The sequence below is a fragment of the Populus trichocarpa genome, chromosome 12, assembly GCF_000002775.5.
Source record: "Populus trichocarpa isolate Nisqually-1 chromosome 12, P.trichocarpa_v4.1, whole genome shotgun sequence".
Lineage (NCBI taxonomy): Eukaryota > Viridiplantae > Streptophyta > Magnoliopsida > Malpighiales > Salicaceae > Populus > Populus trichocarpa.
The window spans coordinates 471,565-543,653 of NC_037296.2; the positions used below are offsets into that span (position 1 = coordinate 471,565).

Genomic DNA, 72,089 nt, shown 5'->3' on the forward strand with positions numbered 1-72,089 from the left:
GCCTAAATTAACATGGATCTGACAAGCTGTCAGTTTCAACATCCTTAGGTTCAGCTACGCGCTTAGTCCAAGTGAACATGAGTTTGGCTAGCTTCCAAACCCAACATTTTTGGATTCAGGTACTCGATAAGCCTAAGTGGACGTGGATATGACGAGTTGTCAAACCCAACACTCTTGGGTTCAGCAACTTGCTGAGCCTCTGGCAAGTTACCAGACCCCACACCCTTGGGTTCAACTACTTTCAGAGCCCAAACGAATATGGATCTAGCGAGCTACTAAATCCACCGCTCTTGGACTTGGCATTGTGCCAAGCCAAAGTGGGTTTGGGTATGGCGATCATTAAAGGCCCCATGTTAGGCTACAAGGTTTTATTTGTTTATTCTTGTGACTTTTAATATAAAATGTTAAAGTTAAGGATATTTATCTTCCTATATCCCTAGGTATATAAAAAATTTCTAAAGACCTATCATATTTCCATTGCCATTTATATTTTGTAATGGATATGTATCCCTCATTAATATTGTGCAAGGGGTAATTGTTCATCACTTAATGTTTTGTAAGAGATATTTATCTTTTATTAATGCTATAAGAAATAAATGACTTTCCAGCCCCTCAACTCCATCAAAATAACAAGGTTCAGGGGTTATAAATACTCCTTGAACCATATAGGTAAAGGGTTTACGATCTTCATTTTTTATTGTATATATATTTTTTAATTATTTGTTTACATAATCTCATTGTTAAATTATTTTTTAATTATTTAAAATAGATAAAGGAAAAATCAAAGTATATAAATTGAAAGATTGATAACCAAGAAAAGAGTTTTTTTTTTTTAAATTGTTATTGAATTAAGCATGATCAGAATTTGTCAAATAACCATTTAATTACTTTTAATACTAAAAGGATTAGTTAATTTAAGAAAAATTAGCAACCCCTGAAACACTATTTAATTCATTTAGGAAATCAATATTTTCATGTTCCTATTTTTATAGCATGTTCCGAGCATGTTTTTGCAAGGGAGCTCTCCTTGCGTGGAGATATTTGCAAATGAATAACTCAGCCCTCAGTTCCATATATACTTTCTGAGAAAATGAAGATTGGTTTTCTTTGTTGATGCTGAGAAAGACTATTTGGGTTGCTACACATTACCAACCAAGTACTCAGGAAGGTTGATAGGAACTTTTGGATAATTAAAAAAGATTTTTTTATTTTTTTAATAAAAAATAAACATTGTCATGTTTCTAACTTGCTTTTATATTATTTTGATGTAATAATGAAAGAAATATAGTTACCACAAAACAAGCTACAAAGAAAGTTCTAATTAGCAGATAGACTTGCTGCACATCACTCACATAGACTTGATCTCAACATATATGTTAATTTCGGAAATTAATTAATATTGCCATGATTCCAACACTCAGTACTCTTTTTTGGGTCGTGAAAAACTATATATAAGTGTGCAAAGTCATTAGTGCTTGGCGTAATTATTACTTTGCCTTGCTTTCCTCTGGTCTAGCAACAACTACTTAGGAAGGTTGATAGGTTGATGGGAATATATACATATTTTTGCTTTTTTGTTTTAATTTTTAAATCCTGAAAGAGGTACGTATTATTCTCACTCAATTTATCAGTATATCAATGTTTTCCATAAATTAATATATATTGCCTTTCCTTTATTTCTATGGGGTTTTCACTGTGCCTCTCTCAATTTCTCTCTTTCATTTTGTTTCTCTTCCATTATCCTCAAATTACTCTTCTTCCTCCTCCTCTTCTTCTCATTTGTGTGCTCAGCATACCAAAGTCTTTCTCTCCCTCCATTCAAACAATCGTAATTTTCCATCAGTGGTTCTGCTTTCAACACATATATTCAAATTTATAATTGATATAAAATCAAAAAATGCATGCATACTAATATTAAAATTAACTATGCTTAAATTAAAACAAGTATATAAATTGAAAGAATGATAAGCAAGAAAATTATTTTTATAAAACAACATATCACTAAATTAAGCATAATTAGGAAATCAATATTAATTTTTTAAAATTTTATTTTTTTTTGAGTTTTATGCATCAATATTTTATTATTTTTTTGTATTTGCTTTTTGTGAAATTTTTCTATGGTTTTGAAAGTGACAAAGATTAACTCCCATTTTTTTATTTCGATCTTCATTGAATCTAGCTTTTAAAAATAAATTTTGTTTTTAATTAAATTAAATTAAATTAATTACAATGAGAGGAAGCAAATTTTGTTCAAACAAGATATTGCCAGAACGTGGACATAAGAAGGTGAGGATGACTCTTTAACTCTGCATGCCCACTTGTGGCTTATTAAGAAGTTTTCTTCCGATTTTGTGGCTTTGAATTTCTTGGAAATTACATTTTAGTGGGCAAAGCAATCTTCGCATAAATCTCATTGCTAAATACAATTTGGAAAAACATCTCTGAACATTCAAATTAACCTGTCACGATTGCTTTGCGTAATTTTTACTTTGCCAAGAAACTGTTATACTTTAGGGTCAGGAGAAACGAGATATAAGTGCAAAGTCATTGCTTTCACTCTACTATTGCTCTCACTCTCTTGTCTTTGTCTCCATTTATAGGAGAAATTAATGAGAGTGTTGGCAGCAACCAACAAATACCAAACAACTACTAATTATTATAAATATTGTAGCTGACTTTAGTGTATTTGTTATAAGTGATTGTGGTTGAAAAATGTTGACATAAATCTGCTACAATTAGTACTGCCGTACGTGTTTCCAACGCTCACTCTTCTGTGGAACCATATTCAGCACCTAATGAAGGGTGGACAATTTCTAGACATCCAAGTTGATGCTGAAAGAGAAAGACCTTTTAGGACGACCAATCCCACAGCATTTTGAGTGCAAGAACCTTCAAACTCCATTAATTCTCCATTGTTTGTCAGTTTTCTAGTAACGATTCAATAAAGCTATTGCCAGAACGTGTTATTGACTGTAAACTGGATTGAAGTGGACATAAGAAGGTGAGGATGACTCTTTTTTCAGTTATTTGGTTTGCAAGATTTTTATTCACAGATTTTTTTCTTCACCAATTGAGCGTCAACAATGAGTATCACTCAAACGAGAAAAAATATATATTCACAGCAACAAGAATGGATACATAATCTCATGTAGGTGCTAACGAGACTTGCAAAGGAATGATTGGATGAAAGCAAATTGAGTGGGAGAAAATTTAACGAATCCCAATAAAATGACACATAAACACTCTCTCTCACACACACAATCATCAACTTATTATCCCCAAAGCACCCACTAAGCGTCTCTTTTACAAAATCATACACTACAACTAACACAAGGTGGCTAAGGATATGGATTACAGTAAATTTCAACGAGATTATCTCACATTATTGTATGTAGAAAAAGCAAAATCAAAATCCTTTTAAAAAAATTAAATCATGAACACTAGAATAAGAACAAACAATCATAAAATCAAAACAACAACAAAACGAAGAAATAAACTAACAAATCAGCCTCAATGTTAACATCCAAGTAGCAGAAACATATCCAAAGTAACCAACCAACCAGCAGAATTATAATAAATAAATAAATAAATAAGCAAACAAATAAATAAATAAAGAACAAACATAAGAACAAGAAGAAGAATGAGATAAATGATATTTTATTAAGAGTTTTCTCTAAAGATACACTTTTCTAGCTCTTCTCTATATCTTTCTCAACTTTTTTTTAATGTTTAAGATTACAATCCATCTCCCAAGCAAATATCTTGGCATGCCACTAGGAACCAATCCATCTCGTATCTCTACATGGAAGCCGGTGATAGAGAAGTTTCGTAAAAGGCTTCTTATGTGGAAAGGGAGATTACTAAGCATGGTTGGTCGTGTATGTCTCATTAAAAGTGTCCTTAATTCCCTGTCTATATATTTTATGTCTGTATTCAAGATGCCAAAAGGGGTAGGCAGGCTTCTTTCATCCATCCAAAGACGTTTCTTGTGGTGTGGATGTACCAAGCAAAGATCTTTCTGCAAGATCCAATGGAGACTAGTGATGCGCAATAAGAAACAAGGAGGCCTTGGTGTAGGCTCCCTTATATCGAAAAACAGAGCCCTGCTGCTAAAATGGATTTGGAGACTCTCTTTCCCAGGTACAAGTTTATGGAAAATGATTATCTCTTCGATGTACAATCTAGCTTATGAGAATGGGATCCCAATTTTCTACAACCAACCCTCCAAGATCTGGAAGGATATTATGTCCATTGTTCAAACCGACGTTCACCATGTCTTCACGAATCATTCCAAATTCATGGTGGGGAATGGCAGTTTAACATCCTTTTGGCTAGACAACTGGATTGGTGACTACCCTCTCAAAACAGCCTTCGCTAGGCTATATCTTTTATCTTCCTCTAAATCTGCTTTGGTGGTTGACATGGGTAGATGGAGCAATGGAATCTGGCTCTGGTCTCTACAATGACGCAGACCTCTATTTCATTTTGAGCAAGAACAACTATCACTTTTATCAACCTTGCTGGAATCCAAGCCAATGTTCTGCCACAAGATGGATAAGAAAATCTGGACCCTCAACAACGATGGCCTCTTCAGTGTAAAATCTTGCTCCAAAATGATGGACCAGCTGCTCTACGGTGGTGCCAAACCATTCCAATCTTCTATTTGGATAAAACTAACCCCACCAAAAGTGCAACTTTTTCTTTGGCTCCTTGTCCAAGACAAAGTAACCACAAGAGATTTTCTATTTCAACATGACTACCTCACCCTTCAGGAGTCAAGATGCGCTTTCTGCAATAAAAGCTTGGAATCTTCAAGTCACCTCTTCATTCACTGCCACTTCACTTGGAATATATGGATGAAACTGCTTTCTAATCGGGGCTTTTGCAGTGTTTTTCCAAAATCTGTTGATGACATGTGCTACCAATGGTCTTCTATGGTTAAAGGCAAGCAGCAGAATCTCTCATGGCAGCTTCTTTTCTCATGCGTTGTTTGGAATCTTTGGCTTCACCGAAATGATGTTATTTTTAATGACGCTGCCCCTAACTTTCAAATTTGTTTTTTCATGGTGCGCCAAAGTATTGCTTTATGGCTGAGGCTTGATTCCAACTCTTTAGAGCTTAATATAGAGAATGTTTAGTCGGGAGAAGTTGGTTTCTTATGATTTGTTTGTTCCCCCATTTGTTGCTCTCCCCTGTTTCATGCAACAGTTTTTGTGCTTTCCTTTTCTTTATTTGTTCATCTGATGTAAGTTAGGCTATTATCTTTGTAGCCTTTTTTCTTAATAAAATTCCGACTATTAACCAAAAAAAAAAAGATTACAAGTCTATTTATAGGCTTAAAGTCCTAGCTAATTAGGAAATTAAACTATTTAAAAGAAATCCTAATCTAATAAGAAATCTAATATTCTAATTAGACAAGGATTATAATAAATTAATTTATTATAAATCATTCCATCAAAAATTTCTATTTTATCTAATATTAAAATTATAAATCTTAGTTGATATTGAATTTCAAACATGTCAGTGAATTAAGGGAGCTCTTCTTGATAGGAACCTTACATATTGCATATTTCCATCGGTTTTTATTCTTACTTTATTTTTATAATCATTAAATCCTGAAAAAGGTATTGTTCATATTGTGTTTCTGTAGCGTTTAATGCTTCTCCCGGTGACTTTGATTTCGACAGTATACAATCTCAGACTGGTTTGTCTATAAATACTACTAATAATGCCTTTCTCTTTACTTCTCATCCTTAATTCCCAGTTATACTTTGAATCCTCAAAGGCGGCCATGGGGTGTTCACCACTGTCCCTCTCTCAATCTTTCTCTTTCTTTCTGTTTGTCTTCCATTTCCATTCTACAATTTCATCTCCACTCTCCTCAAATTACTCCTCCTCCTCCTCCTCCTCTTCTTCTCATTTGTGTGCTCATCACCAATCTCTTTCTCTCCTTCAATTCAAACAATCATTCTCCATTAATAGTTCTGCTTCATCGGACTACTACAATTGTCAGTATCCCTTTCCAAAAACAGAGTCATGGAAAGACGGTACAGACTGCTGCTTGTGGAATGGGGTCTCTTGTGACCTGAAAACCGGGCATGTCACTGGACTGAACCTCTCTTGCAGCATGCTTCACGGAACCCTGCATTCTAATAATTCTCTCTTCTCTCTCCATCATCTTCAAAAGCTCGACCTCTCTTTCAATGATTTCAACACCTCCCATATTTCTTCTGGATTTGGCCAGTTCTCCAATCTGACGCTTCTTAACCTTAGTGGTTCAGATCTTGCAGGCCAAGTTCCATTGGAAATCTCTCAACTCTCCAAATTGGTTTCACTTGATCTCTCTGATAATGACAATTTGAGTCTACAACCAATTTCTTTTGACAAGCTTGTTCGAAACCTAACCAAGCTTAGAGAACTCCATCTGAGTTGGGTAAACATGTCACTAGTTGTTCCCGATTCCTTGATGAATCTGTCTTCTTCTCTGTCATCACTCAAACTCATTGGCTGTGGATTGCAAGGAAAACTCCCATCCTCGATGGGGAAATTTAAGCACCTGCAGTACTTGGATCTTGGAAGGAACAGTCTTACTGGTTCAATTCCATATGATTTTGAGCAACTCACTGAGTTGGTTTCACTTGATTTCTCTTGGAACAACTATTTGAATCTAGAACCAATTTCATTTGACAAGCTTGTTCGAAACCTAACCAAGCTTAGAGAACTTGATTTGAGCTCTGTAAATATGTCTTTGGTTGCACCTAATTCCTTGACCAATTTGTCCTCTTCTTTGTCATATCTTTCGCTCCTTGGTTGTGGATTGCAGGGGAAATTCCCGGGTAACATCTTTCACCTCCCAAACCTTGAATCACTGGATCTGTCATACAACCAAGGCCTCGCTGGCTCTTTTCCTTCGTCCAATTTGAGTAATGTCCTCTCTCGGTTGTATCTTTCTAATACAAGAATTTCAGTTTATTTAGAAAACGACTTAATCAGTAATCTAAAGTCATTAGAATATATGTCTCTTCGTGATTGTAACATTATAAGGTCAGATCTAGCCCCGCTTGCTAATCTCACACGGCTCGTTTATTTAGACCTCTCAAGTAATAATTTGACCGGTGAGATCCCATCGTCACTTGGAAACCTTGTACACCTTCAATACTTGATTCTCTATTCCAATAATTTTATGGGTCAAGTTCCAGATTCTTTGGCTAACCTAGTTAATCTTTCATATTTAGATTTATCAAATAATCAACTAGGAGGACCTATCCATTCTCAATTAAAAACCCTTTCAAATCTATTGGGTCTAAGTTTATATGGTAACTTGTTCAATGGAACAATACCATCCTTTTTGTTTGCTCTTCCTTCTTTGTATTATCTTGACCTTCATGACAATAATCTCATAGGGAATATAAGTGAACTCCAACACTATTCATTGATTTACCTTGATTTGAGCAATAACCACTTGCATGGTACAATCCCAAGTTCGATTTTCAAACAAAAGAACTTGGAAGTCCTTATTCTTGCGTCCACTAGTAAATTGACAGGTGAGATTACTTCTTCTATTTGCAAGCTGAGATTCCTTATACTCCTGGACTTGTCCAACAACAGCTTGAGTGGTTCTACGCCACTATGTTTGGGGAACTTCAGCAACTCGCTCTCAGTATTGCATCTAGGCATGAACAAACTTCAAGGCATTATCCCTTCAACATTTACAAAGGATAATAGCTTGGAATATCTCAACCTCAATGGAAATGAATTCGAAGGGAAAATACCATCGTCTATCAACAACTGTGCAATGTTGGAAGTTCTTGATCTTGGCAACAATAAGATTGAGGATACATTTCCCTACTTTCTAGAAAAGCTTCCAAAGCTGCAAATTCTTGTCCTAAAATCCAATAAACTCCAAGGTTTTGTGAAGGGTCCAACTGCACATAATTCCTTCTCTACATTACGGATTCTTGACATCTCTGACAATGATTTTAGTGGGTCATTGCCAACTGGGTATTTCAATAGTCTTGAAGCAATGATGGCCTCGGATCAAAACATGATTTACATGAATGCAACAAGTTACTCTAGCTATGTCTATTCCATAGATTTGACATGAAAAGGTGTAGAAATTGAGTTTCCAAAGATACAAAGTACCATCAGAGTACTTGATTTGTCAAATAACAATTTCACCGGAGAGATTCCAAAAGTGATCGGAAAGCTTAAAGCACTCCAACAGCTCAACCTTTCTCATAATTCCCTTACAGGTCATATCCAATCATCATTGGGAATTTTGACTAATTTGGAGTCATTAGATCTATCTTCAAATTTACTTACCGGAAGGATTCCAATGCAGCTGGAGGGTCTAACATTTCTTGCCATCCTAAACCTTTCACATAACCAGTTCGAGGGGCGTATACCAAGTGGAGAGCAGTTCAACACCTTTACTGCAACCTCATTTGAAGGAAACTTGGGTTTATGTGGATTTCAAGTACTAAAAGAATGCTACGGTGATGAGGCACCATCATTGCTGCCATCAAGCTTTGATGAAGGAGATGATTCAACATTGTTTGGAGATGGATTTGGATGGAAAGCTGTGGCAATGGGGTATGGATGTGGGTTTGTGTTTGGAGTTGCAACAGGATACGTTGTGTTTAGAACAAAAAAACCTTCATGGTTTTTTAGGATGGTTGAAGATAAATGGAATCTCAACAACAAAAAAACAAAGAAGAATGTTGCCAGATATGGTGCTAGAAGAAACTAAATAATGCAATTGATATTTTCAAGTAAGTTTTGCAAGCATTTGAGTTTTCAAATTTTATGTTCATAGTTTATGTTAGGCTATATTTTCTCCACAATTTATTTGATCAGTCTTACCTTTCTAATTTTGCAGAACAAACAAGATATCAAGTGGATTTGACATTGAAACAACACCAGGGTGGCAGATTCATGGTATTGGATTCCCTTTACTTTCTTTCTTCTTCTTCTTCTTTTTCATTCAAGGTTAATTAGGTGTTACTTCTATGAAAAAGATTCCATGTATGCAAGCAATAGTTTGTGTTAACTATAAAATCATTTATGTTTTGGGTCCTTTTTTATGCGTTCATTTCCTTATTCTTGATCACTTAAATCAATCCCCCTTTCTTGGAGTATTGTAAATTTTATGAACAGATTTATAAGAATTAAAACAATTCTGTTCTCACAACAGCAGCAATATTCGCAAGCAAAATAGAATAATTTTGATATCTTCTAAGTCATTCATGACTACTAAAAAGTGTAACAAACAGAGTCAAATCATCAACAAAATCAGTCAACATTGGTGATTGGCAAGTTTATATCTAAAGCAAAAGAAAAGATATGTATTAATACCATGTTAAGAGCTCTATGCTACAGCGAATCTGCAATTTTGAGTCACCTAAAAACAACATATTCTACTTTGAACATTTCAGAATAGGGAAAACATTAAAATAATTTAAAATACAATTTCTCTTGGCCTCATATTAAGAAAAAACAGATGAATATTTCAAATTTCAAGGGTCCTGATTATCCGACTGAAGATTCAAGATTTGAGATACTATGAGTTTAGAGAGCTCATTAGTTGTGGCTTGAACCTGATAGTCATCTGACTGCCTGGCCACCCAGGTGAATGTGAGCTTGACCTACTGTACTCATTTGCAGCAACCGTAGTCTTAGTTGATGTGCCAAGAACTCCCTGCAAGTCTGACTCAGACAATGGCCTTGGTGCCTGAGAAAGAATCACGATGTAGAAACTCAATAAAGGATTAAAAAAATCCACAGCAAGCTCAAACAATGGAAAGATAAAATCCTCCAGATAATATTTTTGACACCAATAGCTATCCCTTTTAGTCCATAACAACAATTTGTTTAATTTCTTCTAGTTCTCATGAGGAACCATACTATCTTCTATCCATTGCAATGGAAGTCATTGGTTTTGGATAGAACACAACAGGCAACAATTACAAAAACTTTTCCATGACACCCTCAGGCATGCATGGGATTTTTATGCAAATATTACAAATCAATAAAAATACCTTTAAGAATTAGCTGGGATTATAACAAATCACAGATGAGAACCAGTGTAGCCCTCACACAAACTTGTTATGCAATCAAAGTCAATTTTGCTTTTGATCTTCTCCCCTTTCAAAACAACCTTCAGGATCTCAGTATCCCAATTTCAAAGGCCTAAGGAAGACGTTGGAGGATTGCTTCATTGAGTTCTGAAGTTCAGTTGGTTGCAGCAAGTACCATCACTTGTGCATTCTCTGTAAGAATATTATCACTGAGTCTTGCCAAGCCAGGCCCATGAATAAATCACACTTTCACAAATCTTACATGAAAGGGATTCTAGCAAGTCACTGCATTTAAAGACTACACAAATGCAGCACTTGTTTCAAGAGTAAGAACTCACGATCTGTAGTCAACACATCCCATAATGCCATGAACTTAGGTTTCATGCCTCATGATTTGTAGTACGACCCTAACCCGGAAAACTATCAACCTCTTCAATAATATAAAAGCAGGCTGGAGTTTATAAGCCAGGCTAAAAACAACAGCAACTGCAATAGCATAGAAAAGAATCAACACCAATCAGATTATGAAAACTTCGATAGGAGCAAAAAAGTAACTACGCAAACTTAGTTAATTACTTCTAAATCTGTTTCTAGTCAGCACCGAACCAACAAGATTTGCATGGATTCAGATGCAGAAAAGAATATAATGAGGGATGGTTTCAACACAAAGATGTAGTTGCTAAATACAGTAATGACCACTTTCACAATTGCCAGAATGTATGCTATTCAGTTACTTTTGTTATATCCCTAATGTAGGATACATAGAAATACCACACAACAACAAAAATACCAAAATTGTGATCATTTCGCAATCTCATTCATCAGAGGAAGATCCATTAGATAAGGAAGCCACAGTGCCCAGTTTTTTAAAGTTAATAGAGCATCCAACAAAATCTTGCTGCTAATAAATATCTTCAAGAAGGACAAGTTAGGAATGTTCAATCTTAGTTAAGAATGTTCACAAAGTACTACCTTGCTTCAATTATCAGAGAGGTCCATATAACAATACACCCTTTTGTGGACCAAGAAGTTTTTTGTGTGTGAAGAGCTCAGGTTTCCGCAGATGAAGAATCACCAGTTCATACAAAGCTTGCTTGATAGATTCCAATCCTCCAATTGATTCAAATTCCACATCTATGTGATCTGATTTATAACATCACATGCTATGACATCCTGTTCAAAAATAAAAATACACAATTGCAGCATATTAATAAACCATTAAACCGGCCATAAATCCTAAAGCCTCTATTCCAATCAATTATATTTTCAACATGAGAACATGGCCACATTGGATAGTGTTTAGAACATAGGCTTGATTGTTACAAAGCAGTTTAAATCTTCCACAAAGTAATTGCAATCAGAAGGTTTCATAATTGAAAAGTTATAGCCATCATATTGGTTCAAGGCTAAGTCTTCAAATTTAATTTCTTCCAACTATGAACCTTAACCCAGTCAGTCACGCAGGAGGCTATTACTGAACATAGTAGCCATCAGCATTCACGAAGTAACATTTTCAAAAAGGTGAACTCGCATAACTGTAACTAATCATGTGCCATTAGTTTATTATATAACAGAGACTCAAATCTACTCCATATGATGGATATTTTCATGTATTCAGTTGACATTAGAAACTCTAAGTATTTGTTGCGTGGTAGCAATCAACAAATTATGGACAGCCTAGAAAACAAATGGCGCGTTTGAAGACACCAGGAAATATTATAACTGTCTATGGTTGTATAAACAATGACAACAGAGCTATAACACCAACCCAAAACAACTCCTTCCATCCAACAAAACTTGAAATTTAATCATATCCCATTCGGCATGAGCAATCACTCCCCAACATTCCGAAAACTAATCGAAACACCTATCTTCACCAAAACACCTCGATCCCCCAATCACTGTTCCCTCCATTAACCCACCAAACCACACACATCCCTCATTGCAGTCTTAACCTCATGGTCCTCATCCCATTATCATAGAAAATTCAAACCTCTTGCAAGTAAATGACAATTCAATCATGCTATAACATCAACCCTAAGGCCTAAACTCCAGCGCTCCAGTACAAAAGCTCAATATACAACTCAATCAGAAATGAACTTAGTTTCTACCAACACAAAACAACTTCATTCATCACAACAGAACTGGAAACTCAAACACACCCCATTCGGCACAAGGAATCACTCCCCCACATTCCAAAAACTAATTAAATTACCTATCTTCACTAAAAAAACCCAAATCCCCCAATCCCTATTCCCTACAATAACCCACTGGACCAACAGGATCCCTCATCACAATCTTAATCCCATAGCCCCCATCTCCATTGTCATACAAGAATTCGAACTTTTCAGCCACAAGAGGCCTAAACTCCAACCCACCAGTTCAAAAGTTCAACAAACAACTCAATCTGAAATGAACTTAGTTTCGACTACAACAAAGCAACTCCATTCATCCCAGCAAAACTGGAAACTTAATCCCATTCCATTCGGCACAAGCAGTCACTCCCCCATATCCCAAACACCGATTAAAGCACCTATCTACACTAAAACACCCAAATCTCCCCAATTCCTTTTCCCTACAATAAACCACCCACATCCCTCATTGCAATATCAACCTCAACCCCACTATCACACACAAAATTCAAACTTTTGCAGATAAATGACAATTCAAGCACATAATAAAACCAATAGCACTTAATAAAAACAGAGCCTATATGCCATTAACTAACCCTATAATCCAAATTCACAAAATTCTTCGTTCCATTATCTAACCATATAACCAAAATTCACAGAATCCTCCAAAAAACAATAAACCAAAACAAACCCTATATTCCATTAATTACCCCCATAACCAAGATTCACAGAATCCTTCAAAAATTATAAAAAAAAAAAAAAAAAAAACTCAAAAAAAAAATGCAAAAAAAACAGAAACTTTGACACACACCTCATAAGGGTTTGTTTGGATAAGGGGACGATCCAAATGCTTGGCGATTTCCTTCTTATGTTCAAGGGCTTTCTTTGATGCTTCACGATTTAGGTCAAGTTTCCTGAGCCCAGCAAACAATACCAAACAACTTAAAGCTGCACTTGCTGCATTTAACACTAGTTCTTGCAAAAAACTTGGTTTCTGAAGAACCCCTAATAGATGATATTAAGGTTTTTACGTAAAAAATAATAAAGGAAAAAGGTATAAGATTTATTGAAGTTATATTGTGTTTGATAGTCTTTTTATTGTTTTTAAGCTTTGGGAGTTCTTGGGGAATAAAGAAGGAGGAGGGGGGTGAGGGGTTTCTGGATTTTGTATGTGTGTTTAAAGTAGAATAATGTCCTTGGTTTGGAGTTCTTTTTGGGTGGTCTGTTGGGGTTGTGTTGGAAATTTATCTGCTGGTGGACTTGGTGGTGGTAGTAGTTAGGGTTTGGGCTATGATGAGTGGTTAGGGTTGGGCTGGGAAAGGACTGGCTAAATTTTGGGGTGAAGTCTTATTAAAGCTATAAGCCCTATTTCTATTTCTAGACTTAATGAAGTTTTTTTAAAAGCCAATAATAATAATAATAATTTAAGGCAAATTTAATTTTAATCAATGAGGCTATATTTTTCAAGTCCAATTAAATGTATATTATTTATGGTATAGAAGATTTTCTAGAATTCCATAGAAATCAGATTATAAGACGCTCCACACTTATAGTCAGCAATTGACAATAGTCCCTTTGGTTTTTTGTCAATGTGATTATTTTTTTAACAAAGCAATCCAATCGAGCCCACCTAGAATTAAAACTAAAACTCACCGTCCCTTTCAAAATTGAGTTCCAGTAAAAGGTAAAAAGAAAGTGCAATGGATGAAATTCACCGTCCCTTTCAAAATTGAGTTCTTACTCCCAAAAAGTAAGTGTAAAATGGCGTAATTTATTTGTAACAAGCTATTAAACTCCGTCAACGGATTGATCTCACAACGATTAATTCATGTTAGGTGTTGAAAAAAATCAAGTGAAAGTTAAATAATGTGATTTAAATGACCTGATAAATTAAATCATGATCTAGTTGATTCATTCAAAATCTAAGTTAATTGAAAAAAATTAAAACAATATCATTTTAATTGATACAACTTCACTGATAATCTTAGATTTTATACTCAGTTTCAATAACCAAGGAGTTGGATTTTGCTGTCTAGATGTAACTTCATCATCTTCTCTAGTTAGGCAGTGTTAGGAAACGCGGTTTCAACTGCGTTTCCTAAAAAAATGAATTCTTTTTATTAAAATTATTTTTTTATTATATTTTTAAATCGTTTTGATGTGCTAATATAAAAAATAATTTTTTAAAAATAAAAAAATATTTTGATGCATATCTAAGCAAAATGCACTTTGAACCGCAACCACTGTCATACTCTTAAACACTCCTTTCATAACCACAAATCTTATGTTAGAGAAAAACAAATATCATAAACATTTCTCACCCATAATAAAAATAACTTTTTTTTCTCAAAAAAAATGCCATAGAACTCTCTTCGTTTTATTTATATCGACTAGTTAATCAAATCGAACAACACTTTGATGCATGTGCATAGTTTAACGTACAAACTAGTATATTGACATTGTAACGCTCCATACTTTCATATGTATTTATAGTTACTTTCCTATGATTTGGTACGTAAAAATATAGGTAAATTTTTTTATACAGTTTTCATATAAAAGTCTATCAAAATTTCGGCAGAGTCTCTCCTATACCAGGAGGTCCCAAGTTATTGACATATAACATGTTTACAATTATAATATCCCACATCTCATAACTTAATCATGACCCAGTCGTCATGAGTTTCAATCCTACAAACATCATCATCATCACAACCACAATCTTTATAACATCCATTGAACAACAAATATTGTGAAACCCTAGAAATTTATAATTTAAATATGCAGATGTGTAAACTTCCATGTAAACGTAAGACTGAAAATGGTATGATCTCAATAAGTGATGAAAACCAAGATAAGAAATAATAGATGAATAATGATATATAATGGAGGGGATGGCCTCTATAAAATGAATTTTGGTTTAGAATTCATAAGGATAGAGAAACTGGTAACGCGTTTTGATGGATAAAATAACGAGGAAAATGATAAAATGTTTCTAAGGAATAAGTGAGGTAATAAAGAATAAATTATAATAAGGGATAGTGCAATGAAAATTATAGGACTGAAGGTGCAAGCACCGATTAAAAATCAGTGACATTACTTTGAAACGATAATAATACCCGATAAATAAATAAAGGTGGAAATTTTAAAATGAATATATTCCAAAATAATAAAATGACCTTAGAGGTTTAGAAGGATAATTGATATAATTTTATGTGAAGATTGAACAAGAAAATTTGGATCGTTGATGAAAATTCATGAACTGACCAATTTTACATTAGAAAGCAGAGCTCTCAATTCAATTATCGGATCGGAATGAAGTTTTGCATGAAGTCTATTAATATGTTTTCTTACCTTGGTTAAAGATCTCATCCTAATCGGAGTTCGGTAAATACTAGCGATTTAAGTAGAAACAAGCCGAATAGTGTACATGAAAAATAAAATAAAAGACATAAAGGCATAAATGAGGGACAAAATTGTAATTAGGGGTAAATATACCTTTAGAACAACAAAGAGGCCACCAATTCAAAAAAACAAAAAGGTGAGAGACAATAGAGAAAATTCGGCTAGAGAGAGAAGTGCAGAATTTGGAGGAGCTAATAATGCTCCGGTGGCCATATCTCTGGAATACACTGTTGGATTATGCTGATTTCTGGATATATTGTTCTTCTCACACTCCTTTACTAACTGACTGGAGGGATTTGAAGACACATAATCCGTTTGACATAAATCATCATCGTAAATTTCCTGGAAAACAAAAGGAAATACACCTGCATGACAGTTTTGGTTGCCGACCGATTTCTCTCTCTTCCACTGCTGGATCATGTTTATTTTTGGATATGTGGTGCGCCTGAATGTTGCCTTCATTCTGGACGGTAGAGATCGAAAACCCACTCTCCAGCAAAGTTTTATTTATGTTGAACAATAGCTCGTCAATATTCAGGAGAAGCTGTAGGAACTGGACAATTGCATGGAGTAGCAGCACGTTCACATACTCTAGATAGGTGCATCACACCTTATCTTTTTAAATTGTGTAAACTTAACAATCGCACCTTGTCTTTTTAAATTGTTTTCTGAACATTTACATTGTAATTCACAGTGCAAATAATCTATATACACAGTACAAGTACAATAATTTTCTCATATATTTTAAAATATAGTATAATAATGCGCACATTCTTTGATTTATATTCAATACTTAAATCATCATTCCATTCATAGCGGGAATAATTTGCGGTACACTAAATAAGGAACTTCTTTATCAAGAAATTTTATACCTGCCTGCATCTTTTTACTATCCTTCTACCGCATCAATAAATATTTTAATTAAAATCGATACACTTTCAAACATTTATCATAAACATAATTTATTTCTTGAATTACTATTTCGAGTTACAATTCAAAATAAACTCACAATAAATTCTTTATTGTGTATACGTTAATTAATCCATATATGCATTTAAAATATGAAAAATGATTTAACTTTAATACATAACAAAATGTTTCAAACCTAGTTTTTTATTTGATTTATTGTTTTAATCTTATCCAATGATATTAGGTTGAATGAGAATTAAACTTTGTAATTTGTCTTGATTTGATTTTTATGGGGTTATTTTGATATTATAACTCGAGTTGTGGGTTTGATAGGTTAGCATAGATTATTTTTTTAGGTCCTTTTTTCAATTGATTTCTTCAATTTTATCCTTTAATTTTTTGTTAATGGGGAATTCAACTTTATAATTTGTTTTGATTTTTTTATGTAGGGCTATTTTCATAACTCGAGTCATGGATGTGATATGTTAACTTGGTTTGACCTAAATTAATCTAATATATTGTTATTTTAATATTAAATATATATATATATATCTTCTTAAATATGTTTCTGAGTCAAACTATGTTTTTACAAGTTATCCAAATTATTTTTTAATCTATAAAGTCAACCTACTTACATTGAATACTGTTCTAAAATGTTGGTCAAAAAATTTAAAAATGTTAACAGGTTATTGATTTAGGTCAACCGAAACAATCCTGGCTTGACTTTTTTAGATCTTTCTCAAGTAAAGAATTAATGAATCAGCTAACTCAAAAGTCAACCTCTCTCAAGCATGTCAAATTTAATTAAAAAAAAGTACTCGATCGTAATCATAGCTTATTATTGCATTTATGCATCACCACCCATCATGTAATCTATTAAGCAGCTAAAGATGAAACATAATTTCCCACTGAAGGTGATTTAAACGGAGATATTTAGTGCCTACACCTTTCAGCAAAATTGTTGCCTTCTTGGAGGGTGTCTGTGGTGTTTGATTTGGAATCATTTTTTATGAGTTTTTGGTGCAAAAGAACGAAAGGTGATTCCAAGGACGATTGGGCTGACCATCCATATATGTCAATTCATATCAAGTTAAACTTTTTACATTACATGTAACCATATAATTGAAGAATTAGGGTTCTTCATTACCTCCACAACTCTAACTCGACTCAACCATGTTCGGGAAACCATTTTGATATACCAATTAACTAGGATGTGATACTTGTAATCCCTAAAATCAGCAATCCCTAAAATACCAATTAACTAGGATGTGATACTTGTATGTGATATTTACAAGGTTATTTCAATGAGATTTCAAATGCTTGTAGTATCCTTTCTTCTATGAACTTTACATATATTCTTGGAAAAAAGAATAAGGTTACATATCATTTGGACAAACAGGAGTTCAATTTAAAACATATTTAGTTGCTCTTTCTCTGCTTCAATTCAAAAAATCCTTTTCCATTCAGAGTTCTCCTTTTTGGTTTGCTAGAAATTATCAATATGATCAATATCCCAAGACAGAGTCATGGAAAGAGGGTACAGACTGCTGCTTGTGACCTGAAAACCGGGCAAGTGACTGAACTAGACCTCTCTTTCAGCATGCTTTACGGAACCCCGCATTCCAATAATTCTCTCTTCTCTCTTCATCATCTTCAGAAGCTCGTCCTCTCTTACAGATTTCAACTTCTCCAATATCTCTTCTCAATTTGGCCAGTTTTCCAATTTGATGCATCTTAACCTAACTCATTCAGGTTTTGCAGGCCAAGTTCCTTTGGAAATCTCTCATCTCTCCAAATTGGTTTCACTTGATATCTCAAACAAACATCTAAGTCTAGAAACAATCTCTTTTGACAAGATTGTTCAAAACCTAACCAAGCTAAGAGTACTCACTTAGTTTGGCAAACAACGAAGGCCTCACTGGCTCTTTTCCTTCCTACAATATGAGTAATGTCCTTTGGCAGTTGGTACTTTCTGATACAAGAATTTCAGTTTATTTAGAAAATGACTTCATCAGTAAGCTCAAGTCGTTAGAATATATGTTACTTCACAATTGTGACATTCGAAGGACAAATGTAGCTCTGCTTGGTAATCTCACACAGCTTAGAATGTTAGACCTCTCAAATAATAATTTGAGAGGAGAAATCCCATCATCATTTGAAAACCTTTCAAATCTGGACAGTCTATATTTATTTAGTAACTTGTTCAATGGAACAATACCATCCTTTTTGTTTACTCTTCTTTCTTTAGGTTATTTGGACCTTCATAACAATCATTAATTTCATAGGCAATATAAGTGAATTCCAACATCGATCATTCGTTTGAATACCTTGATTTGAGCAATAATCACTTGCATGGTTCAATCCTAAGCTTAATTTTCAAACAAGAGTATTTGGAAGTCCTTATTCTCGCGTCCAACAATAAATTGACAGGTGAGATTTCTTATTCTATATGCATATTAAGAATTTTTCTTTACTTCGGTCATCAAGATTTTTTATGATTTATTTTTATTTTTATTTTTATTTTATATTTTATATTTTATATTTTTTTTAATTTCATCCTTCAATATTGGACTTACTGCATATTTAATTTCATAATTTATTTTAATTTACTTTCTATGAAGTTATCTCGGTTTTATAACCTGAGTTGTGAGTTTGAGGGGTTAGCCTTGTTGACTTGAGTTAATTTTTTTTTATCATTTTTAATTATTATTTTGTTTCTCAACTTCATCATTCAATATTAAATTGATTTGAAATTGAGTTTCATAATTCTTTTTTGATTTGTTTTCTACCGGGTTATCATGGTCTCATGACTTGAGTCACGAGTTTTGCGGGTTAGCTAGATTGAATTGAGTTTTTTTTTTGTCTTTTTTAATTGAATATTTATTTTTCAATTTCATCCTTCAATATTGAATTGATTAAGAATTGAACTTTATATTTTTTCTTTCTTTCTTTCTTTTTTTCTATGGAATTATCCTAATCATATGACTCAGGTTTGACAAGTTAACCTGAGTTAACTCGTGTTATTTTTTATCCTTTTTTTTTTTAATTTAATCATTCAGCATTGGGTTGATTGAGGATTGAACTTTATAAAACAAAATTATTTTCTATAAGGTTATTAAGGTTTTATGACCTAGATCGTGGATTAGACTAAGTTGACTTGATTTTTTGTAATTGATTTTTTTTAATATTTAGTTGATTGGAAATTAGACTTTATAATTTATTTTGGTTTGTGTTCTATAAGGTTATTTTGATCTTATGATCCAAGATATGAGTTTGGTCAGTTGACCCGAGTCATGAGTTTTTTGTGTCATTTTTTATTATTTTTAATCTCATCTTTAAAATTTTAATTAATTGAGAATTGAGTTTCATAATTTATTTTGATATCTTTTTATAGAATTATTCTGATCTTATGATTCAGGTTTGACAGATAAATATGTGTTAAGTTGTTTTATTTTTTTTAGTTAAATTTTATTTTTAATTTTATACTTTAACTTTGAATTGATGAAGAATTGAATTTAATATATATATATATATTATTTATTTTCTATAAAAATATTAGGATTTCATGATCTGAAATAGTGGATGTGTACAAGTAAAAATTAGATAACATTTCATACCTATCTCGCATTGAAATGTAAAGATTGATACTGCTATGCCACATAAATATGTAACTTTTATGCAAATTTAAGATAACCCCGCCAGATAAAATATCTCATTAAATTAATCCATTATCAAGCTTTAAAATCTTATAAAAATCTTTACATCTCAATGAGAAGGTGGCCCCCACTTTGAAGACTCCAGACATGTAAAATTAAAGGGTAAACCTCATTCTGGATCTTAAGCTATATATGTATCTCAATCAAGACCCTGAACAATGTATTTTATCAATTAGATCCAAAATATGCCATATATTTCTCAATTGGGTATTTTTCTCAATTTGTTTTTTAGATTCTTTCCATATAATTTTACTGTTTTATGCAATGAAACTGGTTTATTAAAGGAAAACTTAACATTAAAATTGAGACAAAATGGATAGAAGGATCCAATTGAGAAACCTCTGGAATACTTTGGACATAATTGATGACATTATTTGTTCTTAAACTTAATTTATAATTATCTTATAGATTTGTAGCTATTGTTTAATGTGAATTGAATTTTAGATTTTTTGTGATTTTGGGTTACTGTGTTTACTAAAAGTCATGGAGTGGTGAGGGCAGAGGAAGATGCTGAGAAATCTAAGCAAGTATTGATTTTATTCTTGTTTGATGCATGCTTTTGGCCGGGTAAACCATTTCCCACCTGGACATATTATTCTTGTCCTAGAAACAATTCCTAATGATACCTGAGAACGATCCTGTTTTCCACGCTTCTTTCTTCTCCCTCCTGCCAGAGAGTTGGTTTTTTTTCCAAATTGCCGTAGATTTCATTAGAATTCAGAAAATTTGTAGAAAAGGTGTCTCGCTCTTACTGCACTCCTGACACTTTCTTTCGTGTGATTAGGATTAAACTACCCTGCATCTAACTTTATCTATAGCTCAGATTAAGGAGCTGACAACATGGTTTAAGATTTGGCAAAAACTCAAGAACTCATGAGAGACTGAAAGAAGCTGCAAGAGATATTGAGCTGAGATGGGTACCATCATAATCTGTGAGTAAATGAGTGACTAAATCGAACCCCCAGCCAATTAATACAATTATCTGGAGAATGTTGAAAGACATGATGAAGACCAGTACATGAGGTCTCATGGCTGTGGTTGTGTCAACAAGAGGTTCAACAATGGATAAACACCACTGGGGCAGGATTTTACTAATACAATTAATAATGATCATGCTCCATGTTCAATCAATCAAGGGTTAGAATCAGGGTTTGAGCTGGTAATTGGGAGCTTGAATTCCAAACACCAAATTCTGTTACCTCTTTCCAAAGGGGAGTAAGTGACAAATGAATTCAGGTGCTGGAGGCATTCTAGACAAATGTAAAGGATTTGGTCTTGCAGAGAACTTGCAGCTATCCATTCAGGAGTTTAGAACAAATCCATTTTTGGTAATATTCTTCCCACCTTTGTTGCTACTAGGTATAACTATTATAAGAATAACAGATGGGCCACTCTTTTTAGATTTCTCGGGTGATCTGGAAAAATGAAACCAGCAACGCATTCAGAGAGAGAAAAATGCATCTCTCATGTGAATTCAAGCATCGAGCAATGTCAGAATTTATGAGAAGCAGCACAAGGCTTGCAAGTATACTTGCCTCCCTTTGGGAACTTGGCTAAGATCCTCTGGCATTTGTTTATGAACCTCTTCCCTTCTCTCATCCTCTTGTTTATGAACATATACAAGGAAGAATAGACATAGCATTACCTATCTGGCATTGAAATATAAGGTTTGATCCTGCTAGGCTCCTTTTAATAGAGGATATTCCTAGCTATATATCTTCAATTTTCTCATACTAGGACTGATAGTAATTAGTGGCTGTTATTGCCAATGCTGAAGTGCTTGCATGGAATCTAATCTGATGCACTTATCTAATCACAAATCTTGTAAACTTATCCTGGATATATAGGGGAAAAAATAGAGTTTGATTTTTAACAATCTCAAAGTTAAATTATTTCAATAAACTTGATTTTATCAAAATAGAATACTCCATATTATATTAAAGATAAAGGATAATATAGAGTATTAAAAAGACTTATAATATTTTGATGTAAAACTAAACATGAATAAAATTTCACTTAATTTGTAGATATTAAGTTGCGTCTTTAGTAATTAATAAATAAAGATTCGCTAATTTTTTTTAAAAAAATTTAGATATAATATCTTACTAAATTTATATGTTCTTGGACCTAAAGAGAAGCTGGGTCCAAAAACATTTTGTCTAGCATATTGCTATATTTTTCTGAGCTTGATTTCCTTTAAGTTTTTGTGTATTTTTGTGTGTGTAGGTCATTTTTCTCTAGACTCATATATCATTGGACCTTTCAAGTGAGTGGATTTAATCCATACTATGATTGAAACATTTAGTTTAATATTTTTTTTATTGATTTTTTTAAATTTTGTTTTTAAAATTTTAATTGATTGAAAATTAAGTTTTATAATTTATTTTGATATTTTTTTATATGATTATCTCAGTCTCATGACTCAGATTTGATAGATAAATCTGTGTTGAGTTGCTTTATTTTTTTAAATGAATTTTATTTTTAATTTTATCTTTTAATTTTAAATTAATACAGAATTAATTTTAATATATATATATATATATATATATATATATATATATATATATATATATTAGAATTTCATGAACAAAGAAAAATTAGTTAACATTTTATGCCATCTCGCATTGAAATGTAAGGATAGATCCTATTATAAAGATATGTATTTTTTTTATAAAACTTTAACATAACCTGTCAAACTATTATTTTATTATTATTATTTTTAATTATTCTTTCATATTACAAATTAAAATTATCTCATCAAATTAATCCATAATCAAGTTTTGAAATCTTATAAAAACCCTTATATCTCAAATAAATACAAATCTTATATCTTATAAAAACCCTTATATCTCAAATTAATCCATAATCAAGTTTTGAATTTCACCCATCTGCTGGAAAAAAAAAGAAAAAAAAAAAAGAAAGAACTTGCCATGGGATCCGCCATGCTTTTTCGTATATGTTAATAATTAATTAATGGTAATAATTGTTGTCGCTCAAGCAAGATCATGGTTTGTGAGCCATCAATGAGAAGGTGGGCCCCACTTTAAAGACTCCAGGCATGTAAATTACAGGGTAAACCTCATTCTGGACCTTAAACTATATATGTATCTCAATCAAGACCCTGAGCAATGTATTTTATCAATTAGATCCACATTACGCCATATATTTCTCAATTGGGTATTTTTATCAATTTTTTTAAAAATTATTTCCATAAACTTTTACTGTTTTATGCAATGAAACTGGTCTATTAAAGGAAAAATTAACATTAAAATTGAGAGAAAATGGATAGAAGGATCCAATTGAGAAATCTCTGGAATACTTTGGACATAATTGATGAAATTATTTGTTCTTAAACTTAATTTATAAATATCTTATACATTTGTGGCTAATGTCTTATGTTTCCCACAAATTGAATGTGGACTTGGCAGATAAAGATTCATCCCACATAAAGTGGGGCCCAACTGAATCAATTAGCTGACGTGTCCTTGTCCATTTGTCTTGTTAATAGATACCTCTTTAAAAAACCCCATTATTTTCCTTCATTTTCCAGCAATCCAAACAACCCTCATAAGAAAATTTGCCAATGGCTTTTCTCTTGGGTTCGTTGAAAACAAGCCATTATCATCAACAACTCCTACTACTTCACTAGCTTCTTCTTTGGTGAATTCCACAAAGATCCACTCCCCAAAAGTGTCTCTAAAGTCCAGTTTTTTAATGCAAAAAACGTGAAAATTATTGAAACTTGAAGGAAAACAAAGATCCCTTCGATCCATGGTGGATACTCAGTGAAGATGTCATGGGATGTTCCTCCTCCCTCTGTCAAATTAATCATTAATTATTGTAACAAATGTTTCGATGTAACAGTTGACTGATACAGTTATAGAGCATGTGGGGTACAAAGTGGGACAGGCAATTCAGAAACGTTGTCATCTTGTACGGGCAGTTGATGTAAGGTTGTGTCTTAGAGGTGGAGAGATGGAGAAAGGCCCAAGGATTAGAAAGGTACCCTTCAAATTATGAATTGAATTTTAGATTTTTTGTGATTTTGGGTTACTGTGTTTACTAAAAGTCATGGGGTGGTGAGGGCAGAGGAAGATGCTGAGAAATCTAAGCAAGTATTGATTTGGTGTCGTCAATTATTCAACAGGTTGAGGAAGATTAAGGACAAGGAATCCGATCATGGTAGACACATGAAAGGATTTAATAAGTTGAAGGTCGGTTAGGAAGCAATGTCACAAGTGGTGGGGAGTGATGCAGATACAGTTTCACAGCGAAAAGATGACGACAATCTTGATGAGGTAGGGCTCTTTAACATTTTTGTTCGCGGTTTATTATTTATGTTGTCTTAGTTGTTTTGTATGCATTTAGTTACTATCCATAGCTTCATATCATCTAATGTAAGTCTTATGTATTCTTGTGAGTTCATTAATATAGACTTGTAGTGAATAGTTCATTAATATCCAACAAGGGCTTTCCCCATAGCACCATTTGGCGATTACTACGCACATGTAATTTGCAGATGATTTAGCATCATAACTTGTGAACTGTAGCGAATACCTTATCGGTTCTCTTAGATAGATATTTATGGACTGTTGCAAAAGGAAACCGCATTACCGTCTTCATCTTTCCAAATCATGGCTTGGCACTCAAAGTTCTTCTCTACATCTGGGTGTCAATGTAAAATGAAACTAGAGAAAGGATATTTTCTATTACGTTTAAGTTTGATGCGTGCGTTTTGGCTAGTTAAACCATTGGCCACCCGGACATATTGTCGTTGTCTGCCATAGACTATTTATCTCCACCATCTTCAGGTTGTTCGAACAGGTTACTTTGACATGCCACCTCTGACTGTAGATGAAGCAATTGAGCAGCTGGAAAATGTAGATCATGCCTTCTATGGTTTCAGGAATGAAGAAACTGGTACGAATTTATGGTTCTTGAGTCAATTTCTTTGCACTGATCCTCTATGTTCTGTTATGTAGGCGCTAAACTGGTGGATGCTTAATTTGAGATGATATTAATATTGTCTACTAAAAACAAGCTGGAGGTATGGTCTCATTATACCTAAAGAAAATGGCAGTGCAGGACAATTAGAGCTGTTGGTGGTGGAACCAGCTAGAGAACCATCACTAGCAGAATAACCAGGCCATGCAAAAGAGGATCCTTTCATGAAATAGATTAGAAAACCCACTTGTCCCATTATCATCAACAATTCCTACTACTTCACTGGCTTCTTCTTTGGTGAATCCCGTAAAGACCCACTCCCCAACAGTGTCCCTCAAGTCCCATTTTTTATGCAAAAATGTGAACTTTATTGAAACTAGAAGGAAAACAAAAACCCTTTTGAGCCATGGTGGCTATTCAATGAAGATGTCATGGAATGGTCCTCTCTGTTCTATTAAATTAATCATTCAAGGCAAAAACTTGGCGGTTTTTCTTTTACATTTGCATTTCTGGTTTTTGCTGTCTTTAAACTCTTTAAAGATACAGTTTTTATCTTCTTCTTTTTCTTATTGTCAGAATTGTAAACGTAATATAATGTTTGGATTTTATTTATTTATTTATTTTGCTGTCTAATTTGTGATTGTAAAAAATGTTTGGATGTAGCAGTTGACTGATACTGTAAAAGAGCATGTGGAGGACAAAGTAGGAAAGGCAAATTTAGTCATCTTGTAAGGGAAGTTGATGCAAGGTTGTCAGTTAGAGGTGGAGAGTTGGGGAAAGGTCCAAGGATTAGAAAATGTAGGTATCCTTCAAATTATGAATTGGATTTTAGCATATTTTTTATTTGGGTTTGCTTTAAATTTGTCAATTTTTGGATGGTGTGTTTTTATTTGAGGTTACTTTGTTTACTAAGAGGCATGGAGTGGTGAGGGCAGAGGAAGATTCTGAGACAATCTATGCAACTATTGATTTGGTGTCGTCAATTATTCAAAGTAAGTTGAGGAAGATAAAGGAGGAGTCTGATCATGGTAGACACATGAAAGGGCTTAATAGGTTGAAGATTAGGGAGCCAATGCCACAAGTGGTGGAGGATGATGCAGATGCAGTTTCACGGAAAGAAGATGATGACTATCTTGATGAGGTATGGCTCTTTAACATTTTTGTTTTACCAAATTGTCGTTGCAGTTTATTATTTATGTTGTCTTAGTTGTTTCATGTGGATTTAGTTAGTATCCGTAGCTTCATATCATCAAATGTAAAGTCTTATGTATTCTTGTGAGTTAATTGATATAGACTTGTCATGAATAGTTCTACTCCCAACAAGGGCTTTCCCCATCGTACCATTTCGTGATTACTACGGCACATGTAATTTGCATATAATTTTTTAGCATTATAACTTGTGAACTATTGCGAATACCATGTCGATTCTCTTAGCTAGATACTTATGGACTGTTGCACAAGGAAAATGTATTACCATCTTCATCTTTCCAAATCATGGCTTGGCGCTCAAAATTCTTCTTTACATCCGGGTGGCAATGTAAAAGATATTTTCTATTACCTTTAAGTTTGATGCATGCTTTTGGCTAGGTAAACCATTGCCCACCTGGACATATTATTCTTGTCTGCCATAGACTCATTATCTACACCATTTTCAGGCTGTTCACACAAAGTACTTTGACATGCCACCTCTGACTGTCGATGAAGCAATTGTGCGGCTGGGAAATGTGGATCATGCCTTCTACGGTTTCGGGCATGCTGAAGGGGAAAGATACAGAATTTGAGATCAAGTGAACTCAAACTAATGAGATGTATTAACATGCTTGTATGAGTTCTTAGTTTATGGAAAATCAGAGCCACCATTATGTTGGCGTCCAAACTTACCGGGATGAGAAAAAAGAATTTTGGAATCACTATTCAGTTTATATTAGATCGAAACTTCTGTTCATGTGGTGTCTAGTATTGACCCGTTCCCATGTCCCTTGGATTTTCGCTGTATTTTCTGTTTAGAAATTCAGCTGTTTTTCCTCTTATGATGTCATTCTTTTTTCCTGCTTTCTCCCCTCATATGATATCATGTTCTGCTTATTCTGTGTCATGTTAGGTTTTTCAAATTTCTAAGGTGAGCTGCAAGATGCAAGCCTATGCTGAAGAAACAAGAGGACAGTTGCCCTACATGAATGGCAAAGGGGGTGATTGTTGGGTTTGTTGCCATTAATGTGCAGCAAATGGACGGCACCAACCATTGACTATTCGCAGCCACCATTGTTGAAGGTGAGCTGGAGTTGGTGGCCACCATTGTTGACAAAAGAACAAGTGGAGCAGCACCATGGATGCCTATAAAGAGGCATGATTTTAGAGAGTAAACAGATGAGAGTGGTGAGTGTGTGCAAGAGAGTAGAGAAAAAGTGAAGGGCTGTAATGGCAGCAGCCTTGCTGCCATTGCAGCAGCTGCAAGTGCAGCAAAAAGAGCTGGGAATAGAGTAGAGTGAAGTGATCCTCCTCCTCCATGTATTTGTATTGTATCATTTCTCTAATCTCTAATAATATGGACTCTCTCCCGTGGATGTAGGCGATTTGCCGAACCAAGTTAAATATTATGTCTCAGTGTGTTTAGCCTCCTATGAGCAATTATCAATACACCACCGGTTCGCGCATGGGAGAGCCGGAATCCCCAACATGTTGGTCATTTTTGCTTATCCAGATAGTTCAATTCTGCTATTCAAGCGATAGGTTCTGCAATCTCAGTCCCTTTTTTGGTTGGACTTCTTAATATGTGTCCACCTGGGCCAGTCAGTCTTCCCAACTGTATTTACTTGGGTTGAAGACCAGTACATGAGGTCTTATGGCTATGGTTGTGTCAACAAGAGGTTCAACAATGGATAAACACCACTGGGGCAGGGTGTTTCAGTCTCGGGACTGCCATGAACTGAAGATTCACATCTAGAATTGAAGGCTCTAACAGTGGGTTGGATTCACAAGAATGGTATGCTGAGGAGAGGGCAGGGTATATGGCACAAGGGTTATCTAGAATAATCTGCTATAACCTTGTAACTCAGCATTTCTAGGTATGGACAAAGAGAAATAGAATGGGTAAGAGAGTTTAGAGAAAAACACTTAATAAAAATATATCTTTATCTCAATTTTTTTCTTGTTCTTGAGATTTTTTTCACTTTGCATTACTGTTTTGATCTTATACTATACCAATTATTCTTCCAACAAAACCTATGTGAAATACTATTACTTTGACACTGCTGGACTGAACTCAGTCCAGGCCAAATGCCAAAAGCATGACCGTAACATGCTGAACAAAGAGGTTAGCAAATAAGCAGAAAGAAAAAGGACACTTCAATGGCTGTCTGATATGGCAATCTTTAGCTTCCTAACAGCTTTCAGAGGGGCACGCTGTTGGATGCAGATTACAATGTTACTATTTTATTTCTATGTAATTGTAATCATTTTTAAACAATTTGCATAAATTTCTATTGTATTTAAGTTAGTTATAACTTAATCCTAGCTAGGACGTAGTTTTGCAAATTAACTATACATTTAATCTCTATAATTTTAATTGTATTTATGACTTAATTATTCTCGATTATTTGTACTATGATCAACACTTGTCAAATGACTATTTTTTTTTTTTAATACGATCAATTAATTTTCTTCATAATAAGAAAAACCAGCGGCGTTCCCTTGAAACGCCAACTAACTATGATGTAAATCAATACTGTGGTGTTCTCATTCCTAGTCTCGTAATTATTACTTTGCCCTTATTTTATTTTATTTTTTTCATTTTCATATTTTTCATTTTCGGATCCAACAGTAACTTGGGAATATCAAATGTTGACATTTTTCATCTATATGGAGAGAATATATATAACTAAATTAAAGTAGAAAGTCCTTCTTTCATTAATATGAAAAAATAAGACCACAATCATCAACTCTATATAATATCATACCTATCTGGCATTGAAATATAAGATTTGATCCTGCTAGGCTCCTTTTAATGGGAAAAAAAAAGAGAGTTTGACTTCTAATACAATTAAGTTATATTATTTCAATAAACTTGATTTTATCAAAATAGAATACTCCATATTATATTAAAGATAAAGGATAATATAGAGTATTAACAAAACTTATAATATTTTAATGTAAGATTAGACATGGATAGAATTCCACTTTGTATATATTGAGTTGTGTCTTTAGTAAATTAATAAATAAAGGTTAGTTGATTTTTTGCTAAGAAAGTTGGGTCTAACTTTTTACTAAACCCATATGTTATTGGGTCTAACACAAAGCTAAGCCTAAAAAAAATAGATTTGATATACATTTCTAGATTTGATTTCTTTTGAGTTTTTGTGTGCCTGGACTATTTTTTTCTGGGCTCATATATCATTGGGTTTTTCAAGTAAGTGGATTTAGTCCATACTATGATTCAACCGTTAATACTAAACTTTAGATTTTCTATATTTTGATGGAGGTTACATGATTTTACGTAATATTTAATATGGCTAGCATAGGGATCCTGATTTTTTTCACTTTCATCCATTATGTATTGTACTTAGTTCATCATCATCAGAGAGCAATGGACTCCAAGCATTTAATTATCATTTATAAAGTTTATAAATATATATACACAATTAATATTATTTTAAAAACATGACATGGCATATGATCCACTTAAAAATATTTCTTACAATATAGAGAAATCTAATGAAAGATAAAATAAATTGTAAGGAAAACCAAACTTCAAAGATGCAATGATACCAAGAAAAACCAGGCATAGATCAGGGGTAGAAGTCTCCAAGAACAGTTGTCATCAGACGAGACACAAAGGAAGTTATAATTAGAGCACAAATTGCACGTACGTAGACTTGCCGGAAAAATGTCAATTTTGGAAATTAATATTGCCGTGTTTCCAACATTCTTGCATAGTCAACAATGGAAATATTTGCAATTGAATAATTCAACCTGCAGTTCCATATTCAGAACCACTTACTGGATGCGAAGACTTGGAGGTCAAGGAGGAAAAGGACAGACCAGATGAAGATTGGTTTTCCCTTGTTGATGCTGAGATAGAAAGATCTTTTAGGCGTCCACTAGCTTGGAAATTAATTTTGCCGTGTTTCCAACACTCTTGTATAGTCAACAAAGGGACCTAATTGTACGGAAATATTTGCAATTGATCAATAATTCAACCTGCAGTTCCATATGCAGAACCACTTACTGGTTGCGAAGACTTGGAGGTCAAGGAGGAAAAGGACAGCCCAGATGAAGATCTTTCCGGTAATCTTGAGGGCAAGAACCTTGGAACTCCAATCTTTGTCAGTTTTAGTACGCTGCTCTGTTTTCCTGTAATGGTTCAGTAATGTTATTCCTAAACTTTCACTAAATATTTTCTTTAATTTCCGGTACGCTGCTCTGAAATTCCTTCAAGTCTAACCCGTAAAATAATAAATATACTGTATTTATGTCACCATTAATATTTTATAATGGATATTTATCTCTTATTAATATTATACAATAAATATTTATTTTTCATTTAATATTGTGTAAGAGATATTTATTTTTTATCATTGCTATAAAAAAGAAATGACTCTTTAGTCCCTCCATTTCAGTAAAATAACAAAGTTCAAGGGTTATAAATACTCCTTGAACCATCAAGGTAAAGGGTTTATAATTTTCATCATTTACTGCATACATATTTTTTAATTATTTGTTTATATAATCTCATAGTTAAATTATTTTTTTATTTAAAATAGAAAAAGAAAAAAGAAAAAATAAAAAATGAAAGCATATAAATTGAAAGATTGATAAGAAAGAAAAGTATTTAAAAAAAATATTACTGAAATAAGCATATTAAAATTGGTCAAATAACTATTTAATTACTTTTAATACTAAAATGATTAGTTAATTAAGAAAAAATAGCAACCCTAAAACACTATTTAATTCTTTTAGAAAATCAATATTTTCGTGTTTTTATTCTTAAAGCATGCTAGTACGGTAGAAATTGTTTTTAAAGTGTTTTTTATTTAAAAATATATTAAAATAATATTTTTGTTTTTTTTTTATTTTTTTAAAATTATTTTTGATAAAAAAAATCAACATTCTTGTATTGCTAACATATTTTTACATTGTTTTAATACAATGATGTCAAGAACACAGTTAACGTACGCTAGACGAGCTACAAAGGAAGTTCTAATTAGCAAATAGACTTGCTGCACATCACTCACAGACTTGATCTCAACAAAAATGTTAATTTTGGAAATTAATTAATATTGCCGTGTTTCCAACACTGAGTGCTCCTGTTTAGTCACCAATCCTTGCGAGGAAATATTCGCAATTGAATAATTCAACCCTCAGTTCCATATTCAGCACCACAAGAAGATCAGACAATATCTATATATCCAAGTTCCGAAGACTTTTCTGGACCATTGCCTATTGCTTTCTGACCTTGATATAAAATTGACACTTCACCACTTCTACCTTGAACAGGAGAGTCCCAATTTAACTGCAAGATCGGTTAGTACACTACAACAGCTAAGCACTGCACTGCACGCCTTCAGATTTTTCTAAATACTAACACAAAAAACAAAACGAAGGTGGATGTTGTATATGTAACGGCAGATTTTTTTTTTTTTAGATTAACGTGGATGTAACGACAGATTTTTATTTTTTTTAGATTAACGGCAGATTTATCCAGCAAAAATCTGTACCAAGGGTTGCATTGTTGTCTTTTGTTGGCATGGAGTTTTATAGAAGACGAGGACGAGTTACATATCTTTTGTTCCCATCAGACGAGCTGCAAAGGAAGAGCACAAACTGTATCTATTAGCACATATTCATTGCTATTTTCTAAGCTATGAAATGCTGCTTCTTCTTCTGGGAAACATATAAATTGTTTAACCCTTCAAGTAAACAGTCCCCTGTTCTTGTTAATTAATAATAGCAATAATAATCTATCAGTACATGCGAAGGGGGGGTCCAATTAGTATTAAGTTTATAAGACAGCAAGGAATAATAGCGGGGTAGATGTCCCCGAGAACAGCTGCCATCAGACGAGCTGCAAAGGAAGTTCTAATTAGAGCATCAACTGTATCTGTTAGCTCAAAGACTTGCTGCCAAAATGTCAATTTTGGAAATTAATACTGCCGTGTTTCCAACGCTCACTCTTGTGTGGAAATACTTGCAAGTGAACCTTCAGTATATTCAGCACCACATGAAGAGTGGACAATATCTATATCCAAGTTCCGAAGACTTGGAAGTGAAGGACAGAACAAATGAAGATTGGTTCTCCCTTGTTGATGCTGAAAGAGAAAGACCTTCGAGGACGACCAATCCCACAGCATCTTGAGGGCAAGAACCTTCAAACTCCAATCTCCATTGTTTGTCAGTTTTCTAGCAACTGTTCAACAAAGCTATTGCCAAAACGTGTTGACTGGTGTACAAGAAATTCAACAAATATAAACGGAATTACCGATAGTTTTTTTTCATCGGTATTTTGCGGTGATATTCACCGAAGAAATTTTTCCATCCCTAACTCCGTCGGTATATACTGACAGAAACACTCTGTCGGTAAATACTGAGGGAAACTCATACAGAAAATGAAGAATTAAAAAAAAACAAGTTGTGCAATGATGTGTAAGTTTTTGTGGACGAGTTTACCGATGGAATTACAATCGGATTCAAATCGGGTTGTCCGTATAGTGACGTGTCAAAAACATCGACAGAATTACAACAGGAGTGACAAACAAAATAATTTTGTCAGTAATTCCATCGGTAATAGTTAATATATGACCTGACCATCGACCCTCCCCTATTTATCCTTCTTCTCCCCCCTACATCCAACCCCCCCCCACCAAATTCTAGTACTAGCAACGTGCATGGAGTTATAAATGACAACAATAATCATTACAGGAATATGGTTATGAATGCAATGAGAATGAATCAAGGTAATGTCAGTCAATGTCCAATTGTAGAAGAAGAACCTAATGTAGACGCGGCCAGGTTTTTTGATTTGTTGAAAGATTCTAATGAACCATTATGGGATGGCTGCACGAATCATAGTAAATTATCGGTTGTTGCATAGTTGTTCACCATCAAGTCGGATTGTGGGTTGAGTGAGGCCGGTTATGACAGAATTATCGAATGGACGAGAAGTATTTTACCTGAAAAGAATAAGCTAAAAGAGAACTTATATGCTGCTAAGTCCATGATGAAACCTCTCGGTTTAGGATACCAGAAAATTCACATGTTCCCTAACTTCTGCATGTTGTCCTACCTTGAAAATGTTGAGCTAATCGAGTGCATAAGATGTGGGCATTCCCATTACAAACCCAGAACGAGCATGGAAAAGACTCTCGTGGCATATAAAAAACTTTGATATTTCCCAATCACACCTAGATTGCAGAGGTTATTCATGTCACCAAGGACTGTTAAGCACATGACATGACACCAATCACATGATGCGGTTGATGGAATGATGGTGCTTCATTCTAACGATGAAGCATGAAAACACTTTAACAGTGTACATCATCACTTTTCAGCTGAATCAAGGAACGTGCGTCTTAAGTTGTGCACATATGAATTCAACCCATTTGAGTCATTTGCTACTCCTTATTCTTGTTGGCCGGTCATACTCACGGTTTACAACTTGCCACTAGAAATGTATATGAGGTTGAAGTTCATGTTTTTATCTACGGTGATACCTAGTCCGAACAGTCCGGACTGGAATATAGATGTTTGTCTTCGACTATTAATTGATGAGTTGACGCTATTGTGGTCCTCCAGAGCTTTGACTTATGATATATCGAGAAAACAAAATTATCTTATGAGGGCAGCTTTGATATGAACTATCAATGATTTCCCAGCTTATGGAATGTTTTATGGTTGGAGCACACATGGAAAACTAGAATGTCCATACTGCATGGAAAACAACAAGGCATTCACGCTAACAAACGAAGGTAAAGCTTTTTTTTTTACTGCCACTGTCATTTTTTGCCAACGAATCATAGATATAGAAAGAACATAAACGATTTCTTTGTTGGCAGAGTTGAAAAGGATGTTGCACCTCTGTGTCTTTTTGGTGAAGAATTGCATGACATTGTATCATAGTACGGTGACATTGTGTTTGGTTTTCATTCTGGTAAGCAGAAGTTTCCTGCTTTTGGTTTGACCCACAATTGGGTAAAACAAAGTATTTTCTAAGAGCTTCCTTATTGGAAGACTAATCTCCTCCACCATAACCTTGACCTCATGAACATAGAAAAGAATGTTTCTAAGAACATTTTCAACACTGTCATGGATGTGAAGGGGAAGACAAAAGACAACATCAAGGCTAGAATGGATATAACATTGTTTTCTAACCATAAAAATATAGAGTTGGTTTTTTATGGGTCACGGGTCGCAAAACCCAGAGCAAGCTTTGTGTTAAAGAAAAATGCATAACTACTAGTCTACCATTGGCTTACGAGTCTGTGTTTTCCCGATGGACATGCCTTGAACATATCAAGGTTAGTTAATCTAGAGGAATGCAGATTGTATGAAATGAAGAGCCTTGACTACCACGTGTTTATGCAAACACTCATTCCATTAGCTTATCATGATTTGTTGCCAAAGGGGATATGAGATGCACTCACAGAGATTAGTCATTTCTTTAGAGATATATGTTGCAGCAAGTTGCAAACAAATCACATTGAACGACTTGAAAGGAATATCATCAAGACAATATACAAACTTGAGATGATATTCCCTCCATCATTTTTTGACTCGATGGAGCATCTACCCATACATTTACCGTATGAGGTAAAAGTTGAAGGACCAGTCCAGTATAGATGGATGTATCCATTCGAAATGTTAGATATTATAGATGCAATGTAATTCATAAAGTATTTTCATTGTTTTTCTTAATTGAAAAACATATGTTTAATTCCATACAGGTACTTGTTCAATCTTAAGAAAAAGGTTAAGAACAAGGCACATGTTGAGGCTTCGATATGTGAGGCCTATATCGTTGAGGAGATCTCAATATTTATCTCGTACTATTTTGAACCTCATTTAAGAACAAGAATCAACCGCGTTCCACAGCATGATGATAGTGGTGAAGTGCCTTCTAGTGGGAACTTATCAATATTCTACAATCCTGAACGACCCACACCTAAAAATATCGTAAGGGGAAGATATTTGTTTGAAATAAAGTTCAAACAAGCAAATAATTATTTTCTATTTAATTGTGATGAGCTGAGACCTTTTATTCAGTAAGTATATGTACTACTTAAACTTTGTTAAAAATACACTATTTATATATTGTAATATCATAAACTCATAAAATTTTGAAAACTTTGTAGGCAACATTAACAATATTTACTGTCCAATAACTCACAGTTAACCGAATCCCAAATCTTTCGATTACAAGATGAACAATTTGCCACGTGGTTCAAAACACATGTAAATACTATCACAAACTCATTATCTCTGGCAAGTTACTATATTGTTGAGGAGATGTCAACATTTATATCATACTATTTCGAGCCTCATCTGAGAACGAGAATCCACCGCGTTTCACAACATGATGGTGGTGGTAAAGTGTCTTCGAGTGGAAACTTATCAGTATTCTCCAATTCTGAACAACCCATATCTAAAAATATTGTAAGGGGAAGATATTTATCTAAAATAAAATTCACACAAGCACATAATTATGTGTTATTTAACTGTGATGAACTGAGACCTTTTATTCAGTAAGTATATATACTACTTAAACTTTGTTGTAAATGGACTGTTTATCTATTGCAATATCACAAACTCATACATTTTCTAAAAACCTCGTAGGTAACATCGATAATATTTAATGTTTAATAACTCACAGCTAATAGAATCCTAAATCTTTTGATTGCAAGATGAACAATTTGCCACGTGGTTCAAAACACATGTAAGTATTATCACAAACTCATCATGTATCATTGTACTTAATTTCATTACAGAATTCTCATTTATTGTTCATTGTTGTACTTTATGTACAAGGTTTATCAATTAGGAAGCAATGTTCGTGCTTCATGGTCTTTACTAAGCCTGGGTCATGAACGAAAAGTGAAGTGTTACAACATGTATTTTGTCAATGGCTATATGTTTTATACTGAATAATACGAGCATGGAAGAAAGACATATAACAATGGTGTTTGTGTTAAGGGATCGACTAGTAGTGAGTTTGAAGTTGACTATTATGGTAAATTAGAAGAGGTCGTTGAACTGCAATATCATAACAAACATAATAGAGTGTTTTTATTCAAATGCTATTGGTATGACACCACTGACAGGGGAATCAGAATAGATCCCCACTATGGTCTGGTCAAAATTAACTCAAAAGCTAGACTCCATAATGTAAACGATGCATTTGTTTTCACCAAGTAATGCCAACAAATTTATTACACATACACCTCTTCCTTTAGAAATGATCGTTTAAGAGTTGATTGATTATCCATTTTAAAAACAAAACTCATTGGTCGTGTAGAGGTTGTTCAGAATGAGAATAAAGACACAAGTGTGGGAGATGATGTCTTTCATGTGAGTGAGTTGGTTGAATCATATCGAGTTGCTCCATCAATTGACTTAGAAGAAAATTTAAATTTTCACGTCTTCGATAATAGTCTCGTTGATGTTGACGTTGAGGGGTTGAATGTTGTTCTGAGCTCCAATGGACAAGCACAAATCTATGAAGATGATGATACCAATGTCATCAACGTTGAAGATTACGGTGGAGCTGATGACGACTCAATTAAAGAAGAAGAAGAAGAAGATAATTCTAACTAACTATCAAAACATGAAAGTGTAATACAACTTTTTAGAATGTAATATTTATGGATGCATAAATATTTATTTCATAATTCATCTGTAAACTATTGTTATCGTGTTGGGCGTGCAATTTTCAATTTAAGTATTGCAGGGAGGATAGACATGAAAAAAAACAAAACCTACCATTCATTGTGTACATCACCGATGGAAACTATTCACACTCTGAATAGGTGAACAATTCCCACATCACCGATGGAAACACTAACGATTTCTTGTTAGTCGGTGTTTTACAGAGGCGATGGGAACTGTTCACACATCACCGATGGAAACACCAACGGTTTTTTATTCATCGATGTTATCTAAAGGCAATGGTAATTTGTTCACCTCTTATGTTGGTGCTGTCAATTAAAGTCCTTTGAGTCAGTTGCATGTTACCGAGGGAATTACCAATGACCTGCCAACGGAATGTGAATTCCAAAGCGCGGGTAATGAATGCATCTCTGACCATGTGTACTATTTCACATTAGCGAGGGAATTACAGACAGACTACCGACGGAATGTGAAAATTTTGGAGGGTTTTTTAAAATTTTAGAGCAAAATGAAAATTTCAAGGTGAATTCATCGAGAGAATCACAAACGGATTAATTAAAAATAATATTATTTAATATTTCGTCGATGAATCCATTGGTAAAAACGCAGTATCAATCCCAGCGAGAGCCCCTTCAGCTCATTTTTTCCTTTCTTTCAATTTTCTTCAATCGCCTCTCATTTTTTCCTCTCAATTCAAGTGATTGTGCTTCAATTTCTCATTCTATCTTCATCTTCAACATTTAAAAGGTATGTATTGTGATTCTCCTCACTTGTTATGATTTTTTATTTTTCATCTTTTCTTCGGTTTATTAACAATATTTTTTTTGTGTTTTTGTATTGTACATAGATAAAGTCTAAAAATAAACACATTATTAAGGTAAGCGTTTTTCATTTCTAAAGTCTATAGTTTTTTTTATTTATTGCCTATTTTATTGTTTCTATTGCAATAATGATTGATTGTTTTGTTGAATTTTAATGGATTATTGTTAAATTTTCCATATAAATGTTAATTGAATATATAGAATTAAATTTAATTGTTTTTCTCTCAATTTTATTGTATATATTGCATAATAGAGTGTTTGATTATTTTATTGAATTTTAATTGTTATTGTTAAATTTATATAGATGTTAGTTGAATATATAGGAATAAATTATTTCTGGTATAAATAAAATAAAATCAATTGGTTTGTGGCATAAATCTTGTTAATATTTGCAGGTTTGAATAATTTGGGTAGTCTCTAGTAATGGGGAGGTGCTCTCGAATATTTTTAAAAAAATTCATATTTTATTATGTAATTATTCATCAAATTTATGTAGATGCGTAGAACAAAATCAACAGTAAGTCGTGAGCACATGGTTGCAGCTAGTTCTTTTAGCAGCGATGATGACATGTCATTAGATGGCGACCAATAAAAGGCACCTGCTGCGACTCATGACACTACCTCTTTCAGCACGGTTCCACAACGTAGAGGCGGTGTGCCTTCACACCGGGTCAATTCACCCACAAGTATGAGGCACATTGGAAGGACGACCTTTCAATGTAAGTTTGCTACGAAGTTTGTATTGATTTGAGTTTTTTTTTTCTTCTTTTAATGTAATTTGTGAACAACTAATTAATTTTGTTTTAATTTTATTGATTTTCAAGTTCACAAACATTGAGGTCGCCTGAGTAATAACATCAGTGTTTTAATCATCGATGGAGATTCTATTGTTTCAATGGAGTCAGGTTTCCAGAAATCCTAGTTGGAAACCTTATATCGATTAATGGTTTAGAAGATTTGAGGATAGTGTTTTTAATAAATTTTAACTATTTTTATGTTATATTGTAATTATTGATTTATTTTTAATAAATTATTTATACACAGTACAAATTTGAGTGGGATAACGCGAGTGACAATGTTGTGAAGAGGGTGTGAGAGAATTACGCGGCAACTAGGTAACATAAAAAACGATACGATATTTTTTAAAAAAGAAATTATATATTAAAATCTAATTTGTCATTAACTAACATAAAGTGGTATCAGCGCGTGGTTGCATTCTCGGTAGGACAACAAGATCGTTTTGTAGGCAAAGATCAAAGGACAAATCTTACTAACAAAACAACGGATAGTTTCATGTGACAAGCCATCGTTGGATTAGTTTGTGAAATTGTTGGCTTGAAGTCTTATGCTAGCTGGTATGGAGACTATTCGGGAAAGGTTGCTTCATCTAGAGGGCTGGATGGGGGATATTCTTAATGATGAGGATCGTTCAATTCAGGATCGACTTGACTTGGCTATGGAAATCGCTGACAAGGCTGCTGGACAGTATGTAGAACTTACGGTAGAGATAAGCAAAAAGTTGCAGGTTGTCGACGGAGAATTGGTTGTCTTTAAACAAGCAGTCGCGACTGCATCAGGGGGTGTAGGCTCTTCTAAGCCTAAAGTTCCAAAACTAAAAGCATTTGGCGATGCTAGAAGTTCCAAGGAATTAGAGAATTTCTTGTGGGATATGGAACACTATTTCAGTGTTGCCAAGGTCGGGTTGGCTGAACAAGTGAACATTACGGTAATGTACTTATCGAGTGATGCAAAAAAATTCATCAGGGGTGTAGGCTGAAGAAAACAAGGGTTGTCACGGACATTGGTAGCGCAAACATTGGCAGCTTGTACGCAGATGCGAATTCGGCAACGTGCAACAGCTTATGCAAGTCATGGGCATGACTTGGAACGATCTGAAACTTAGACGAAGGACTATCTAAGGCATGCAAGAGACGTGGCAGCAACATGGACAGCAAGGATGAGCAGTTAAACAAGTGGTTATGGGCGGTTACACCATGATTGTTAGTGGGGGAAGTTGTCTAAAAGCATGGGGGATGTGCTGGAAAATGCTCTCAACCCACTAAAATCTTGGGAGATCATGGGGATCATGGGGGAAAACTACCCACTACTTGTTAGATAATAGGGTCATTATGTTCATGGGTGAACAAGGGTGAGATAGTGTCCCAATACTTCCTTAAATGTAGGAATGGAAGTTGGGCCTTGTAAATGCTTGTCTATAAATAGTTGTTGCAATTCTTGGTTGTGGGGGCATGACATGGGGGATGCAAGCTTGGTGTAGCATGCGATATTTATGTATAGCACACATACGGATTTATGTATAGTGTATTCCTTTGTTTATGAGATTAATAAAATTTGGGAAAGAGTTCCCGTAAAGCTTGTTGTGCACTTTGATTAACTTATTCTACTTGTGTATCATGTTTGTCTTCTAACTTGGGAAAGTGGGGAAAACTCTTGGGTGAGGGAAACACTTGGTTACTAGGCAAACACAAGTGGAATTGATGAAGATAGGTTGAGTCTAGTGGGGACTAAGTTGCCGCACGGGTTTATTTGTGGAGCAAAAAATTTAAAAATACTTTGGATACCACGCACACTGGCAGCTCCGTTCTATTTGTTACACATGTGAAGTGGATGGTAAGATTAATTTTAAATGACATCTAGGATTAATTAATTTTTTTACAGGCTATGTCTCTTGGACGTGAGCCAAGCCCAATGGAGTTTTTTGTCGAGAGGACATGCGGAGTGAAGACTGCCAAAAGAGGGTGCAACAATTCGTCGATAACCGCGCTTAATATTTTGTGGTATGTTCGTTCAACCATTTTATTTCATAAGTAATTATTTTCTTGAATTGAATTTGATGATTTCTTTTTTAATTTTTAGGAGACATATAACAGCTGATTGAGGAAGAGATACGGGGACGATCTTTCGACCCACCCGAGTTTCGATCCGGATTTGTGGATGGAGGCAGGATCATTTGGTGGACCCAATAAAAATCTGGTGTACGGACTCTCCAACACTACAGCCGAGAACTTGCAGGTGGCTCATGGTGTCTCAATCGTTAGGAGCTCACAATCGATATCGAACACCCAGTCTTAGGAGTTCGTGTCTTTGTAACAACACACGGCTCATCTCACCAAAAAATATAAGTGACTCTCGGCGGATTATGAACAACTCCGTCAAATGTTCATGGACATGAAATCACATATTGGTGGTACGTGTACACCCCCTTTACGGTCATATGGTCCCGGGAACGACAAGCCTTCTTCTTTTCTAGCGCCGTCATTGTTCTAGTTTAATTTTTACTTGTACAAATTATATTTTAGTGGGCAAAGCAATCTTCGCATAAATTTCATTGCTAAATACAACTGGGAAAAACATCTCTGAACATTCAAATTAAGCTGTCACGATTTTTAATTTTTAATTTTTTGTATCTTGCTATAAATATTTCATGTAAAATGCAGAATTCATAATTATCTACCTTATTTATTAGGACTTGTGGTAGTGAATTAAGGGACCTCTCCTCGTGTGGAAATTTTCGCTGAATGAAATTATTGGTTGCTTAATCTTGCTGTCCAACTGTGAAATGGATTGGACATAAGAAGGTGAAGATGACTTTGTTTATCAACTTTTTATTTCAATTATGTATACATAATCCCATAATTTAAATTATTTTTTATTTAAAATAGAAAGGGGAAAAATCAAAGTATATCAATTGAAGTAATGGAAAGAATTTTTGTGTGCTCAGCATGCAAAGTCTTTCTCTCCTTCAATTCAAACAATCGTAATTTTGCATTAGTAGTTCTCTTTCAACACAAAAGATCATAAGCATATTTTTAAATTTATAATGGATATAAATCAAAAAATCTAGTATGCATACTAATAATAAAATTAATTATATTTAAATTAAAATAAAAATGATATTAATTTTATTGTCAATGATGAGTTATTTGTTTTTAAAACTTTATTGCTCCTCATTATCTTTGTTAAGATGTATTTTTAAATAAGGTATTTAAATCAAATATAATGCGACTCAAATATCTCTTAATAAGATGAATCTAAACTCTAGAGTGTAAAATCTAAACACCCCCCCTACAATGAGTTTTGTTTATATGAAAAATCAAGAAAATTATTTTTTAAAAACAATATATTACTAAATTAAGCATGGTCGAAATTTGTCAAATAACTCTTTAATTATTTTGAATAGTAAAAGGATTGATTAATTTTAAAAACAGTCAGCAACCCCTAAAAAATTATTTAATCTTTTTAGGAAATCAATACTATCATGTTCATTTTCTTATTCTTGCCAGTCAATAAAATATTTATTTGGTATTGTGGTAACTTTTATAATTTAAAATCTTCAAATAACTATTTTGTTATTTTTAATACTAAAATGATTAATTAATTTGAAAAAAAATAGCAACCTCTAAAACGCTATTTAATCTGTTTAGGAAATCAATATTGATTTTTTTAAGTTTATTTTTTTTAATTTTATCCACTGATATTTTGTTTTTTTTTTTTTTTGTATTTGTTCTATATGAGTTTTTTCTATAATTTTGAAAGTAACAAAGATTAACTCGGACTTTTTTATTTCATCTTGAATCAAACTTTTTAAAAATAAATTTTGTTTTTTAATTAAATTAAATTAATTTCAGGAAACAGATTTTGTTCAATTTGGAAAAACATCTCTGAACATTCAAATTAAGCTGTCACGATTTTTAAATTGTTATACTTTTGGGTCAGGAGAAACGATATATAAGTGCAAAGTCATTGCTTTGCGTAATTATTATTTTTAATTATTACTTTGCCAAGAAACAACAATTCAGTTTGCACAATTTGAAGTCTGCACAATTTGAAGTCAACAAGGAAACTTGTTTGATATACTTTGCCGCGTTTCCATTAATTAATTAAGTCAATGGAGTATATTTGGCAGTGTGGTTACGGGTGCTTTTTAAATAACTTTTCGTGTCAAAATGCATGCAAATGATGTTTTTTTATTTTTTAAAAATCATTTTTGATATCAGCATATTAAAACGATCTAAAACATACAAATCATATTAAATTTTAGTAAAAAAATAAATTTAATTTTTTTAGAAACACAGGTGCAGCTGCAGCCGCGTTTCCAAACGTGCTCATATTGCCGCGTTTCCAACACTCACTCACTCTTGTACTTGAGATTTGATTTCGTCTTTACATGTTTTACACTTCCTATGTCTGTATACAATCCAAGATTAGTTTGTCTATAAATACTACTCATAATGTCTTTCTTCATTCCTCATCTCTCCCAAATATACTTTGAATCCTGTAACGCCAGCCAAACATGGGGTTTTTACCGCTGTCCCTCTCTCAATCTCTGTCTTTCATTCTGTTTCTCTTCCATTTCCATTCAACAATTTCATCTCCACTCTCCTCAAATTACCAATCTCTTTCTCTCCTTCAATTCAAACAATCTTTCTCCATCAGTAGATCTGCTTCGTCGGAGGACTATTGTCAATATCCCTTTCCAAAAACAGAGTCATGGAAAGAGGGTACAGGCTGCTGCTTGTGGGATGGGGTCACTTGTGACCTGAAAACCGGGCATGTCACTGGATTGGACCTCTCTTGCAGCATGCTTTACGGCACCCTCCTTCCCAATAATTCTCTCTTCTCTCTCCATCATCTTCAGAACCTCGACCTCTCTTTCAATGATTTCAACTCCTCTCATATTTCTTCTCGATTTGGCCAGTTCTCCAGTCTAACACATCTTAACCTCAGTGGTTCAGTTCTTGCAGGCCAAGTTCCATCAGAAGTCTCTCACCTCTCCAAATTGGTTTCTCTTGATCTCTCTTTGAACTACGGTCTAAGTCTAGAACCAATTTCTTTTGACAAGCTTGTTCGAAACCTAACCAAGCTTAGAGAACTCGATTTGAGTTCAGTAGACATGTCACTACTTGTTCCCGATTCCTTGATGAATCTGTCTTCTTCTCTGTCATCACTCAAACTCACTGCCTGTGGATTGCAAGGAAAACTCATATCCTCAATGGGGAAATTTAAGCACCTGCAGTACTTGGGTCTTGGAGGGAACAATCTTACTGGTCCAATTCCACATGATTTTGATCAACTCACTGAGTTGGTTTCACTTGATCTCTCTGACAATGTCTATCTGAGTCTAGAACCAATTTCTTTTGACAAGCTTGTTCGAAACCTAACCAAGCTTAGAGAACTCGACTTGAGTTGGGTAGACATGTCACTACTTGTTCCCGATTCCTTGAGGAATCTGTCCTCTTCTCTGTCATCACTGAAACTCATTTACTGTAGATTGCAAGGAATCCATTCACTTAGTAATCTCATACAGCTCACCTATTTAGACCTTTCAGGTAACAATTTGAACGGTCAAATCATATCATCACTCGGTAATCTCACACAGCTCACCTATTTAGTCATCTTAGGTAACAATTTGAACAGTCAAATCACATCATCACTCGGTAATCTCACACAGCTCACCTATTTAGACCTCTCAGGTAACAATTTGATCGGTCAGATCCCATCATCACTTGGTAATCTCACACAGCTCACCTTTTTAGACCTCTCAAATAACAATTTGAGCGGTCAGATCCCATCATCACTTGGAAACCTTGTACAACTTCGTTACTTGTGTCTCTCTTCCAATAAATTTATGGGTCAAGTTCCAGATTCTTTGGGTAGCCTAGTCAATTTGAGTGGTCAGATCATATCATCACTTAGTATTGTCACACAGCTCACCTTTTTAGACCTCTCACGTAACAATTTGAGCGGTCAGATCCCATCATCACTTGGAAACCTTGTTCACCTTCGTTCCTTGTTTCTCGGTTCCAATAAATTTATGGGTCAAGTTCCAGATTCTTTAGGTAGCCTAGTCAATCTTTCAGATTTAGATTTATCCAATAATCAACTAGTAGGCTCTATTCATTCTCAATTAAATACCCTTTCAAATCTACAATCTCTATATTTATCCAATAACTTGTTCAATGGAACAATACCATCCTCTTTTTTCGCTCTTCCTTCTTTACAAAATCTTGACCTTCATAACAATAATCTCATAGGCAATATAAGTGAATTCCAACACAATTCTTTGAGATTCCTTGATTTGAGCAATAACCACTTGCATGGTCCGATCCCAAGTTCGATTTCCAATCAAGAGAACTTGACAGCCCTTATTCTTGCGTCCAATAGTAAATTAACAGGTGAGATTTCTTCTTCTATTTGCAAGCTGAGATGCCTTCTAGTCCTGGACTTGTCCAACAATAGCTTGAGTGGTTCTACGCCACTATGTTTGGGGAACTTCAGCAACATGCTCTCAGTATTGCATCTTGGCATGAACAAACTTCAAGGCATTATCCCTTCAATATTTTCAAAGGATAATAGCTTGGAATATCTCAACCTCAATGGAAATGAATTAGAAGGGAAAATACCACTGTCTATCATCAACTGCACAATGTTGGAAGTTATTGATCTTGGCAACAATAAGATTGAGGATACATTTCCCTACTTTCTAGAAACGCTTCCAGAGCTGCAAGTTCTTGTCCTAAAATCCAATAAACTCCAAGGTTTTGTGAAGGGTCCGATTGCATATAATTCCTTCTCTATATTACGGATTCTTGACATCTCTGACAACAATTTTAGTGGGCCATTGCCAACTGGGTATTTCAATAGTCTTGAAGCAATGATGGCCTCGGATCAAAACATGGTTTACATGGGGACAACAAATTACACTGGCTATGACTATTCCATAGAAATGACATGGAAAGGTGTAGAAATTGAGTTTACGAAGATCCGAAGTACTATCAAAGTACTTGATTTGTCAAATAACAATTTCACCGGAGAGATTCCAAAAGCGATCGGAAAGCTTAAAGCACTCCATCAGCTCAACCTTTCTTATAATTTCCTTACAGGTCATATCCAATCATCATTAGAAAATTTGAACAATTTGGAATCATTAGATCTATCTTCAAATCTGCTTACAGGAAGGATTCCAACGCAGCTGGGGGGTCTAACATTTCTTGCAATCCTAAACCTTTCACATAACCGACTCGAGGGCCGCATACCAAGTGGAAAGCAGTTCAACACCTTTAATGCAAGCTCATTTGAAGGAAACTGGGGTTTATGTGGATTTCAAGTACTAAAACAATGTTACGGTGATGAGGCACCATCATTGCCGCCATCAAGCTTTGATGAAGGAGATGATTCAACATTGTTTGGAGATGGATTTGGATGGAAAGCTGTGACAATAGGGTATGGATGTGGGTTTGTGTTTGGAGTTGCAACAGGATACGTTGTGTTCAGAACAAAAAAACCTTCATGGTTTTTTAGGATGGTTGAAGATATATGGAATCTCAAGAGAAAGAAAACAAAGAAGAAAGTTGGCAGACGTGGTGCTCGAAGAAACTAAATAATGCAATTGATATTTTCAAGTAAGTTTTGCAAGCATTTGAGTTTTCAAATTTTATATTCACAGTTTTTGTTAAGCTATCTTTTCTCTACAATTTATTTGATCAGTGTTACCTTTCTAATTTTGCAGTACAAACAAGATATCATGTTGATTTGACACGGAAACAACACTAGGGTGGCAGATTCATAGTATTGGATTCCCTTTACTTTACTTTATTTTATTTTTTTCATCAAGGTTAATTGGTGTTACTTCTATGAAAAAGATTCCATGTATGCAAGCAATAGTTTGTGTAAACTATAAAATCATTATGTTTTAGGTTCTTTTTTTATGTGTTCATTTCCTTATTCTTGATCACTTAAATCAATCTCCCTTTCTTGGAGTATTTTAAATTTTATTAATAGATTTATAAGAATTAAAACAATTCTGTTCTCACAACAGCAGCAATATTTGCAAGCAAAATAGAGTAATTCTATAACTTGTAAGTCATAAATGACTATTAAAAAGTGTAAGAAACCCATATCAACATGGACAAACAATGTTCCACAACTCTGACACAGACAAAATCATCAACAAAATCAGTCAACATCGGTGATTGGCAAGTTTATATCTAAAGCAAAAGAAAAGCAAGATAGATATTAATACCACGTTAAGAGCTCTATGCTACAGCAAATCTGCAATTCTGAGTTGCCTAAAAACAACATATTCTACTTAGAGCATTTCAGAATAGGAAAAACATTAAAATAATTTAAAATACAATTTGTCTTGGCCTGATATTAAGAAAAAACAAATGAATATTTCAAGGGTCCTGATTATCCGACTGAAGATTCAAAATTTGAGATACTATGAGTGTAGAGAGCTTATTAGTTATGGCTTGAACCTGGTAGTCATCTGACTACCTGGCCACCTAGGTGAATGTGAGCTTGAACTACTGTACTCATTTGCAGCAACCCTGGTCTTAGTTGATGTGCCAAGAACTCTCTGCAAGTCTGACTGGGACAATGGCCTTGGTGCCTGAGAAAGAATCCCAATGAAGAAACTCAATAAAGGGTTAAAAAAATCCTCCAGTTAATATTTTTTAACACCAATAGCTATCCCTTGTAGTTCATAACAACACTTTGTTTACTTTCTTCTACTTCTCATGAGGAACCATACTGTCTTCTATCCATTGCAATGGAAGTCATTGGTTTTGGATAGAGCACAACAGGCAACAATTACCAAAACTTTTCCATGACACCTTCAGGCATGCATGGGATTTCTATGCAAATATTACAAATCAATAAAAATGCCTTGAAGAATTAGCTGCGATTATAACAAATCATAGGTGAGAATTATATTGTTCAATATGTTATAAAATAACTGATGGAAGCATGGAACAACACGATGATAAATATATACTTACTCTAGATTTTGTTTCCCTTGTTCTCCTTATCCAATAAGTCCCTAATAGGAAAATAAGCTACTTTCTTGCAAGGTTCAAGAAAATCTGAACTAGTATAGCTCTCACACAAACTTGCTATGTAGTCAAAGTCAATTTTGCTTTCGATTTTCTCCCCTTTTCAAAACGACCTTCAGGATCTCAGCCCTCTCTCTTTGATTAGGTATCCCAATTTCAAAGGCTGAGGAAGATGCTGAAGGATTGCTTCATCGAGTTCTCAAGGTCGGCTGGTTCCAGCAAGTACCATCTCTTGTGCATTCTCTGTAAGAATATTATCACTGAGTCCGCCCAGGCCAGGCCCATGAAGAAATCACTTTCACAAATCTTACATAAAACACATTCTAGCAAGTCACTGTATAAAAAGACTGCACAAATATAGGACTTGTTTCAAGAGTAAGAACAAACGATCTATAGTAAACCCATTCCATAATGCCATGAACTTAGTCTTCATATTGGTTAATGCCTCATGGTCTGTAGTACGACGCTGCCCCAGAAAACTGTCAACCTCGTCAATTAATATAAAAGCAGGCTGGAGTTTATAAGCCAGGCTAAAAACAACAGCACTGCAACAACATAGAAGAGAATCAACAGTAATCAGATTATGAAAGCTTCGATAGGAGCGAAAAAGCAACTACTCAAATTTAGTTAATTACATCGAAGTCTATTTCTAATCAGCACAGAACCAACAAGACTTGCATGGATTTAGATGCAGAAAAGAATGTAATGAGGGATGGTTTCAACACAAAGATGTAGTTGCAAAATACAGTAATGATCACTTTCACAATTGCAAGAATGTATGCCATTCAGTTACTTTGGTTATATCCCTGATGCAAGATATATAGAAATACCACACAGCAACAAAAATACCAATATTTTGATCATTTCGCAATCTCATTCATCAGAGTAAGATCCATTAGATAAACAAGCTACAGTGCCCAATTTTTTAAAGTTAATAGAGCATCCAAAAAAATCTTGCTGCTAATACAGATCTTCAATAAGGACAAGTTAGGAATGTTCAATCTTAGTTAAGAATGTTCACAAAGTACTTCCTTGCTTCCATTATTAGAGTGAAACTAAATTCACTCAACATAATCAGTGGGTGACAGCAAGTTTTAGAATAACAAAGCAATAATTTTAAATCATCATTGTTCAATCTATACTCACCGAGCTTTTGTGCATCATCGAACCACTTGCTCATCAGATTGGAGATCCTCGTATTTATAAAAATAACTCCAGACTCTCTGACAATAGCTTTTGCAAGCATGGTCTTCCCGGTGCCTAGAGGTCCATATAACAAAACCCCCTTTTATGGACCAAGAAGTTTCCCATGTGAGAAGAGCTCAGGTTTTCGTAGAGGAAGAATCACCAATTCATACAAAGCTTGCTTGATAGATTCCAATCCTCCAATTGACTCAAAAATAAAAATACACAATTGCAGCATATTGATAAACCATTAAACCGACCATAAATTCTAAAGCCTCTATTCCAATCAATTACATTTTCAACATGAGAACATGGCCACATTGGATAGTGTTTAGAAGATAGGCTTGATTGTTACAAAGCAGTTTAAATCTTCCACAAAGTAATCGCAATCAGAAGGTTTCATAATTGAAAAGTTGGTTTTCAAATCCAAATTTCATCGGGTATAGAAAGAACTAATATATATATATAGCCATCATATTGGTTCAAGGCCTAGTCTTCAAATTTAATTTCTTCCAATTATGAACCTGTCCCAGTCAGTCACGCAAAAGTCTATTACCGAACATAGCAGCCATCAGCATTCACATAGTCTCATTTTCAAACAAAAAAGGTGGACTCGCATAACTGTAACTAATCATGTGCCATTAGTTTATGATATAGCAGAGACTCAAATCTACTCCGTATGATGGATATTTTCATGTATTTAGTTGACATTAGAAACTCTGATATTTATTGCATGGTAGCAGCCAACAAAGTATGGACAGCCTAGAAAACAAATGGCATGTTTGAAGACACCAGAAAATATTATAATTGTCTATGGTTGTAAAAACAATGACAACAATACTATAACACCAACCCAGAGGTCAACACAACAGTACAAAAGTTCCAATATATAAAAAATGAACTTGGCCTCCAGTTTCCACCATCCCAAAACAATTCCATCCATCCAACAAAACTTGAAATTTAATCATATCCCATTCGGCATGAGCAATCACTCCTCAACATCCCAAAAACTGATTGAAGCACCTATCTTCACCAAAACACACGGATTCCCCAATCACTGTTCCCTATAATAACCCACCAAACCACACACATCCCTCATTGCAGTATTAACCTCATAGTCCTCATCCCATTATCACACAAAATTCAAACTTTTTGCAAATAAATGACAATTCAAGCATGCTATAACATCAACCCAGAGGCATAAACTCTAGCGCTCCAGTACAAAAGCTTAATATACAACTCAATCAGAAATGAACTTAGTTTCCACCAACACAAAACAACTTCATTCATCCCAACAGAACTAGAAACTTAAACACTCCCTATTCAGCACAAGAAGTCACTCCCCCACGTTCCAAAAACTTTTAAATTACCTGTCTACACTAAAACACCCAAATCCCCCCAATCCATATTCCATACAATAAGCCACCCACATCCCTCATTGCAATATCAACCCCAACCCCACTATAACACACAAAACCCAAAATTTTGTAGATAAATGACATTTCAAGCATATAATAAAACCAATAGCACATAACAAAAACAAAGCCTATAGGCCATTAACTAACCTTATAATCCAAATTCATAAAATTCTTCGTTCCATTATCTGACCATATAACCAACATTCACAAAATCCTCCAGAAAACAATAACCAACAAACCCTATATTCCATTATAACCAAGATTCACAGAATCCTCCTACACCTCCCAAAAAAAAATGCAAAAAAGAAATCCAAACTTTTCAACAGAAACTTTGACACACATACATCCCTCATAAGGGTTTGTTTGGATAAGGGAATGACCCAAACGCTTATCGATTTCCTTCTTATGTTCAAGGGCTTTCTTTGATGCTTCATGATTCGGGTCAGGTTTCCGGAGCCTAGCAAATAATACCAAACAAGTTAAAGCTGCACTGGTTTTTTATTTGTGTTTAAAGTACAATAATATCCTTTGCTTGGTGCTCTTTTTGGGTGGCGTGTTGGGGTTTTGCAAATTGATGTGCTGGTGGACCTGGTGGTGGTGGTTAGGGTTTGGGCTGTAATTGGTGGTTAGGGTTGGGCTGGGAAAGGACAGGCTAGATTTTAGGGTGAAGCCTTATTAAAGCTAAGTCCTCTTTCTATTTCTAGGTTTAATGAAGTTTTCTTCAAAGCCCTGTGATGAAATAATAATAACAATAATAATAATATGAAAAGAAATAATATAAGGCCAGATTTAATTTTAATAAAAGAGGATATATTTTCCAAATCCAATTAAATGTATATTATTTATGGTACTATAAAATTCCATAGAAATCAGATTATAAATAATAAAAAAATAAAAATTACAATTGATTTTCCAAGAGGTTTTGGGAATCAACGCACACTTTTCTATTTTCTTTGAACAACTTGATCTCAAGAAAGAAAAAAAAATATTGGACCCATTTATCATTCATTTAACATTTGTTTATTAACATTCACACAAGGAAACAAGGCAATGTTGGTTAGTATTTTATTATAGTTTTTTAGAAGGGGTTAAAACGTGTGTTTCGTTGGATGAAAAAAAAATTATAAAAGAAATCAATCTCTAGAATAATTCTAGAATGAATTTATGTAATTTTAAAACAAGAAGGTATATGGAGACATATTTCATTTGGCCCCGCTATCTTTATTTTTTTTACAAGCATGATATGCATATTTGAATATTTATACAATTACCCAAAACATTAATCCCCTTAACGACATTATTATGTCCCGAGATATAAATTACTATTTATTATAATAGTGTAATTATTATTTTGTCTCTTGATCATTTTATCTTTTGTCTTTGCTTCAAGGGTAAGGTGGTTTTTTTACCATGATGTAATGTCTTTTAAGAATTGTACATGGTTATTTTGGTAATTGTGTTTTTTAATTCATAGAAAAATTACTAATGCAACTCTTGAATAAAATAATTCAATGCTTTCTGCACAAGGGCATTTTTGTATTTTCATATTTTATAGAACAATTGAATTAATACATTGCCCTTACAATTTGAGTTTTTTAACCTTGGTTTCAGGGACTTGGTTGTAGTTTCACAATGATTTGTTTGTTAATATTGTTTAGTCCAAAAGACATTTTCAATTTTTTCACAAAAAAAAACGTATAAAATAAAACAACAGCTGACACGTGCCTCGTACGAGTTAGTCGCTCCACCACCTTCTGGCGACACGTGCGGCTGGCTCAGGCAATTGTAACCGTGATTCCACCGCATCATTTGATTCATCCCGGCATCCTTTTCCTCTTTGGATGGCGCATGTATGGTGGTTCAGCGTGATTTGGCTTGAAATTACTTTTATTTTTCTTCTTTCTTTTCCTTTTCTTTCTTTCTCAAATTGTTTTATTTATATTTATTATTTCTAATTAGATTTTATTCTTGATTTTATCCCTGGTCATTTGATTTTTTGATTTTTTTTTCAAATTTAGTCCTTATTATTTTAATTTCTATTTGTTTTGTTTTTAATCATTTTCTTGATTGATTTACTCTTTTCCAATCCCACCCCTAAGTATTTATTTTTCTTTAATTTTTATGTCAAATTTGGTCTTAATTTTTTTAATTGCTATTTTTAAATCATTTTCTTAATGGATTTGTTTTTTTTTTCAATTTCATCCCTAAACATTTAATTTGATTTGATTTTTACCTAAACATTTAATTTCATTTAGTTTTTTATGTCAAATTTAGTTCTGATTTTTTTAATTGCTATTTTTTTTTGTTTTGCAATGTTTTTTTATTAATGTTTTTATTCTCAATTTCATCCTTCAATATTTGTTTGATTAAGAATCTTGCTTTTTTTTTTCAAGTATGCCTTTGATAAGGTCATGTAAGTCTCATGATCCAGGTAATAGTTCTGGAGGATTAGCCCAATTTGGAAAAAAAAAATATATATTTGTTGTTAGTGTTTTTTTTAGCTTTTCTATTCATAGAGTCATCTCAATTTCATATCCTAGACCATGTGTTTGATTTGTTGACTCGAGTTGGCTGTAGAGTTCGCTCGAGACTTTTTTTGTTATTTTTTTTTGCTTTGATAAGTTTTTTAAATTTATATTTTTAAATTAACTTGTAATAAACTTATTAATAGAACCCGAATCTAGGGTTTCATAGGTTGTAAGATTTTTAAGATTTGACCATGTTAAGGATGTTCTTCAGGTTTACTTGGTTTTTATAGATGTTTACATTTTCACCCCCTATGATTTTTTTAATCTTTATAATTTGGTCCTTATTATTTTAATTGATGTTTATTTTATTTGGGATTATTTTTTTATTTTTTTCATTAAATTGCATCATTCTTGGGTTTTTTCTATCAAATTTTATCTTCATTCTTTATGTTTTTTTGCAAGTTTTTTTATTAATACTTTTCTACCGATCTCATCATTTGAAATTAAATTGGTTGAAAATTATGCTTCTTAATTGAATTTAGGTAAAAAATTTCAAGAGATGCGACTTTTAGAGATTAAACCAGGTTTAAGAGATTTGCTATGTTTTTTTTTCCTTTTCCTATATTGATGTTGTCTTAATTTTTATCCTTTTTTTAACTTTTTTTTATATATTTTTTTGGTTTAATTCTCTATTTTAATTTTATTTTTGTTTGATTCTATTGGATTAGCCCTCAATATTTTTTTTATATTTCACCCCCACTATTTTTAAATCTATAAATATTCTATTATATTACAAATGATTTTCAATTTCACCCCCTATAATTTCTTAATCTTTCAAGTTTGGTCCTAATTTTTTTAATTGAAATTTTTTTGTTTGCGATAATTGTGATAATTCTAGCATAGGTTTGCTTGATTTTTTTTATCCCTTTTTTTTTAGCCAATATTTTTTGTTTTTTGTTTTTTTTTTAAAAAAAATTTGACTCTTTTTTTTCCTTTTTTTTCTAGTTAGGTTAGCATTGGGTTGTTTGATAATCCAAATAAGCTTAGGTGTGGTTTTTTTTTTTGTCAGTTTATTTGTTGTTGTTGTTTTTTTTGTAAATATTTAAATTATCAATTTAACCAATGACTTGAGACTTGGAAATTTTTTAACCTATCACTTTTTTTATATTAAAAAAAATTATTCGACCCGCAGCAACGCACGAACAACATATGCAGTTATAGACTAATGAGATATAATCCACACTCTTTATTTAATATATTGATACGAATTACAGAGGTTTGAAATGTATAGTTATATTTATTCACGCAATGCATGATTCACTCTATTTTTATTTTTATTTTGTTAAAACAAGTATGGTATAGCAAATTAATCATGATTTGTTTTTTAAAAGCAGGGCATGTAATTAATGCTTTTAACATGAAAGAAATCAAGAATGCTCCTTGTTTTAAATTTTATCACTAATCCACAATATAATTGATTCTCCAATTTTGAAGTTGGAAACCACAATAAATAGCTTACTCACCATATATATGCATTAACCTAATTTTAAATGCAAAGGCCTTCAGCTTCAAGTGGCATATATGTCAATTCATATCAAGTTTAACTTCTTACATTACTAAAGTTGATTTGAAGATATTGATCATGTTATTAATTTTTTTTAACAAAGTAATCCAATCGAGACCACCTAGAATTAAAACTAAAACCCACCGTCCCTTTCAATATTGAGTTCCAATAAAAGGTAAAAAGAAAGTGCAATATTGAAACTCACCGTCCCTTTCAAAATTGAGTTCTTACTCCCAAAACATAAGTAAATGTAAAATGGCATAATTTATTAGTAACAAGCTATTAAACTCCATCAAGCGGGTTGATTGGAGAATGATTATTTCATGTTGGTTTTTTTAAAAAATCAAGTGGAAGTTGAACCAATATAATTTAAATGATTTGATGAATTAATATATGATCTAGTTAATTCAGGTAAAACTTAATTTAAAAAAAATAAAATAATATTATTTTAATTAATATAAATTAATCCATGATCTAGATTTTATACTAAGTTTCAATAACCAAGGAGTTGGATTTTGCTGTCTAGATGTAACTTCACATGTTCTCTACTTCGTATCCACAAAACTTGTGTCAGAGAAAAACAAATATCATAAACATTTCTGACCCATAAGAAAGATTTTTTATTTCTCTAAAAAATGCCAAAGAACTCTCATCATTTTATTTATGTCAAGTAGTTAATCAAATCAAACCACACTTTGATATATGCTCATAGTTTAATGTACAAATAATGCGCACATTCTTTGATTTATATTCAATACTTAATCATCATTCATAGCATAAATAATTTGAGGGTCAGTTCTTGAATTTGTGGTTGTAATCTGGGCGTGATTCTATGGGTTTGCTTCTGCTATATTTCAGGGCTGTGATTTCAAAAAAAAATGTTAGATTTGGATCGGTTGCTTTGATACCGTGTTAAAAATAAGAAGTAATTCTCTGTATCAAAATAATTCTTCCCTTTTTTTATTGTATAGAAGGTTTATATATAGATGTACAAGAATCTTATTTATGAATGGAAAACTAAGAATAGAAATATACATAAAGTCTTTTCTAAACTTATTTTTTATTTCTAGTTTTTTTTATTTGTAATATTGCTAAATTATTTCTTGTCAACACTCTCTTCATTTTATATATGTCAAGTAGTTAATCAAATGCACATAGCATAATGTACAAATAATGCGCACATAATTTTCCACTGAATTAAGGTGATTTAAACGGAGATATTTATTGCCTATTCCTTTCAGCAAAATCGTTTGCTTCTTGGAGGGTGGGTTGGTGTCTGTGGTGTTTGTTTTGGAATAATTTTTTGATGACTTTTCGGTGCAAAAGGGATTCCAAGGACGATTGTGCTATGACGAAAGGTTCCCCTTATGCACGTAACTATCAATCTTGATAAGAGATATACTCACGCTAAGTGATTCCCTTTTTAGATAAATTCGATGATAATTTTCAAAATTAATTCGATGATAATTTATCACTCTCAATCCCAAAAACAAAGTGATCACAGTACAAAACAATTGAATTAATTAGTAAATCTACGCTTTGAAATAAATGTTTTATTTTATTTTGTAAACTAAGAGATAAATAATAAATTATTGCATCCGATTTAAAAATTAGATGAGGAATTGTTACATTCCAAGTTTGAAAATAGGAATAATAAAATCACTTCAAAATTCAATAATTCGTTTGTATTTTTGTTTTCATTTATTTTGAGGCAGAGGAAATGTGTGTTTTTTTTTTCTTTAATTTAAATTACATTAAGTAAATCCATCATATAAATTCTTGTGTAGTTTATTCCATCTACCAATAGACTAAATTTTTATGACCTACTCTAATTTACTAAAAATAATTTCCTATAGATATTAAATTCAGTCCGGTAGTTGATAATATTTTAACTTTTTTCTATAAAAAAAACTTGAAACAATATTATCTTAAATTTAGCAATATCAATATCAGTATGTTTGATATTGTAATATTAATTACAATATTCTCTTCCTCTCTTGTTTCTCTCTTGTGGTGTACATATAATGCTTGGATGCATTGTCTATTTATAGGCAAGCATCCATGCAAGAGATAAGGGGCAAGGCAAGTGGCCAAGTGGCCAAGTGGCAAGGGGCAAGTGGTGCCCAATTGGTGCCAGCCAGCTAGCTTCACATTCTCCCACTTGAAGACTTTGATGATTTAATCAAGTCTTCACACTTGATCATCTGTGATTCTTCTATCCTTTCTATACTTGCCGTCTTCATGCTGCTTACGTTTCTGTTAGGCCATAAGAGGATCTGCACCATATATACTTGTCAGTGTTGACTGGTTTGGTCAAAGCATCTGCTGGGTTTTCCTTTGTGTGAACCTTCTGAAAATCCACACTTCCATCTTCCACCACTTCGCGAACAAAGTGATATTGAACATCTATGTGTTTTGTTCTTGAATGAAATGCTGGATTCCTTGCAATATGCAAAGCACTCTGACTATCACAATACAAAAGAATCTTCTCTTGTTTGTGTCCGAGCTCCTCCATAAGTTTCTTCATCCATATTGCTTCTTTACAAGCTTGTGTAGCTGCCATGTACTCAGCTTCTGTTGTGGATAAAGCTACAACAGTCTGAAGTTTAGAGACCCAGCTCACAGCTCCTCCTGCAATTATGAACACATAACCTGTCGTGGATTTTCTTTTCTCAAGGTCGCCAGCAAAATCTGAATCAACATAACCTCTGACAGTAAATTCTGATCCTCCATAACATAATGCAGCATCTGAGGTACCCTTGATGTATCTCAAGATCCTCTTAATAGTATTCCAATGCTCTCTACCAGGATTTGCCATGTATCGACTAGCTGCTCCCACTGCTTGTGCAATGTCTGGTCTTGTACATATCATGGCAAACATTAAACTTCCCACTGCTGATGCATACGGTACTCGAGACATCTCCATCCTCTCTGCTTCATTGCTAGGAGACATACTTGAGGATAATTTGAAGTTAACAGGAAGTGGGGTGGAAATTGGCTTACAATCTTGCATGTTGAAGCGACGCAAGATCTTCTTCAAATAATTCTTCTGAGAAAGCCAAATCTTCCTCTTACTTCTATCTTGGTGAATTTGCATCCCTAGAATCTTGTTTGCTGGTCCCAAGTCCTTCATATCAAACTCCCTAGCCAATTGTGCCTTCAATTCTTGGACTCGATCTTTGTTGGGGCCTATTACCAACATGTCATCCACGTACAACAACAGAATAATGAAAACATCATCTTCTTCAAACCTCTTGTAATATGTACAATGGTCTGAACTGAGTCTGTTGTACCCAAGGCTAATTATGAAGGAATCAAATCTCTTGTACCAACACCTCGGCGCCTGTTTGAGACCGTATAGAGATTTGTTCAACCTGCAAACCAAGTTCTCCTTGCCTGTTTCAGCAAAACCCTCTGGTTGGAGCATATAAATTTCTTCTTCAAGTTCTCCATGAAGAAATGCAGTTTTCACATCTAACTGCTCTAAGTGAAGATCAAATATAGCACACATCGCCAAGACTACTCTGATTGTAGTAAGTCGCACCACCGGAGAAAATATCTCATTGAAGTCTATCCCTTCTTTCTGAGCATACCCTTTCACCACCAATCTTGCACGATACCGCTCCACTTGATCATTGCCATCACGCTTTATCTTGTAAACCCATTTGTTGCCAATGGCCTTTCTTCCTTGTGGTAGCGGAACAAGATCCCAAGTGTTATTCTTGTGCAAAGCTTCAATCTCCTCTTGCATTGCTGTCATCCACATAGATACATCTGTGCTTTTGATAGCCTCATGGAAAGTTGATGGCTCTCCATCCTCTGTTAGAAGACAGTATGCAATGTTGCTCTCAGTAACATATTCTGAGTGCCAAGTCGGTGGTCTTCTTTCACGAGTTGACCGTCGAACTTCAGGAGTTTCAGACTCTATTTGTTCTTGCTCTTCATGCTCTGGTGCAGCTTCAGAAGAAGTATGATTCTGAGTATTTTCAATCTGGACTATTGTAGTCTCCTTTAGAATGCTATTATGTTCTTCCATTTGCATTTTACCTTCTGCAAATATGACATCTCTGCTGATGACTACTTTGTGGGCAGTGGGATCCCACAAACGATACCCCTTCACTCCATCAGCATATCCCAAGAATACACATTTTCTGGATTTTGAATCCAGCTTGCTAACTTCTTGTGTATTGTACATCACGTACACATGACTTTCAAATATATGCAATCGAGAATAATCAGCTGGTTTTCCAGTCCACATCTCCATCGGTGTCTTCAGCTCAATTGCAGTTGACGGAGATCGATTTATCACATAACAGGCGGTATTGACTGCTTCTGCCCAGAATGACTTTCCTAGACCTGTAGTCTTCAACATTGCTCTTGTTCTTTCTAATAGAGTTCTGTTCATCTGCTCTGCCACTCCATTTTGCTGTGGAGTGTATGCCGTTGTGAACTGCCTTTTGATACCTTCATGTTGACAAAAGTTATCAAATTCATCACTGGTATATTCTCCTCCATTGTCAGTCCTCAAACACTTGATCTTCTTTTCAGATTCAAGTTCCACCCGCGCTTTGAAAGTTTTAAAGACTGCGAACACATCTGCCTTCCTTCTAATTGGATACACCCAACATCTCCTGGAGAAGTCATCTATGAATGATACAAAGTATCTTGCTCCTCCCAAGGATACAACCGGTGCTTGCCAAACATCAGAGTGAATCAGGTCTAAGATGCATTTGCTCTTAGTTGTTGATGTGCCAAACTTCAACCTGTGCTGTTTGCTTGTAACACAATGCTAACAAAAGGGTAAAGTAACCTTTGTAAGCCCAGGGAGTAACTTCTGATCAGAGAGAACTTTCAAACCTTTCTCTGACATGTGGCCTAGTTTTTGATGCCACATCATCGTCTTCTCTTCTGCAGGACTGGCTGATGCGATTGACGCTTCTGCCCCATGATGTGTTTCTCCCATTAATACAAACATGTTTGCAACTGTTTTTCTCGCCTTTAAAACCACCAGCGCTCCTTTGACAATTTTCATGATTCCATTGTCTGTTCGAATCTTACAGCCAAGACTATCAAATTGTCCTACGGACAAAAGATTCTTCTTCAAGTCTTTCACATGTCGCACTCCTAAAATAGTGCGAATTAAGCCATCATACATCTTCAATTTGATGGTGCCAATGCCAGCAATCTCTACAGCATGATTATCACCCATGCACACTTTGCCTCCAGAGATGGGTTCATATGTTTGGAACCAATCTCGATTAGGAGTCATATGCCATGTTGCTCCTGAATCCATTAGCCAGACCTCAGTAAGCTCTTCTCTATCTGTAGAGATTGTCGCTGCTTCACTATATAAAACCTCCCCATCTTTTGAGGTGCTCGCAACACATCCTTGAGGTTTTGATGACTCTGCAGTGTTCTCTATACCCTTTTTAAACCAACAATCCCTTTTGAAGTGCCCTTTTCTGCCACAGTTGTAGCATTTCACAGTCTTCTTGCTTCTTGATTTGGACCTCCCTTGCCTTTGACTCCCACTGGAGCCACGCTCCGTTGATCTCCCTCTTGACACTAATAATGCCTCTGCTTGGTTTGAACTATTTTTGTCTCCTTTATTTTTGCGCCTATTTTCTTCTTCCAAGATGGCGGCTGCAACATCATCAAAGACTAAATAGTCTGTGAGGATATTATTGGTCAAGTTGATAATGAGCTGATCATACGAATCTGGAAGACTTTGAAGTAGAAGCTCTGCACGTTCACTTTCCTCTATTTGTTGACCCAACGTAGTGAGTTGTGAAAATAAAGTCCTTATTGTGTTGATGTGGTCAGTCACCGCCGTGGTTTCTGCCATTCGAAGGGTATAAAGTCTCCGCTTTAAGAAAATCTTATTGTGCAAAGACTTGGACTCATATAGCTTTGTTAGAGTCTCCCATATCTCCTTAGCTGTTTTCTTCTCCGTCACACTTGATAACACTTCATCGGCTAATGCTAAATGTATGTTAGCAATAGCATTGCCATCCATTTCATTCCATTTTGCATTATCAGTGATCTCCGCGGGCCGATCCCCAATTGCTGCCAAGCAATTGTCTTTCCTTAAGATTGCCTTGATTCTCATTTTCCACAGTGAGAAATTGATCCCCTTGAACCTCTCAATCTCGTACTTTGCTGCCATTGTATTCACCGAGATTTATTCAGCTATCACCGTTTCACAGATCTGTAACGTATATAGAAATAGTATCGTGTGAATAATACTTCACTAAGTAAGTTCCCAGGAAAGATTGGAGGGGTCACAAACGGTCCCGCTTAAAACCCAATCTCCTTAGACAGAACTTCCTAGACTGTATTTAATCACCGCACTGGCTTTCTATATACGCCAACAGTAGCGTATGTGAACAGTATCGTATGGATGAATAGTGCCGTATAGGTGAATAGTGCTGTAGACGTGAATAGTAACCGTATACACGGATAACTTTTGTGTATTAGCAACACCAACCAGAAGGCTCTGATACCACTGTTAGGATACTGGCATGCAAACCCGACAAGATAAAAGACAAATGATAGGATAAAATGAGAAATTAGACACACAAGAATTTACGTGGTTCACCCAATTTGGCTACGTCCACGGGCAAGTATAGAAGGATTTTACTAAGTAATGTGGGAATTACAACCTCTCTCTACTAATAGGAGAACAACTGAAATCTCTCTATTGATAGGAGAAAACACCTCACTTACTCTCTCACAAATACCTCACAATTTTGTGGGATTACTTTCCCTCTCTCACTCTTCTCTTCCTCTCTTGTTTCTCTCTTGTGGTGTACATATAATGCTTGGATGCATTGCCTATTTATAGGCAAGCATCCATGCAAGAGATAAGGGGCAAGGCAAGGGGCAAGTGGTGCCCAATTGGTGCCAGCCAGCTAGCTTCACACACACTCCCAGTCTATATATATCCATGTTGTATGAAACTTGTTTTCGTGCTTCTCCCAGCAGTGAGGAAGATCAAACATATTATAATGACTTTGATTTCATCTTTAAATGTGTCACGACCCGAATCCCGGATCCATGACCGACACATAGGTAAGGTTCCCCTCCAAGGTTCCATACCTATGCGAACCCAAACATACACACAAACTTATCCTTTAAATAAATCAATCAGAGTTCAACGCAACAGTAACAACAAACTAACTTCATAATATAATTTAATTGTCTTAATACAAGAGTTAATATAATTCATAGTTTTGGAGCACTAACTTGACATAAAAGGAAGGTACAAATTACAACCAAAAAGAGCAGGTTCGGAAAGTCCAACAAAAGTAACCTGCTATCAAGCTATAAGCCTGAAAATGATAAATAATGAGAGGGTGAGTTCAACAACTCAGTGAGTAGATAACGTTCAATATACACACACGAGGTAATACAGCAATGAGAAATATATATACAAGTATGGCTCTAGGTTCTTATAGAAAGGTTTCTCAAATAGGCCATAACAAGAAGATCATATGGTAAAACTCGTCAGAAAATCAAAATGCAATGAGCATGAGGCTCCGTACTGTGGGATGATCAGTCCACACAGGTTGGTGACTCCCCCGACCAACTAGGGTTCAGATACGATGTGCACAAAGCTAACACTACCCTGTTAGTATGGGTATTCTGACTGACATACCATAGGTTCATAATCATAATCAAACAGACATATTCATATCTCAAGGCTCAACTCATGACATCAATCAAATGAGGAGCTATCAATTCAGAAGTTAATTCAGAATATATATACTGGTTCATATCAATAATTCGGATTCAACAATTGATCATGCTTTATCATAACAAGGATAATAATCAACATATATATTATCAAGAAGCATGATCCAATTCATATTAACAAATCAAATATTTATAATATTTCTCATGCATATGGAAAATTATCCACTCACCTGACTCGAAAGCAACAAAACTCAAAGCTGATATTGAAGGAAATCCTAGTGACGTCCTGACGGTAGAATATCAGGATTATCTGAATATAAAGGAGACATATTCAAGAATGACTCAAAAGAATATATAACCTATTTAATACACTTATCTAAGGGTGTATTCCATAACCCTAAATGTTTTTAGACTAAACTAGTTATTTTCTCAAAAACCCAAAATTAACGGTTTTCCCGAAATCTAATCCATAATAAAGCAAATAATAAAACTTGATAATAATTCACTAAATAACCCTCAATTATTCATCAAACCAATCTGCAAAAGCTAATATTACAGCTAGGGACCAATCTGTAATTTATCATATTTTTAAGGGTCAAATTGTAACTTTGTCCATTTGGAGGACCAAACTAAAATTGTCATAAATCCATGAATATACTGAAATTCTGACCATAATTAGTCCTCATTTCTGTCCAGATCATCTCATTATACTCCAAGGACCATTCTGGAATTTTACCAAATTTTTAGGGTCAAATTGTAATTTTTGTCAAATTGGAGGACCAATTTGAAAGTGTTAAATTTTCATATCTATACAGTAATTCTGCCCATAATCCATATGTTATTCTGTTCAGATTCTCGGAATAGGCTCCAGGGACCATTCTGCAAATTTTCCAAAGTTTGGGGACTAAACTGTAATTTTCCAAAATTGAGGGACCAAACCGAAATTTTGTCATCTTCAACCTCCAACCCAGAATTTTAACAGAAACCTACTGTTCTCCCCTGATTTTTAACTCAAAATTCACCATTCAAACAAAACTATAACTCAAAATCATCACAATCTTCCATAATCAACTAAATCATCAATTAACCACAACAATCAACCCCTAATATTCAATTTAATTCATCAATTAAACTCAAAACACAAATTTTATAACCCTAACATTTATCAAAACCGAAATTAAAGCTAAAGAAAACATATTATACACATTAAAGCATAATCTTACCCCTTTTTACTTATTTCCTCCAACTCCTTTCCTTTTTCCCTTATTTTCCCCTCTTTTCTCTTCTTCTTCTTCTTTCTCACTTCACTCCTGCGGTTCTCTCTAAATTTCAGATCTCTTCTTTTTTTTTTTTCTTCTTTCTATTTATATATATCATCTCTTTATACAATTACTACAATACCCCTCATTTATTTTATTCCTACATCTTAAGCCTTCAAGGGCTTTCTAGCCTTTTCCTATCCCTTTAATTCAAAACATTACAATCTCCCCACCTTATAAAAGTTTCGTCCTCGAAACTTAATAGAAAAGATTGAATACTTACCGAGATTATCGAAAAGATGAGGATACTCCTCACACAACTTATCCTCGAGCTCCCATGTCGCTTCCTCATGTGAATGACCTTTCCATTTCACTTTCACTGAAGCTATATCCTTCGACCTAAGCTTCCTCACTTGTCGGTTGACTATAGCTTCCGGTTGCACCTCATAAACCATATCATCTCTCAATTCAATGGGATAAACCTCTAATACATGCGATGGATATGACATATACTTCCTTAGCATTGAAACATGAAATACCTAATGAATAGCAGACAAGTTTGGTGGTAATGCTAACCTATAAGCAACTGCCCCAACTCTCTCCAGAATCTCATACGATCCAATGAATCGAGGACTCAACTTGCCTTTCTTCCCAAACCTGAATACTCCTTTTGTCGGTGATACTTTTAAGAACACACAATCACCCACTGAAAACTCTAAGTCACGCCTTCTTCTATCCGCGTAACTTTTCTTTCTACTTTGAGCTGTTTGAAGCTTCTTTCTAATTACCTCTATCTTCTCTGAGGTAATCTGAATCAACTCCGGTCCCATTAGCCTCTTCTCACCAACCTCAAACCAACAAACCGGTGATCTACACTTCCGACCATACAAAGCCTCATAAGGTGCCATCTCTATGCTAGCCTGATAACTGTTGTTGTAAGCAAATTCCACTAATGGTAGGAACTTACTCCAACCAACTCCAAAATCCATGACACAAGCCCTTAGCATATCCTCCAAGATCTGAATAGTCCTCTCAGATTGACCATCTGTCTGAGGGTGAAAAGTTGTACTCAACTGCACTTTAGTACCCATAGCTTCTTAGAATTTCACCCAAAATCGCGATGTAAACTGTGGACCTCTATCAGACACTATCGAGATTGGCACTCCATGCAACCGTACAATCTCACTAATAAACAATTCTGCCAGTTTTGCATATCCATAAGTAATCTTAACTGGCAGAAAATGGGTTGATTTTGTCAACCTGTCAACAATCACCCATATCGAATCATAACCCTCCTGACTCCTAGGCAATCCTGTCACAAAGTCCATTGTGATCCTTTCCCACTTCCATTCTGGAATCAACAATGGTTGCAACAATCCATGAGGTTTCTGGTGTTCACCCTTTACCCTCTGACAGGTCAAACACCTAGAAACAAAATCTGCTACATCAGCCTTCATCCTATTCCACCAATAACACACCTTAAGGTTTTTATACATCTTGGTGGAACCTGGATGCATTGTGTAAACTGTCTGATGTGCCTCTACCATCAATTCTCTCCTCAAATCATCTACATCAGGTACACAAAGTCTATTCCTATATCTCAGCACATCATCATCACCTATCACAAAACCTGCAGCCTTACCCTGCTCAACCTCATTTCTGATCCTGAGTAGTGAATCATCTTTCTTCTGAGCTGCTTTTATCTTATCAAACAAATTCGACTTAACCTGAAAATGAGCAATCATTGCTCCAGCTTCACTAAGATCAAATCTGACTCCTTCATCCACTAACTCGTGCAGCTCCCTAATCAGAGGTCTTCGTACCTCCTGAATATGAGCTAAGCTCCCTTATGATTTTCTACTCAAAGCATCGGCAACTACATTTGCCTTACTCGGGTGGTACTGTATGGTACAATCATAATCCTTTAACAGTTCCATCCATCTCCTCTGCCTCAGGTTTAGATCTCTCTGCTGAAAGATATATTTCAAACTCTTATAATCTGTGAAGATCTCACAAGTTTCACCATACAAGTAGTGCCTCCAAATCTTCAAGGCAAAAATTATAGCCGCCATCTCTAAATCATGTGTAGGATAGTTCTGTTCATGCTTCTTCAGCTGCCGTGAAGCATAGGCAATAACCTTGCCATGCTGCATCGGAACACATCCTAACCCCACTCTCGAAGCATCACAATACACTGTGTAACCACCAGAACCTGATGGTACTGCTAGAACAGGCGCTGTAGTCAATCTCTCTTTCAACTCTAAGAAACTTTTCTCACAAGCTTCAGACCACTGAAACTTAACATTTTTCTGCGTTAACTTAGTCAATGGTGCAGAAATCCGAGAAAAGTTCTCCACAAACCTCCGATAATAGCCGCCCAAACCTAAGAAACTTCTAATCTCTGTCGCCGAAGTAGGTCTAAGCCACTGCTTAACTGCTTCAATCTTTGAGGATCAACCTCAATCCCATTCCTTGACACTACATGCCCAAGAAATGCTACACTCTCCAACCAAAACTCACTCTTTGAGAACTTGCCATACAACTGATGATCTCGCAGAGTTTGAAGCACCATTCTCAAGTGCTGCTCATGCTCTTCTCTAGACCTCGAATACACCAAAATATCATCAATAAAAACTATCACAAATCGATCAATAAACTGGCCAAACACTCTATTCATCAAATCCATAAAAGCTACTGGTGCATTCGTCAACCCAAAAGACATCATTAAAAACTCATAATGACCATACCTAGTTCTAAAAGCTGTCTTCAAAATGTCTGTCTCCCTAATCCTCAACTGATGATACCCAGATCGAAGATCGATCTTAAAAAAGAATTGAGCTCCTTGCAACTGGTCAAACAAATCATCTATGCGAGGGAGTGGGTATCTATTTCGAACTGTCACCCGATTCAGTTGCCTATAATCTATACACAACCTCAATGACCCATCTTTCTTCTTCACAAACAACACTGGGGCTCCCCAAGGGGACACACGTGGTCGGATGAACTTTTTATCCAACAAATCCTGCAATTGCTCCTTTAGCTCCCTCAATTCTGCTGGCGCCATTCTATATGGTGCCATTGATATTGGTTCAGTACCCGGAACCAAATCAATACAAAACTCAATATCCCTATATGGAGGCAATCCAGGTAAGTCATCGGGAAAAACATCAATAAACTCCCTAACTATAGGGACTTGGTCTAATTGAGGAACTTTTTTCTCTATATCCACTATATATGCTAGGTAGCACTGTACCCCTTTTCTGGCCATTTTCCTCGAGATAGCCGACAACATAATTGATGGAGACCCAATCTTATCTCCTTGAAATACCAACCCAACTTCTTCATCTAGATCAAATATTATTTTCTTACCCCAACAATTTACCGAAGCCCTATGCTTTGCCAACCAATCCATTCCAAAATCACATTAAAATCAACCATATCTAAGACATTTAAGTCTCCCATAAAAATCTTATCTCCAATCTCTATTTCATAATCCAGATACACATACTTCACTAATATTAATTCATCTAAGGGAGTGGAGACTGAAATTAGGGATTTTAACAAGGTTGGTTGTTTATCTAACCTCATGGCAAAATATGGAGACACAAATGAATGGGTTGCACCCGTATCAAACAAAACTTTTGCTTCAAAAGAGCAAACAGGAATAATACCTGAAACAACTGTGTTGGATGCCTGAGCATCCTGCTGAGTCAAGGCAAAAACTCTGGCATGCCCCTGACCCTGCTGTATCTGACCTCTATCACCTGCACCCCGGCCTCTCTGACCACGGCCACCAAAACCTCTACCCCCATGAGCCATAGACTGGCTCGTCGATGGTGCCTGAATAGGATGCTGGACTGAAGCAGATAACCCCGAAGCTGACAACTGTCTCCTCGGGCACTCTCTGATCTTATGACCTATCTGGCCAGAACTAAAACAAGCCCCAGTCCTTCTGCAACGCTCTGCACTAGTATGACCTCTTTACAGTGCTGACATGAAGAACTATCATTAGGTGAAACAAATGAACTACGAGGTGCAGTCTGAACTAAACTCTGAGTACCACTACTGCCACTCTGACCGCCTGAGCCACTAACTGACGGTCTCTGTCTAAACCTCCTCTGAACCCATGAGCCCTGACGGCCACTTCGTCCCCTAGACTGACCTGTACTTAATCCATGTTGCCTAAAAGACTGACCCTCTTCTCTAGGCCTCTTAGACTGGCCTGCAGTCATGTCCTCTAATTCTCGCGCCTCTATCAACCTGGCGCTATCAACAGCTGAGGAGTATGATGGAAACACTTGTGACACCATCACCATATACATAGAGGATTTGAGTCCTCTAATAACCTCTTCACCCTCCACTCCTCAGTGGGTAGAAGATGTTCTGCATACATGGACAGCTGAGTAAACTTCAGATCATACTCATCCACTGTCATGCTACCCTGAGATAGCCTCTTAAACTCATAAAGTTGAGCATCCCTGACGCTCTGAGGGAGAAACCTGTCTAAGAACATGGAGCTAAACTCCTTCCATGTCCACTGAGCCTCTACTGGTCTTGCTCTTTTCCTAAACTCAAACCAAGAGATTGCCATATCTCCTTCCAACCTGAACGATGCCAAACTCACAGCTCGGTGCTCTGTACATCCCAAAGCTTCACACCGTCGCCAAATATCATCTAGGAACCTCTGAGGATCCTCTGAACTGTCCATCCCAGTAAAAATAGGAGGTGCCAACTTCATGAAGTCATTCAACGGCACATTAACTCCCTAAAAGTGTGGGATGTCGAGGGTACATCTCTATCCCTCCTTCTATCTCTCTCCATAGAAAACTCTATCCAGGTCCGCACAACCTGACTAAGTTGCTGAAACTCTGTAACAGGTTCAGGGTCAGCTACCCCCACACCTGTTTCATCAACCATATCTTCCTCTTCTATCTCCTGAGGCTCTTCCTCCACTGGTGGAGGTACCTCCTCAACATGTTGAGGCACGGGTGCACCACGCCTCCTTCTTTGACTTGCAGTTCTCAACCGCACAATAGGGACATCATCCTGATCATCCTCTACTCTAACAGTATCAACTATTCGTCTATTCCTCGGCATTTCCTAAAATAAAAATGAGAGCACTCAAGTCATGCTAGAACAATAACATGATAATTATCACAGAATTATAGGGAAACATATCTATCATAAGGAAGAAGACATGCTTGATGAGAATTCAAAATTTGAAAAGTAACAAACAAGACGATACGGATCCTAATGCTCCACTTATTATGAACTTTAATTATATTATTATTTCTTTAACCTAAAGCTCTGATACCAAGTTTGTCACGACCCGAATCCCGGATCCATGACCGGCACATAGGTAAGGTTCCCCTCCAAGGTTCCATACCTATGCGAACCCAAACTTACACACAAACTTATCCTTTAAATAAGTCAATCAGAGTTCAACGCAACAGTAACAACAAACTAACTTCATAATATAATTTAATTGTCTTAATACAAGAGTTAATATAATTCATAGTTTTGGAGCACTAACTTGACATAAAAGGAAGGTACAAATTACAACCAAAAAGAGCAGGTTCGGAAAGTCCAACAAAAGTAACCTGCTATCAAGCTATAAGCCTGAAAATGATAAATAATGAGAGGGTGAGTTCAACAACTCAGTGAGTAGATAACGTTCAATATACACACACGAGGTAATACAGCAATGAGAAATATATATACAAGTATGGCTCTAGGTTCTTATAGAAAGGTTTCTCAAATAGGTCATAACAAGAAGATCATATGGTAAAACTCGTCAGAAAATCAAAATGCAATGAGCATGAGGCTCCGTACTGTGGGATGATCAGTCCACACAGGTTGGTGACTCCCCCGACCAACTAGGGTTCAGATACGATGTGCACAAAGCTAACACTACCCTGTTAGTATGGGTATTCTGACTGACATACCATAGGTTCATAATCATAATCAAACAGACATATTCATATCTCAAGGCTCAACTCATGACATCAATCAAATGAGGAGCTATCAATTCAGAAGTCAATTCAGAATATATATACTGGTTCATATCAATAATTCGGATTCAACAATTGATCATGCTTTATCATAACAAGGATAATAATCAACATATATATTATCAAGAAGCATGATCCAATTCATATTAACAAATCAAATATTTATAATATTTCTCATGCATATGGAAAATTATCCACTCACCTGACTCGAAAGCAACAAAACTCAAAGCTGATATTGAAGGAAATCCTAGTGACGTCCTGACGGTAGAATATCAGGATTATCTGAATATAAAGGAGACATATTCAAGAATGACTCAAAAGAATATATAACCTATTTAATACACTTATCTAAGGGTGTATTCCATAACCCTAAATGTTTTTAGACTAAACTAGTTATTTTCTCAAAAACCCAAAATTAACGGTTTTCCCGAAATCTAATCCATAATAAAGCAAATAATAAAACTTGATAATAATTCACTAAATAACCCTCAATTATTCATCAAACCAATCTGCAAAAGCTAATATTACAGCTAGGGACCAATCTGTAATTTATCATATTTTTAAGGGTCAAATTGTAACTTTGTCCATTTGGAGGACCAAACTAAAATTGTCATAAATCCATGAATATACTGAAATTCTGACCATAATTAGTCCTCATTTCTGTCCAGATCATCTCATTATACTCCAAGGACCATTCTGGAATTTTACCAAATTTTTAGGGTCAAATTGTAATTTTTGTCAAATTGGAGGACCAATTTGAAAGTGTTAAATTTTCATATCTATACAGTAATTCTGCCCATAATCCATATGTTATTCTGTTCAGATTCTCGGAATAGGCTCCAGGGACCATTCTGCAAATTTTCCAAAGTTTGGGGACTAAACTGTAATTTTCCAAAATTGAGGGACCAAACCGAAATTTTGTCATCTTCAACCTCCAACCCAGAATTTTAACAGAAACCTACTGTTCTCCCCTGATTTTTAACTCAAAATTCACCATTCAAACAAAACTATAACTCAAAATCATCACAATCTTCCATAATCAACTAAATCATCAATTAACCACAACAATCAACCCCTAACATTCAATTTAATTCATCAATTAAACTCAAAACACAAATTTCATAACCCTAACATTTATCAAAACCGAAATTAAAGCTAAAGAAAACATATTATACACATTAAAGCATAATCTTACCCCTTTTTACTTATTTCCTCCAACTCCTTTCCTTTTTCCCTTATTTTCCCCTCTTTTCTCTTCTTCTTCTTTCTCACTTCACTCCTGCGGTTCTCTCTAAATTTCAGATCTCTTCTTCTTTTTTTTTCTTCTTTCTATTTATATATATCATCTCTTTATACAATTACTACAATACCCCTCATTTATTTTATTCCTACATCTTAAGCCTTCAAGGGCTTTCTAGCCTTTTCCTATCCCTTTAATTCAAAACATTACAAAATGTGTTACACATTCACCCATCCTGTCAGTATCTGCTCCGATGCACAATCTCATATTATAGACTTATAGACTTCTCTTTGGTCTTTCGGATCGGGGCTATGTACTAATTCCTTTTTTATGGTGGAAAGGAAAGGTCTTGATAATCCAACAGTAACTTATGAATCTTGAATGCAAATACCTTGAAACTTCAATCTTTTTTCAGTTTTATCAGGTACGCTGCTCTGTTTTCCAGTAATGGTTCAGCAATGTTAATGCAAGAACGTGTGGACTACATTCACTCAATGAATTTATTGGTGTACAACTGCGAATTGAATTAGATTGGAGTGCACATAAGATGGTGAAGATGACTTTCTTTATCAATTTTTTATTTTAATTATCTGGGTACATAACGTTAGAGAATAATATAAATTATATTCTAAGACCTTACCTAAAAGCTTAAACTATTGGGTTGAGATAATTTTTTGACATGGTATCAGAGCCTTGATGATTAAGTGGTCACGAGTTCGAATCTCACTACCTTTATTTATTTAATAAAAAATAAGCACAAGATAATGTGAGTCTGTGCAAGTTTCAAGCCCAAAAGCTTTCACTTGAGGGGGTGTGTTAGAGAATAATATAAATCATATCCTAGGACCTTACCTAAGAGCTTAAGCGATTGGGTTGAGATGATTTTTTTAACACATAATCTCATATTTTGAGTTTTTTTTATTAAAAAACAGTTCTTTAATTAATTAAAATGGTATTCAAAAGATTGTTTTAGAGACACAAATTAATCAATTCACAGGTAATGTAAGTAAATTCTAACAGAATTGATTGAGATACCTGTGAAGCTAGCTGGCGTCAATTGGTGCAGCTAAGTCAACAAAATGGGCACCAATTCGGTGCCACTTGCAGCACCAATTGGTGCCACTTGCCTTGCTCTTGTCTTTTGCAAGACAAAGGCAAGGATGCTTGCCTATAAATAGGCAGTGCATCCTTGCCATATATATCACACTAAAAGAGAGAAACAAGAGAGCAAGAAGAGAGAGTGAAGGAGAGTAATCCCATAAAGTTGTGAGGTATTTGTGAGATAGTAAGTGAGGTGTTTTCTCCTAGTAATAGAGAGATTTCAGTTGTTCTCCTATTAGTAGAGAGAAGTTGTAATTCTCACATTACTTAGTAAAATCCTTTTATACTTGTCCGTGGACGTAGCCAAATTGGGCGAACCACGTAAATTCTTGTGTGTCATTTCTCATTTTATCTTGTCCCTTATCTTTTGTCTTATCGGGTTTGCATGCCAGTATCCTAACAATACCTTGATTTGAGTAA

General features: G+C 34.7%; 4 protein-coding genes and 2 long non-coding RNA genes across 7 annotated transcripts in view; 4 read left to right on the forward strand and 2 right to left on the reverse strand.

The window, feature by feature from the left end:
• Positions 1-5,728: 5,728 nt before the first annotated feature.
• Positions 5,729-9,076, forward strand: LOC18103220 (receptor-like protein 9DC3). The gene is made up of 2 exons (XM_024582581.2): positions 5,729-8,771; positions 8,879-9,076. The coding sequence occupies exon 1, from the start codon at positions 5,729-5,731 to the stop codon at positions 8,102-8,104; it is 2,376 nt and encodes a 791-aa protein (XP_024438349.1). The 3' UTR covers positions 8,105-8,771; positions 8,879-9,076.
• Positions 9,077-9,316: 240 nt separating this feature from the next.
• LOC18103219 (uncharacterized) lies at positions 9,317-10,561 on the reverse strand. The gene is made up of 2 exons (XR_002977112.2): positions 10,038-10,561; positions 9,317-9,730 (listed from the first exon to the last, which is right to left on the reverse strand). It is a non-coding gene; the product is annotated as an uncharacterized LOC18103219 (long non-coding RNA).
• Positions 10,562-23,783: 13,222 nt separating this feature from the next.
• On the forward strand, positions 23,784-27,788 carry LOC18109374 (ribosome-binding factor PSRP1, chloroplastic). Of its 2 annotated transcripts, none has more exons than XM_024582585.2 (6): positions 23,784-24,237; positions 24,383-24,533; positions 25,047-25,155; positions 25,846-25,977; positions 26,075-26,320; positions 26,835-27,788. In XM_024582585.2, the coding sequence occupies exons 4-6, from the start codon at positions 25,921-25,923 to the stop codon at positions 26,958-26,960; spliced, it is 429 nt and encodes a 142-aa protein (XP_024438353.1). In that variant the 5' UTR covers positions 23,784-24,237; positions 24,383-24,533; positions 25,047-25,155; positions 25,846-25,920; the 3' UTR covers positions 26,961-27,788. The 2 variants fall into 2 exon arrangements, with proteins under 2 accessions (XP_024438353.1, XP_024438355.1); XM_024582587.2 differs by having other exon boundaries at positions 25,090-25,155.
• Positions 27,789-43,157: 15,369 nt separating this feature from the next.
• Positions 43,158-46,611, forward strand: LOC18103212 (receptor-like protein 9DC3). Its single transcript, XM_024582575.2, has 2 exons — positions 43,158-46,297; positions 46,405-46,611. Exon 1 carries the CDS (start codon positions 43,189-43,191, stop codon positions 46,273-46,275), a length of 3,087 nt encoding a protein of 1,028 aa, XP_024438343.2. The 5' UTR covers positions 43,158-43,188; the 3' UTR covers positions 46,276-46,297; positions 46,405-46,611.
• A 293-nt stretch (positions 46,612-46,904) lies between these two features.
• On the reverse strand, positions 46,905-50,847 carry LOC112323631 (uncharacterized). Its single transcript, XR_008056965.1, has 4 exons — positions 50,676-50,847; positions 48,875-50,545; positions 47,675-48,273; positions 46,905-47,286 (listed from the first exon to the last, which is right to left on the reverse strand). It is a non-coding gene; the product is annotated as an uncharacterized LOC112323631 (long non-coding RNA).
• A 20,800-nt stretch (positions 50,848-71,647) lies between these two features.
• LOC112323640 (receptor-like protein Cf-9) overlaps positions 71,648-72,089 on the forward strand; it is a 4,161-nt gene continuing 3,719 nt past the window's right edge. The window contains exon 1 of the mRNA XM_024582725.2: positions 71,648-71,722. Coding sequence (XP_024438493.2) covers positions 71,648-71,722 — 75 coding nt within the window. The remainder of the gene's footprint in view (positions 71,723-72,089) is intronic.

Bases quoted from the DNA above. Each gene is read 5' to 3' on its own strand.
- LOC18103220 (XM_024582581.2), top strand. From the start codon at position 5,729: ATGCCTTTCTCTTTACTTCTCATCCTTAATTCCCAGTTATACTTTGAA.
- LOC18109374 (XM_024582585.2), top strand. From the start codon at position 25,921: ATGCAAGGTTGTCAGTTAGAGGTGGAGAGTTGGGGAAAGGTCCAAGGA. The intron at 25,978-26,074 runs GTAGGTATCCTT...TTTTTATTTGAG, and splicing joins AGGTCCAAGGATTAGAAAAT to GTTACTTTGTTTACTAAGAG. The intron at 26,321-26,834 runs GTATGGCTCTTT...CACCATTTTCAG, and splicing joins ATGATGACTATCTTGATGAG to GCTGTTCACACAAAGTACTT.
- LOC18103212 (XM_024582575.2), top strand. From the start codon at position 43,189: ATGGGGTTTTTACCGCTGTCCCTCTCTCAATCTCTGTCTTTCATTCTG.